Consider the following 70,534-nt stretch of genomic DNA (forward strand, 5'->3'; position numbering starts at 1 on the left):
GGGGGAGAGGAAAGTGATGGAGGATGAATCAATCACCAATAGCCAGTGATTTAATCAATCGTTTTATGCTATGAAGCCTCCATAAAAGCCTAAAAGGACAGGGTTCAGAGAGCATCAGAGCTGGTGAACACGTGGAGATTTGGGGAAAGTGATACCCGAGATACCCTCGGAAGCTCCAAGCCTTTTCCCTGTACTTTGCCCTATGCATCTTTTCCATCTGGCGGTTCCTAAGTTACATCCTTTTGTAATAAACTGGTATCCGGTAAGCAAAAGAAAAAAAAAAAAAAGTCGGACACTTAACCGACTGAGCCACCCAGGCACCCCTAAATATTATTATTACCTCCTGCTTCCCCTGTGACCTAATTTACTGGGTAACTATTTGGATCTAATTATTTAAAAACAATTTTTTTTTTTTTTTAACGTTCATTTCCGAGACAGAGAGAGAGCACGCGTCGGGGAAGGGCAGAGAGACAGAGAATCACAGAAACGCAGACAGAGACGCAGAAGCTGAAGCAGGCTCCAGGCTCCCAGCGGCCAACACAGAGCCCGACGCGGGGCTCGAACTCAGGGAGGGAGAGATCACGCCCTGAGCCGAAGTCGGCCGCTCCACTGACGGAGCCACCCAGGCGCCCCGATGTGACCTAATTATTAACCGGCAATTATTCCACTCTTCCCAACCTCACAGCTCTTGTGCTACCCATCTTGAAGAAAAGTGCTCGCACCTGTCTTTCTACCAAGCCTCCCTCAGTGTGTGATTACACGTTGTGATTACACAGTGTCGTCTGTTCCTACTCGTGCTCTGTTGTAACTGACGGCACTCCCTGCTTTCAGTCGAGGGGGGAATCCACAAGTTTCATATTCTACATGACAGTCCTACTGGACCCCTAACACTGGAGCAGAGAGCACCTTGCATCACTCACAAGGTTTTTAAAAAAGTGTGGTCTAGAGGTAATGTGGAAAGAACAGTGGCGGGGGGGGGGGGGGGGGGCACCTGGGCGGCTCGGTCGGTAGAGTGTCCGGCTTCAGCTCAGGTCATGATCTCAGGGTTCGTGAGTTCGAGCCCCACATTGGGCTCTCTGCTCCCAGCACAGAGCCCGCCTCAGAGTCTCTGTCTCCCTCTCTCTGCCCCTCCCCCAGCTCACACATGCCCTCTCTCTCTCTCTCTCAAAAATAAATAAACTTAAAATAAAAAGGGAGACATTAAAAAAAAAAGGAGTACACTTATCAGAAACAGAAACTGTAACAGAGAGAAGTTGTATCTGTGGTGGAAATCAGTTGCGTTTGCCTGATTGCTCCTTCGACTCTCATGGAACCCTAATTTTCTTTTTGGGAACCACTCCTCCCCCACTCTTAGTCCACATGGTTTGGGCAGGGCCGGTCCTATCCTACTTCTTTTTTTTTTTTTTTTTTTTTTTTTTTTTTTTAATTTTTTTAACGTTTATTTATTTTTGAGACAGAGAGAGACAGAGCATGAAAGGGGAGGGTCAGAGAGAGGGAGACACAGAATCTGAAACAGGCTCCAGGCTCTGAGCTGTCTGCACAGAGTCCGACGCGGGGCTCAAACTCACGGACCGCGAGATCATGACCTGAGCATAAGTTGGCCGCTTAACCGACTGAGCCACCCAGGCGCCCCGGTCCTATCCTACTTCTGTTCTCAAGGGGTGGGAATCTGACCCAAGTCTGGCCAGACGACTGAAACCCCCTGGCTGAAGTGACTGGTTCAAGGATCAGCACGTGACCCAGGTAGGGCCGATGAAAGCCCAACCTGAGATTTTTGCCAGAATCACGGGGAGAGAGGCACCCTCTTTCTGCTGGGAATGTCATCTACAGAGAGAAGAGCCAAGAGATAGAGAGATTCTTGAAGATTTTTTGAGCTCCTTGATCCAACTGTGCCTGAAGCCCAAACTACTGATGATCTTTCAGGAGCCAGAATATACCTATTTTCTCTTTAAGTCAGTTTGAGTTGGCTGTTGATTTTTGGCTATTTGTCAGAATACAGTACAGAGTGTTACATTACACTAGAGACATTACACTCAAAGACAGGCAAACAGGCAGACAGATGATCTCTGATAATTAGGAACTTCTTTCCACCTCTTTGCAGGGCAGAGCCGCCCCACCCCTCCCTGTTGGGCCCCACCCCTCCCTGTTGGTTGCTTTGCTTGTGCCTGATGCCTCCAGGGCAGGGAGCCAGTATCAGGCAGGCTGCAAATATTACAAAACGTCTGGGGAAAACGGCATTGTTCCCAATTTATGTTTTTGCTTCCTTTCCCGTCTCTTGCATTTTCGCTTTTATTTAAGGCTGTGTTCAGTGTTGTAATTAGTTTTTTAATCGGTAACGTCTGTGTCTGGGGCGTGTGGCTTCCCTGCCGTTGCCGGGGTCTGGCGCTGTAAACAAACATTGGCACTTTCGCTGGGAGGCTCCCGCTGAAATATTGCCCTAAATAAATAAAAGGCAAATTAGATATTGGAAAATAACTTTAAATTACATTTGAATTCTTGGGGAATTACATATTACATCTGCATTCGGGACAGATGAGTTCACCATGAATAATACGTCTGGAATGAGCACCGAGAGAGGAGAGCCATGCTGGGCTTTGGGAGGAGGGGGAACCGGAGCAGGTCTTTCCAAGGATACTGAGGCATAAAACAGAGGGGGCTTCCCGAGGGGCAGTCACGGAAATGGGGAGAGCGGGACGTGTGGGTCCTCAGAAACCTTGGACAGGCCTGACGGATCTGCCAGAGAAATGGGGGCTCCCTGGATGGAGAGCCACTAGGTTAACTTAACTAGGTGATTTCCCCGTGGATGCAAGGGGCTGCTGACATTACCGGGTCCCTACGACGTCCCTGTGATGTCCCTACGATGTACGTGGTTGCCAGCTTTGGTGACAGGGGCCTGGGTACCAAGGCTGCTTTTCTCACTAACGCCGCTGACCAGTAGGCAGACTGCGGTCTCCTGACTCGGTTACTGAGGCATTTCAGGGCAGGGAGGGATATATGTCTTAACAGCAAGGGCTTTGGCATCAGTCTGACTTGGGTTCAAATCCCTGTTCTGCCACTTCCAACCGGGTGCCTTCGGCCAAGTCACTTACCTCTCCAGGCCTCAGTTTCTTTAGCTGTAAAATGGAGAGCATACCAATAAGCTTGTCTCTAAGAGCTGCTGAAGGATTAAACGTGACAGTGGATTTTGCTCGCTTAGCATGAAAGGTGCTCACCGAACGGTAACGAAAATAATTCAGTCTTGTTATCTGTACAACCGTCTGGTGTAAGAGGACGTGGAAATCGAGATTCTAATTAGGCACCGAGATAAAATGGATGTGCGCTTTCCCAGTGAGGTGTCCCTGCACCATAGGCGGACTCTTGGAAAGGTGTAGCCCAGCTCCCAACCACCCCACCTGCTTCAGAAGGAGGACAGGCTTGGGCCCCGCGGGCTCAGGGATTGGTGAGCCCGGCCTGGGTGGTTCAGCCACTCGTCCCCCCCAGAGGATGCCTTCGGTGGGGAACCTGCCCTCTCGCCCCAGTGGCTGTCAACCAGCTGAACAAATTCGATGCCCAGGCCACCCTCCAGAACAATGGAAGCAGACTCTTCCGGGGCAGGGCCTGGGCATCAGCAGTTTCTCCTTTTTTCTTCCTTTTCTCTCTCTTCGAACAATGCAGTACCTTTTAGTATATTCAGAGTTGTGCATATACATCACCACCAGTTTTTCCGCTTCCTTCAGACATGACGGGCACACGGCACTGTGTGTTGATGGCATAGAGTGTCATGACGTGGTTGATGTATACTGTGCAATATCACCCCAATAGCTGTAGTTCACCCCCATCACGTCATCGAGATGCAAAAAAGAAAAGGGGAAAAATGTTTACCACTAGTCATTTAAAGTCACCCCACTTTTGGGGTGCCTGGCTGGCTCGGTCGGGGGTTGCTGTGACCCCTGATCTTGGGGTTGTGAGTTCGAGCCCCACGTTGGGTGTAGAGATTGCTTAAAAATAAAATCTTTAAGGGGCACCTGGGTGGCTCGGTCGGTTGAGCGTCCCACTTCGGCTCGGGTCATGATCTCGCGGTCCGTGAATTCGAGCCCCACGTCGGGATCTGTGCTGACGGCTCAGAGCCTGGAGCCTGTTTCGGATTCTGTGTCTCCCTCTCTCTCTGCTCCTCCCCTGTTCATGCTCTGTCTCTCTCTGTCTTAAAAATAAATAAACATTAAAAAAAAATTAAAAAAAAATAAAATCTTTAAAAGAACATAAGTAGGGGCTCATGGGTGGCTCAGTCAGTTAAGCATCTGACTCTTGATTTCGGCTCAGGTCATGATCTCATGGTCATGAGATCGAGCCCTGTATGGGGCTTCAGTCTGGGCATGGAATCTGCTTAAGATTCTCTCTCCCTCTCTCTCTGCCCCTCCTCTGCTTGTGCTCCCTCCCTCCCTCTCTAAATAAATACATAAATAAATAAAATCATTTTCATTGCTGTAAAATGTCATGTATCTCTTAGCTGTCACTCCCCAGTGCCCCCCTCCCCCATCTTCCCCTGTCGCCCTGCGCCTAGCCACAGGCCACAAAGAATCTACTTTCTCTGTAGATTTGTCTATTCTGGCAATTTTACGTAAATGGGATCATCCAGTACGTGGTCCTTTGAGCCTGGCTTCTTTCACTGACCATCATGTTTACAAGGTTCATAGGATGAATCAGAACTTCATTTTTTCTTTTCTTTTTTTTTTTTGGCTGGGTAATATTTTCCTATATGGATATACCACATCTCATTTATTCGTTGATCAGCTGACGGAAACTTGGGCTGTTTCCACTATACCCTCAGCAGCATTCCTCTATGAGATTTTGTGGGGACACATGCTTTCCTCTCTCTTGGGGACAGCCCTCAGGTGGCATAGCTGGGTCCCCTGGTGACTCGATGTTGAGCGTTTTGCAGAATGCTTCCCGAAGTGGCCTCCCTGCTCTATGTTCCTTCCGGCAGGGTGAGAGGATCCCTACCTCGTCACATTCTCACCAGCACCTGTTACTGTCTATCTTTTGGATCCTAGCCTTCCTGGTGGGTGTGAGGTGCTCTCTGCCCGTGGTTTTGGTTTGCATTTCCCTCATGGATAACGCTGTTGAGAATCTTTTCATGGGCTTCCTGGCCACTTGCCTACCTTCTTTGGAGAAATGTCTATTCAGATTGTTGGCCCATTTTAAAATGGGGTTACTCGTGTTTTTATTATTGAGTTGCGAACGTTCTTTATATATTCTAGGTATGAGTCAGACATGGAATTGGTATTCATTTTCTCCCATTCTGCGGGTGGTCTTTTCCCTTTATTTGACAGTGTCCTTGCAAGCACAACATTTTTAATTTTGATGAAGTCTGATTCATCTGTTTTGTTGTTGTTACTGTGATTTTGGTGTCACATCTCAGATCCAGATCCAAGACCACAAAGATTTCTCTCATGTTTCTTCAAGAAAATTTTTTTTAATGTTTATTTATTTTTGAGAGAGACAGAGTGTGAGCAGGGGAGGGGCAGAGAGAGAGGGAGACACAGAATCCAAAGCAGGCTCCAGGCTCCGAGCTGTCAGCACAGAGCCTGACGCGGGGCTCGAACTCACGGACCGTGAGATCATGACCTGAGCCGAAGTCGGACGCTCGAGCGACTGAGCCACCCAGGTGCAACCCCCCCCCCCCAAATTTTTAAAAAATATTTATGTTTGAGAGGTTTGAGAGACAGAGTACAAGCAGGGGAGGGGCAGAGAGAGAGGGAGACACAGACTATGAAGCAGGCTCCAGGCTCTGAGCTGTCAGCACAGAGCCCGATGCGGGGCTCGAACTCACGAACTCATGACCTGACCTGAAGTCAGACGCTCAACTGACTGAGCCACCCAGGCGCCCCTGTTACATGTGTTTTTTAAAGCTCCCTAGATGGTTCCAATGTGCAGCCAAAATTTCATGATGATGTCAATCAACAGCAAACATGGCTTCAGCGATTTTATGCCAGGTTCTGGCTTATCTCAGTTATTCCTTATAATAATCCCAAGGGCTGCAGGACCCAGGGGCTTTTTATAGGTGAGGAAGCTGGGGTTCCCTTGGCACACAGACAGCAAGTGGGAGAGCTCAGCTCTCGACTCCAGGCCGTGACTCCACAGCCTTGCCTCTTAACGCTCTGCGTTAGGTTCCTCACCTTTCCAAGCACAAGCCTGTCAAATCACCCGTAAGTCATGGTGCACGCAGTTCCCTTTGCCTGGAACCCTCCCTTCTTCCCCCATCTCCATTTTAGCATTTGGTACCTTTGCTCTTAACTTTTCGATCGTCAGCTTGGTGGCACCTCCTTTCAATGGCTTTCCCTGAGTCTCTTCTTATCACTCTCAGCGGGAATTAAGCTGGCATTCCTGTCCTGGGCTCTCTGTGCTGCTGGGCCTGCCTCTCATACAGCACGTATCCTCTATTACGATCAGCAGCGTGGCCACTTTAAAACACTCATCCCTCTGCGTGAGTCGTGGCTGGCTCGTGGAGCAAATGACAGTCCGTGGCTTCCAAGGCTGAGTCAACCGTGGCCATGCAGCTTCTGCTGGGATCACTACAACAATTGCTCCTGGAGCCCTGAGCCCCCTTGTAGGAAGTCCAGTGACCCTGCGACTGCCCTGCTGGAGAGGCCACATGTTAAGGACTCTGGTTGACAGTCTCAGCTAAGCCTGTTCTTCAACCCTCCCAGCAAGGGCACCAGAGCTGGGAGTGAAGAAGCCAATGTGGAGGTGGATCCTTCTGCCCCCATCATTCGGGTTGTCCCCAACGAGGCCTCAGATATCAGGGAGCAGAGAAGATCCCTCCATCCCTCCATCCACTCTTTCCAAATTCCTGACCCACAGAATCCGTCAGCATACTAGCTCTCGTTTTCCGCCTCTGAGTTTCCGAGTGGTAAACTACGCTGCAGTAGACAACCCCAGCAACTGGCTTGTGTATCTGTTTTCTCCCGCTAGAACATGAACTCTCTGAAGTCAAGGTATTCATCTTTCTATTACTGGTTCCCAGTACACGGCCGACTCAGGATAGGTGCTTTTTTTTTTTTTTTTTTTTAACATTTTTATTTATTTATTTATTTTTGAGACAGGGAGAGACAGAGTATGAACAGGGGAGGGTCAGAGAGAGAGGGAGACACAGAATCTGAAACAGGCTCCAGGCTCTGAGCTGGCAGCACATGGCCCGACGCGGGGCTCGAACTCACGGACCGCGAGATCATGACCCGAGCCGAAGTCGGATGCTCAACCGACTGAGCCACCCAGGCGCCCCAGGATAGGTGCTTTTTAAGGGGCGTTGAGCAAACTAACGAAGTTAGGTATGGTCCAAATGGTGCTGAGTGGGGCTTTGCTGAGAACCTGTCCCACTAACATGACAGCTGTGCCCCAGACTGGACTGTGGGAATTACACGTGCACACACCTGGAGTCCCAGAACTTTCCTTTCTAGGGATTTATCCTTTAGCTACCCATTTACATGCCAAATGGAGTACACGCAGCGATGCTCATCACAGTGTTGTTTGTAAGAGCAAACGTACCCGTGAAATTATTCATAAAAAGTATTAGCAGGAAGGGGAACCCTGGCTGGGGATGAAGGTGAGTTTTCACTGGATGTTCCGTAACGCTTTTTGAATTTTGAAGCATGTATTCCCTCTTCTAAAATAAATATTAATATACGTGCTGCGCACACAGTTTGACTTGGAACAGAATTAATATTCTTCTTTAAATAGACTCAATTTTTTAAAATAAATAAATTTCCTGAAAAGGGAAGCTTACTCTGCCACATCCCACAGGGAACATTGGTATCATTTGCCACAGAGAGGAGATAATCACGAGAATGAGCGTGTTGGGAACAAACACTCTTTCGTAGGCTTAGTGAAACGTCCTGCTTGCGTCTGCAGGCTCTGAGTCCGAGGCCAGCCCTTTACTGATTGATAAAGGAGATTAGCCGTGTCAGAGAGATGCGAGAGGCGTGTTATCACCCAGCTCGGGCCAGATGGTTGGGGTCGCGTGACTCGTTCTGGCCAACGGCCCGTGTGTGGAAGCTTCCAGTGCCCCTTTTGGGTTCTGGCAGTTGGTGGCTGGTATTCCCCTCCCATCTCTCTTTTGCTTGGAGGCCGTGTGCTCCGGAAATCAGAGCTGCAGGGGCATCCAGACTTGGCCTGGGCGAGAAAGGACCGTATTATGTCAGGGCACTGAGATATCGGGGCTTACTTGTTCTGCGGCATGGCGTAGGCTGTTCTGACTGCTGTAGTCTTGGGGAAATGCCAGCTTTGAAGAGCTCTTTATTAGTGTTAGACTACCAGAACCACACCGCCTTCCCAGCTGGGCCCCTGATCTTCTTCTCCTCTGTCTCTCCTCCTCTCTTCCCCGTACATTCCGCTAACCTGCTGCCCCCAATTGCTCACCATCACTCTTGGCTTTGCTTACAGACTCACGGTCCATTAAGCTTCAAAGAGGCCTCTGCATTATTTTAGTCAGGCTGGTTCCCCAGTGGGAGTCACCTCCCCACACCTCTGATAGGATCTACTTGCATACGTGCCGGGACAAGAGGCTCACTCCCTCTCCAGGTGGTTCCTTCCCTCACTGGGCAACTCTGTCCACGAGGAGCTTCTTGGGATCCATCAGACAACGCTTTCGCCTCTGGCCATTTCTTCTGGCCCCCATCCAGAGTCCCACAGAATGGCTGTCCCTGACCCAGGACAAGCCTTGGAAACCCAAAACCCGTCAAAATTTCTCTTTTCCAGCCGTTCTCTTCCAGGGCGCAAGGAAGACACATCCTGTGGGGCTCTTGGCCATGTGCCCTGCGGTGGGAATACAGCCAAGTCTTGCGTGCAAGACTTCGTCATGGCTTGCCATTTGAGCCCCACTCTCCTGGGTGGAGGGAACTAAATCTCAGTCTGTTTAGAATTCCTTCTTTGCTGTGGGATTGCTTTCAAGTTCTGCATGTGGGGAGGATTAAGGGGTTGGAGAGGGAAACGTATCATCCATGGGGATTCTCTGCGAGTCCTGGAGGGCCGGCCACATGTGCTGCTGTGGCTATATGGGCTCCTAGCCAAAGATGAGGGCTACTTCTTACCACCCCTGTGTGCTGACTTCTGGGTGTGTGGGGATCAGGTGGGCTCTTCATGCTACACTCTGTGAGAAGCCACAGGAAAGCCAGGGAGCCTTTCCAAGGCTTTCCGAGGTCCTTCACCACGTCCCCCTTGCTCTGGGCGCCTGGGACCCGTTCTGTGGCTTCTCTCTGTGCTTCTCTGTGGAGGGCCCTCCAGACCTTTCTCAGCCCAGAATGCCCCACTGAGCCAGCCTCTCAGACTCTGCCCGGGAACGGGGGTATAAGGTAGGATGCAGCGGGAGGGAGGGACTCAAATCAGAGGGCCGAAAGGTGTCTCAGCAGGAAGGAACCAAAGCAGTGAAGGAATGTGGTTTTGCAGAACCCACAGTTCCAGCCCAGGAGATGTCTTGCCTGGTATAGCCCTTATGTGAGCCAGTTTGGGCCAGACTGGAGCTAGGACCTGTGCAGAAGCCTGCCCTGAATTATCCTGAAGTTCTCTTTAGCCCATTGTAATACTAAGCTCTCCTCCTATGGCCATGTTTCCGCTAGGTTTTGCACAAACAATGTATACATTAGCATGTCGACGTGCTGGGCAGGCATGGTTGAACCAAAGTGTTTAAGTCATAGAGTATGTATAAGTTCCTTAATGCATAGGAAAGCTCCCTGCCCCCGCCCCCCAGTACACTGAATAAAAGCTTCCTGTACTAATCCCACAGGGAGATATGGTGCTTGGAGACCTATCTCCCTGTCTCCTTACTTGTAACAAGTCATAAAGAGTTCCTTGCTTCCAACGCTTCCTTGGGTTGTGTTCAATTTAATGTACCCCAAGTGGTGAGGCCCTTGGGTCTGGTTACAGTGGCACAGATCTGCCTACTTCCCCCACCTGGGGCTCAGCCAGGACCCCCTTTCTCAGGGACACAGCAACCTCACATTCCCTTTGCTTTCTGTCCAATCCTTCTTCCCCAGTCATGGTGCCCGGGGCAGGGGGTAGGGGCAGGCGGCGTAGGAAGCCCTACTTACCCCGTCCCATTCATCTTCACAAGGACCCCTTTTATAGCAGATGGTGAAACTGAGGTCCAGGGAAAGTGAAGGGTATAGCAGAGCCAGGATTTAAACCCAGATGTGTCTGCAATATCCAGGCACTTCTCCAGGAATCACACCTGGGAATGTCAGTCCACTGCTGGAGTTCTGGGGTCCTGAGAGGATGCGCGGGGAGGTTTGAGGCAATAAAGCCACCATCACATCCTTTAAAAGACACTCAAGTGTTCCCTCTGACTTCAGAGGCTTCAGAGCTGGTGTCCTCAGGCCCTCCTTCTAAGTGAACAGACAGCTCGTGCATTAATTCCATAAACATTTGCCGAGTTTCTCCCATGTTCCAGGTGTGGCAGGAGGGGCTGGTGCTACAGCAGTGAACAGAAAAACCTGCCCCGGGGGTGCCTGGGTGGCTCAGTCGGTTAAGCATCCGCCTCTTCATCTCCGCTCAGGTCATGATCTCAGGTTTCCTGAGTTCCAGCCCCGCACCCGGCTCTGTGCTGAAGGCACAGAGCCTGCTTGGGATTCTGTCTCAGCGTCTCTCTCTGCCGCTCCCCTGTTGTGCTCTCTCTCTCTCTCAAAATAAATAAATAACCTTAAAAAAAGCCCTGCCCTTGGGAATTAAAGTTTTATAGATGGAAATAGACAAGACCCCCAGGCCAACAAATAAATGAGGGGACTATTTATAAATAAAATTCAGCCTAGTAAATGTGAAGATCCAGTTGACTTTATTAAATGATTGATGAATCAGGAGGCATCCCATCTAGCAAGTGGAGGGGAGCAAGGAAAGCATCATCTAAGCAAGGAATGTCCTCCTAAGGGGGGCGGAAAGGGGCCGCCAGTCTTGACCAGGAAATTCCACGTTGACTGGTTAAAGGTTACGTTCCTGGAGGGTCGAAACTGCAGTTAGGTTAGGCAGGTATTAAGTCTTGGTTTGCTCAGAAGGCTAAGTGATGCCATTTAGAGGCTGTGGGTTTTTTTTTTTTTTTTTAAACAGGTCTCAATTTTGGATCGGTACAAGTCTGCTGAAGGAAATTAATTAGGCTGTGTGATATTATGATATATCATAATCAGATACACACATACACACACACACACACACACACACACACACACACACACATATAACTTGGTCTTTGTCCTCAGTTCCTAGCACAGGGCTCTTAAGACCCTTATAATTTATTGAGTGACGCAGTGCTAGTCCCCCATCCGGTCTTGGTCCCCAGTTCCTAAAGAACTTCTAAGAGCCTTGGAATCTCTGCAGTGATAACAGTTTTCTTTTTTGTATGCTGATGAATGGCTGGAGGGAAGACCTGATTCTTCCACAATGGGGGCTGCTTACCTACAAGACCAAGGCCAGACTAGACGGTAGGAAGTTTGAGCCCCACCCCCTGACCTCTCAGGAGAGGGAGGACTGGAGATGGCGTCCAATCACCAATAAATAGCTAATGATTTAATCAACTGTGCCTGTGTAATGGAACCTCCATAAAAACCTGAACAATGGGGTCTGGGGAGCTTCCAGGGGGGTGATCACGTCAAGGTGCCAGGAGGGGGGACAAGCCTGGAGAGGGCTTGGATTCTCCATGCACCTGCCGTATCTCACACTATGTATCTCTTCCATCTGGCCGTTACTGAGTTGTATCCTTTTATAAGAAACCAGGCATCTAGTAAGGAAGCTGTTTTCGGGGGGGTTGTGTGAGTCATCCTAGCAAATTCTCAAAACTGAGGAGGGGCCGTGGGAACTCCTGATTTATAGCCCATCTGCCGGAAGTACAGGAGGCCTGGGACTTGCCCCTGGCGTCTGATGTGGGGAGTCTTGTGGGACGGAGACCTTGATCCATGGGGTCTGCTTGCCCCTGGCATCTGATGCGGGGAGTCTTGTGGGACGGAGACCTTGATCCGTGGGGTCTGCGCCGACCGCGGGTGGTTAGCGTCAGAGCTGGGCTGAATTGTAGGACACCGGGATGGAGAATTGGTTGTTGGTGGGGAAAAAGCTCCACACATCTTGGTGTTCAAAGTGTTTGGAGTGAAAAACAGAGGGTGACAGGTGGTGAGGGAAAGCCTCCCGGAACAGTGACACTTGGGCTGAGACCAGCTGTGTGAAAAATCCAGGCACAGCATCCCGGGCTGGAGAGAACAGCTAGTATGGGGGCATCGAGGAAGCCACAAGCTGGATGTGGCCAGAGGGTGGTGAGTAAGAAAAGGACAGAGGGCCAGGCAGGGGCTAGATCATAGGGGCCTTAGTACCTATCAGTTGCTGTCCCGGCAGGAAGCAGGAGGCACGCCCAGGGGAACTTGATAAAGGGACTGGTTACAAGGGTCTGGGTGGGGTTGAAGGATATTAACACAAAGGGACAAGCTCCCTGGGATCAGCATCCGGGGCACCCTGGTGGCCACCCCTAGTCCTGAGGGGGCCATGGAGGAGCAGTTAAGGGAACCCAGTTAAGGGGAAGCAGTTAAGGCGTTGTTGTACCTGTAGGAGGTCACCTGCAGCTTTCATCAAGAAGGGGGCCTGGTCACCGCCAACCTTTGGCCAAGCAGAGAGGAGGCTGGGGAGTAATGCCCCCACCTCTCTCTGCCCCTGCCCCCTGATCTGCTGGCACCCCCTATTGACCGAATCCCCCAGAAGCCAGAGGGCAAAGGCTGATGTACTCCCTTCAGCTCTGCCTCTGGGGTACCAGACAGGTGTCAAAGATGGGGAGTTATCTGGTGGACAAACAGGAAATACCCAGCACAGCCGTGGAAGCGGTGGCAGCCAAGTGCGTATTATTCTGAGTTCATTGCGAAGCCACCAAGGGGTCTGAACTGGGCAATGGCCCAATTTGGAAGTGGGCTGGCCTCTCTGGCTGCTCTCTGGGGAGTGGGTACAGCGGGGAGGCGCAGGGCAGGGAGAGCAGTTTGGAGGCTGTTCTTGTTGTCCAGTGGGTGACGACAGTAGCTGGGACCAGGGAGAGGGCAGTGAGGGCAGACAGAAGAGCGGGGCTCAGGTTATACTCGACTTAAAGTGGACAGGGATTGCTGGTGGATTGGCTGTGGGGAGGGGTGAGGCCACATGACGAGGGAGCCTGAGGCAGAGAATAACAGACGACTTAGAGCTCAGAAAGCTCAGGTGACACCCTCTGGACTTGTCCCTTTTGCCCACCCTTACCACGTCGTAGGGAAAGGAGACTTGGATGACAGCCTCAGGACAACTCTATGTGGCAGGTGTTTTTAGAACAAGTGAAGAATTCACACGTCAGAGAGGTTAAGATATCTGCCCAAGATCACACAGCAAGCAGGTACAGATGGGGATTTGGACATGGGTCTGTCTGATTCACTGAGTACCCTGGGCAGGAAGATTTGATGGGGGTCTCTTGCCTTACGTGTCAGCCACAAACTGGGGCTTGTGCTGCCCAGGGAGATCTGCCCTCGAGACAGGCTGCAAGTCACCAACACGGCCAACTGTGGCATGCTGGAATTTGGGCAGAGAAGTGGCCCTGGCAGGAGTTATTGGGGTTTTTAAAATTATTATTGTTACAGAATTGGGGAACGATGAGGAAAACTAACATCTATAAAGCTCCTTTATTTATTCATTCATCCTTGAGTTAAAAAATCCCTTTCTGGATTCCAGGCTTCTTGCTGGACAGGTCACTTGGATTATCTCATTTTATCCCCCAAACGGACAACCCAGCTGAGGTGAGCTTCGTGCTTCACCCCTGTTTTGCTGGCCTCAGGGAATGAAGGCTCAGAGAGGGGAGTGACACATCCACCTCTTCCCTAAAGCACTTCCCACGGAGTCTCAGGCCAGCCGGGTGTCAGACTGTAGGGTGCCGTGGTTCGAAGCGTGGTGCTGAAATCAGGGCACTTTGTTCAAATCCCGGCTCTCCTTTGATAGAGGCGTGACCTCAGTTTCCACATCTGTCAAATGGGTCAGTAACGGTATCTATCTGAAAGGCTGTTGCACGGATTGATGGAGACGAGGAATACAATTGAACAGAATAAGGGCTCAGGGCACCTTGACCATCACTGTGACCTCCGTTCCTGAAACCAGTGCCAATGCTTTGCGGGAGACTCTTCAGCCATCTCTGAGCTGCTTTAGCAGGTACCAGAGCTGTCACACCTGGTCGGGGGGACAGGTGCAGACGTTACACACATGTCAGGGTGCAACAGGTGCAGTGGCAAAGGGTTCAGATAAGAGCGGTGACAACAGGGTCCCCCGACGCCAGCCCTCTTTAGTGTATCACCTCATGTCATTTATTCCCCAGCACTTATTAGGGTCCAAAATCAGCTTGTGTGCGTTCCTTGGTTGACTTGTCACCTGCCTCCACCACTAAGCACCCTGTCCACCACTGTCCCCTCGCTGTCCAGCAAGCACAGTGCCTGGCCTCAGCAGACACTCCGTAAATACTGACTGAATGCAGGAACGAGTTGTCAGGTGAAATGAAGCCCCACGTGTTAATGTCATGCCTCTGGGCACCAAGGAGGGAGAGAGGAGACAGGTGGGGAGGGGTCGGGTGGGCTCAGCCTCTGAGGCCCCCTGAACCTTGCACACAGCCTGGGTCATCAAGAACGCTGTCAGTGACTGCCCCCTGGGGTCTCTTCAGAGGCTGATTCCCAACACTCCCCCACCAGCTCTGCAGCTATCTGAGGTCAGCTCCCAGGGTTCAAGGGAGAATTGCAGGTGTGGGGGTGGGATGAGGGTCTGGGCAGCTGACTATAGACAAGTGCCCTGGATAACCCTCTGGAGGCCTCAGGGTCTTTATCTGTAGGATGGGAACGGTCACAGCATCTCCTGTCAGCAGCATGGCAGAGCCCTTTAGATAGTGAGCTCTCTGGATGGCCCTTCATGACTTAAAACCTGGGCTCTGACACTTCCTGGCTCTGTGCCCTTAACTCCTCTGGGCCTCAGTTTCCTATCTGCCAAGCGGGACGAATATCACCAACCTCATGGCTTCTGGCCGATAAAACAAGCTCCAGGTACGAAAGGTGCCTGGCAAAGAGATAGCCCTGGGTCAGTATTAGCCACACCCCTTCAAGGGTCCCGGACCCGCCCCCCCACCTCCGCCACCGCCAGGCCTGGGTGCTGCTCCTCCATGGGACCCTCTCTAAGCGGCGCCTCCAGCCTCCACTTTCCAAGATCTACCAGTGGCCGCTGGGCTGCAGCAAAGAGCTTCCCTCAGTGCTTCAGACGTGCCTCTGAAAAACAGGGAAAAACCTTCTCTGGATTGTTGCCTGCGGCAGACAGTTTAAATTAACTTAAACCGTTTCCTGCTCCCACCCCCATCTCGTTATCCTTTTTCACGGAGGCGAGAAGAGAAAACCTTTGCAGGAGAAGCCACGGGAGACGCTTCTCTCTCTCTTCCCTCCAGCGGATGCCAGACCGGGAGATGCTAAAGTTTGCAGCCGGCGCGCCGCGGCGGGAGGGCGGGCCGCGGCCCCCGGGGCCGGTTGCTAGGGAACGCGCGGGGCGGGGCGGGGCGGGGCGGGGCGGGGCGGCGGGGTGGCGGGGGCGGGGCAGCGCGCGGGCCCGTGCGGCAGTGCCGCGCGCCGCCGCTAGGGTGCAGCAAGGCCCCGCGGATGCCTGGCGCCCGCTCCCGGTCGCGAATGCCGAGCACGTCCGGGCAAGGTGGCGGGAGGCACGAGCCGGCGGCGGCGCGGCGACCCGGGCGCGGCCCTGGCCTGCAGGGGCCGGAGGGCGCCGGCCTGAGACCCGTCTCTCCCGACCCTCGGCTCCCGCGGCCTGGTCCCCTGGGACCGGAGCTCGCCCAGGGCAGCGGCTCGCCGCCCTTTTGTCCGCGTTCATCTCTCCCGTAATTCATTAATTCGTGCTTTCTCTTTTCATCCCTTCAACCGCTCCCCACACTACTATTCCTCCCCTCCCTCCCGCCTTGATTCTCGTCTTCCCGTCTTCCCTTCCTCCTTCCCTCCTTCTACCCGCCCACCCACCACCCATCCATTTTTTCGGTCCATCCATCCATCCATCATCGTTCCCTTCCTTTTCCTTCTTTCTATCCACCCATCCATCCATCTCTCCACATTCTTCCCTCCCTCCCTCTCCTCCTTGCTTCTGCATTCTGGAGTGGGACTAACTTCAGAGTCCACTGCCAGCCATAAGTCTCTGGGCAAGTTAACTCGTCTGCCTCCCCCTCCGGCATCTGGGCAGTTGAGGACACCGGGCCAGCCTCACTCTCGGGCCGCTGCCAGGATGTAGTGACCACCCACAGAAGAATCTTGCACAGAGCCTGGCGCCTAGGGAGCGCCCAGTGCCGGGAGCAGCATGCTGCTCTGTTGTCCACTCCTGCCGCCTGTTAGACTCCCGTAGGGGAGCTTTTGAAAACAATGCCGATTCCGGTGCTTCTCTAGGAATTCTGGTGGAGCCCAGACACTGTAGCTTCTGCAGACTCTGTAGGTGATTAGAATGAGCAGCCGAGTGGAGACCTGCCGTGGAGACCATTTGACTGATGCCAACCAGTGCCAGGCTCTGTGCCAGGGGAACTGGGGATGAGGTGGGGGGAGTGGGGACCTCAGGGCCCTCCGCCTTCACCCGCCTCCCCTCCTCCTGCTCCCTGGTTCCTGGGACTGTCTGCAGCACTGCCCTCCCCTCAAGGAGCCAAGCACATGCATGCCCGTAGGCCTTTGCACACACAGTCCCCTCTGCCTAGAAAACACTACCTCCTGGGCAGATGCCCCTTCCCGGGGCAGCCTTCCCTGGCCACACTCTCCAGGCAGGCCACCTCCCCTCCTTGCACCCCCGGATCTGCTATTGCAGTGGCCTGTTTTTCTTGTCTGTCGTCTCCTGTGTGTGGAAGCTTCCCCAGGGCAAGGCCTGGATTTGATTCTTCTGAGTGTGCCCAGCCTAGGCGCTGACATGGGTTTAGTCACTGATGTGTCCGCTATGAGGACTTGGTTGTGATCAAACCAGCTGACACAGTTACCAGCAGATCCTACCGCTTGATCAACCCCCACTTCTCCAGGATCAGCCCGTCCGGCTGTCCAGTGGCCCTTCTGGGAGAGACTGCTTCCTGGGTGGGAGAGACTGCTTCCTGGGTGCGAGAGCTCCTCTCCTGAGAGGGGAAACAGTAAAGTGCTGGGGCCCAGGGACGTCTATTCAAGGGGAAAATGTCCTACCTCTGGCTTCTCACAGACCCAGCCTGTAGACAGAGCCTGGAAGCTCGACAAAGCAAGCCCCGCCCCCCACCCCGCCCCAAGTTTTGTTTGGCGTGCATAGAGTTAATTTTCTTCCTGAGAAACAGTTGTCACCATTACAAAGCTGGTGTATTTTACACAAAAATGGGGATTTTTCACCTTGTCTTGGAAAACAAGAGCTCTGGCAACATACCACAGCGCCCCCCACCCCCAGCCCCCCTCTCCAACCTGTGTACCTGGCACCCGTGGGCTAGGGGAAGGGGTGAGGTGGATGAGGCAGCTGAGGCCCCAGAGAGGGCTGTGCACTTGGCAAGAGTCACACAGCAAGTGTTCGGAGGTGCCTGGGTCAGATAGCAGAGACACAGAGGGGTGATGAGTCCTTATGAAGGTCTCTTCTCGGGGGAAGACCTGAATGGAGAGGGGTCTGAAAATCATGAGAAGGAGATGGGGTTCTGGGACTCTTTCATCTGAGAGAGGAGATGCCTCGGGGAGTGAAGTGGGGGCAAGAATGGTTGTTTCCAGGTGGGAAGGGTGTTCTCTGTGCCTTTAGGGGGCCACAGCCAGCATTCACTGAACGCTTTTGTGTGCCAGGCACGATGCAAAGCGTGTCCCATGTGGCATCCTTCATAACAGCCAAAGAAAGAGACACATTCAGTGCGCCTGGGTGGCTCAGTCCGTTAAGTGTCCGACTCTTGATTTCGGCTCAGGTTGTGATCCCTGGGTCATGCGATCAAGCCCCGCTTCGAGCCCTGCATTGGGCTCCATGCTAAGCATGGAGCCTGCTTAAGATTTTCTTCCTCCCTCTCCCTCTGCCCCTCCAAGCCTTGTGCTCTTTCTTTCAAAATAAATAAATAAACTTTAAAAAACAGGCACATTTGCAACGCTCCTTTTGGTAAGAAACGAAGGCTCAGAGAGGTTTCACAAATTGCCTAGCGTCTCTGTGCTCGACTTTACCATTGGCATGAATATTTTGCTTTTTTTTTCTCCTTCCCGGGTACACAAAAAAGTACATTTCCCAGCCCCTTGCAGGTGGGCCTGGCCGTAGGACTAGTTCTGGCCAATGGAATGTGGGGTGGAAGTGATGGGTGCCTGTTTCGGGCTGAAGCTGGGACAACCCCTTGCAATTACAGAGTCTGTCTCTCTCTGCCTGTCCACCCACCCAGGTGGTGAGGGACGAGGCTTTGTTGAGGTGGCTGGACAGTTCTAAGCAGTTAGCATGAGGGGGACAGCTGCCCAACCCTGTTGCCTTGACCTTGAGTAGATTTGCCTTAAACAAACTTTTGTGGTGTTAAACAGCTGAGACATGGGGGTTGTTTGTAACTGTGGCAGATCCTAGCCAAGCTTGATTAATACATCACAAAGCTAGAAGGGGGGGGGGGGGGGTGGCTGGGATTTGAACCCACATCTTACTGACCGAAGACTCTTACCTGTTACTCTAGAAGCAGAATTAGTAAGGGCGGGTGCGGATTCCATTGATTCAATGACACACAATCCCTCTCTCTGTGCACATTTTAACCTTTCTGAAATCAGGTTTCGTCTCATAATCAACAGCGTCTCACAGTCCTTGTTGGGCGGGTGGCAGTCACACAGGTTGCCTGATGCCTTTTTGCAAGACTTTAGAAAGAAGTGCCAGCATCAAAACTTGAAGAGTGACTGTCTACTTGAAATAAAATCTCTGGGACAAGGTGGGACGCTCTTTCAAGAAATGTCACATCACCTACACTCTTGATGTCCCGGAAGATGATATTGTGTGAAAAACACAAACATCAATGAGTCTGAGTTGAAAAGAGATTCACAAGAGCTGAACTCTGAATGTGAAGATGTTTGGGGATAACTTGACCAATTTATTTTGCTGGTATTTTCCATTTTCTATGTGCACAATAGTGATATAGGATAAAAATCTATGCCTAAATAAGTCTACACGAGCCCTTTCAATTGGTATAAAATAAAAATTCTAAGTGATAATAAAGCACCACGTCTGGCTTTAATTGGCAGCATTTTTTCTTTCTTAGCAGTACATAAAGATGCACCCTTCAATCGATGGCATCTTATATTTGCGGAAATATAGTCCCTGTGGATCCCAGGAGGCGGAATTGCCTGCACAGGAAGCCTGGGGCCCCTGCACAGCCTGCTGGTGTGGAGAAGCTGGCACCATCCCCGGGGGGCTCCCTTCTCAGGGGCCCCTCCTGTGCCCCCAGGCACCTGGCTTTGACGTTCTTCTCTGCAGATTCTCTTTCCAACAGCTTCTGGTTTAGGCTGCTCAGTGGGGCTGATAGAGTTCGGGACAAATGCAGACTTCGCAGAGGGAATGAGGAATCCTTAGAATGTAATAAAGAGAAAGGGAGAGGGCTCCCCAGGCCCCTTGCAGGGAAATCAAGTGAAATTGCCAGAATGAAGATGAAGACAGCTGGTGTCTTTCTCTGTAGGTCTTCCTTTGCATCAGGGGCCTGGACTGTGGCCGTGGCTCAGACAGCAACTCTGTGGGACCAGACCTGGGGACCTGGGGTTGGGGGCGCTGAAAAGGAGAGGGGCGTGTTCTGTGAATTCCAACCGCTTTTTGTTCTCACCCCTGCTCCGTGTTGTCCCTGCCATTGTCCCCCTCTCTGACTGTATCAGTCAGGGCAGCCTGTGTAATGCTGCGGTAACAAACATCCCCCCACATGCCAGTCTCAGTGGCCTGTAATCATAAAGGTTTTGTTCTCTCTCATGCTTTCTGCCCCTCACAAGCCCCTCTTCACTCAGGGACCTGGTGGACAGAGCATCCATCATCTGTGGCATCCCAAATTGCCCACTCAGTAGCCACATCTACGACCTCTGCTCGAACGTCATGGCTAATACAAGTCCTGTGGCCACAGCCAATGTAAAAGGACATGCAATCCTACCACATAACCAGGAGGCCGAGAGACAGACTATTTCTGAAAAATCCTATTGACTCTCACATTGACCACATCCCTGTTTCTTGCCAGGATCTTGTCTGTCACCACTCTCATCGCTGGCCATGCTCTGTCTCTCAGAGTCTCCACCTCCTTTATCACGTGCCCAGGAGTGAGGCTGTACTTTTGAGACCGCGAGTTCTGGAAATGCAGAACTGTTTCCGTTCTTCTCCTCTGACACCTACCACATCATATGCTTAGTTCCATGGCTGATTGCACTGCTGGGCTGCAAACGCTCAAAATCCAGGACGGTGGCCATTCGTTCTGTGCCCCCAGGCACAAAGCCTGGCTCAGAGGAGGTGAGCATTTGGAAAAAGAATGGATAATTAAGTGAAAAATGCAATGAGCCTGTTGGAGGGATGAAACGCTCCTCGTGTGCGGGAGTCCATATGGCCAAACTGAAAGTCCGCTCTCTGACCCTTGAGAAGCACTATCGGAAATGCCCAGGGATCTCAGAGAGTGTGTGTCCGTGTGTGTATGGGATGTGAGGAGACCCCAGTACTTTGGACACATCCTTAGGAGCTGGGCTGTGGCCTGGCTGCAAAAAGGCAGGTTAGGGTTGATGGATCTCCATGTGTCATCTCATTACTGAGAGAGAGCGTCACCAGATCCACACAGCTGTTCAGTGTAGACCAATGGCTCTCAGCCTCCCCTGGCCCGACCCACACGGCCAATGGCATCCACATGAGCGTCTTGCTGCGAACATATCCAGCCTATGATCGGAAGCACAGACAAAGCCGACCGTGGGGTACATGCAGTCCCCCCCCCCCCCCCCAACTGGCTGTGTGTCCACTGCTCCCTTTCCCTGCACGGAAGCTGATCTGAAAGCCAGTGAGGGAGGGGAACTTCTTTATGGTGTTTTTTTCAGGACACTTTTTGGCTGCAGGTGACATAGAGCCAGTTAGCACGGTCTTGGGCAAACAAAAGGGAGTTTGTTTATTTCTCCCAAAAGTTCAAGGTAAATGACTTCAGGCACACCTGCATCCAGGTGTTCAAGTGATGTGGCCAGGGGTCTGTTGATGAGGTGCTCTGTGCAAAAGAACGCACTGACAATTACTGAGCATTTCCTTTGTTCTGGGAACTGTGCTAACACTTTACTTCGGGCCCCATCAACTTTAACCCTCGCAACCCTACCAAGTAGGTTCTATTATTAATTACACTACGCAGCTGAGGAAATGAAGGCTCAGAGACGCTTAGTAACTTTCCCAAGGTCACGCAGCTAGTAGGTGGCTGACCCAGGATCCCACTGCTGTCTGACACTAGGGGTTCACTCCCGGTTCTTGTCATGTTCCTGCTTCCGGCTCGAGATATGTATTTGAAGCCACCACATCCCTGATTCTCTCGCTCAGACTCCAGAGGCAGGTTCCCTGAGGGACATTTCAGTCCTTAGGAACCGCAGGCCTAGAGATATTAACTGTCACCTGCCATCCACTCCCTCTCTGTAGAAGGCTTTGCTCCACACAGCCCTTGCCACCTTCAGCCGTCATCTCTTATAGTGGATGACTCCACCCCTTATCTTCCCTGCCATGGCCGATTGGACCAACCGTGGTCATGTGACCCGGGGACTGCCAGTGTATAGGCTGGCCCACCACCTATCACTGTGTGGTTTGTATGGGCTTGGCCAATCAGATTCTCCCCTGGAATGTGAACTCAGACTCAGGGAAACTCCCAGTTGGTGCTGGCAGTTGAACTTGGATGCCAAGTAGATTCAGGGTTGGAGTGGTCATTTTGGACACCTGAGTCCCCTTCCAAGGAAGCCAGGAGGCTGACAGATGAGGTCCCGGCTGCTGCAGAGGGCAGAGTAGAAATGACACAGAGGGATGGCTTTGTAAAGGTGAGCAGCTTCCTGCACTTGGCTCGTTCCTACACGACCTCAGCCCTTTTTGCAACTCTGGAAAGCTTTCCACGCCCGCCTCTGGGCTGAAACATTTCCTTTTCTCTTCCTTCAGTTCAAAGGTTCAGAGACGTCAGTTGAAATAAATCAGACACAGGGCACCTGGGTGGCTCAGCCGGTTAAGCGTCCAGCTTCAGGTCAGGTGGTGATCTCACGGGTCGTGAGTTCAAGCCCCGCGTCAGGCTCTGTGCTGACAGCTCTGAGCCTGGAGCCTGCCTCCGATTCTGTGTCTCCTTCGCTCTGTGCCCCTCCCCCACTCACACTCAGTGTCTCTCAAAAATAAATAAAACATCAAAAAAAATTTTAAAAACATAAATATTTTTACAGTGCTGTTTTTGAAACTTCACAATAAATTTACCCGCTTTGTTTAGAAAAAATTTAAATGTGGGGCACCTGGGTGGCTCAGTCGGTTGAGCGTCTGACTTCGGCTCAGGTCACGATCTTGTGGTCTGTGGGTTCGAGTCCCGCTTTAGGCTCTGTGCTGACAGCTTGGAGCCTGGAGCCTGCCTCCGATTCTGTGTCTCCTTCGCTCTCTGCCCCTCCCCTGCTCATGCTCTGTCTCTCTCTGTCTCAAAAATAAAATAAAACATAAAAAAATTAAAACAAAAGAAATAAATCAGATGCAATAAAAGTTAATGCAACAAATAGTTAATGCAACTGAGCTCCACATCTGTGTGTTGGGCTGTGCCAGGTTCCGTGAATAAGGCTGGAGTCCCAGCAGACATGGGCTCTCGCCCCACTCCTGACTTGTAAGTTTTGCTGCGGGATTGCCCATAAATCAGGCTCTGTCATGTCCGTGCTTCTGATCATAGGCTCTTTGTGTCCTAGAGTCCAAGGCACTCATGTGGAGGCCATTGGCCATGCGGGTCGTGATGCGGGCGGGCAGGAAGGTTGAAACCCATTGGTCTAGGCTGGCCAGCTGTGCTGATATGGTGACATCCTCTCTCAGGTCTCTACCTCAAAGAGGTTGGGTCAGATGTGTCTGTAGGCCTTTCTAGAGCTACAACTGGGGAAGAGAATGGGCTTCCTTCTTCCCTCTAGACCCACAACAGCAAGGTTCGAGCAGAGAAAAGGACCTGAGAGTGCAGATTGTCCTGTGCTGTCCCTGCTGCCATTGCCATGCTGACTCTTGGAGTGTTCAGCCAACCTGGAGGTCTTTTCTAGAGGGAATCCAGAGGTGAGTCAGAAAAGCCCATGGCCTCTCCTGCGTGGAGGGAAACACATGGTACAACTGGACCAAGGATACTCTCTTCTCCTTCTCTCTTTCATAACTTTTTCTTATTTGCAATTATGCAGATTCAACTAACGTGTAGGGGCGCCTGGGTGACTCAGTCGGTTGGGCATCCGACTTCGGCTCGGGTCATGATCTCGTGGTTTGAGTTCGAGCCCGAGGTCGGGCTCTGTGCTGACAGCTCAGAGCCCGGAGCCTGCTTCCGATTCTGTGTCTCCCCCTCTTCTGCTCGTGCTCTGTGTCTCTCTGTCTCTCGTTAATAAATAAATGTTACAAAAATTTTATTAAAAAAAACCCTTTTAAACTAGTGTGTAAAGTGCACACACAGGGTTTAAAAAATAACAATGAAATAAACAGCCAGGTTGAGAAATAGAACATTTCTAGTGGAACCTCCTAGATGCGCTTCTTCAATGACAAAATTCCCCCTTTCCAAAAATTACCCACCATCCTGAATTTTGTGCTACTGTTGTATCCATTCTTTTTTTTTTTAATTTTTTTTAACGTTTATTTATTTATTTATTTATTTTTAATTTTTTTTTCAACGTTTTTTATTTATTTTTGGGACAGAGAGAGACAGAGCATGAACGGGGGAGGGGCAGAGAGAGAGGGAGACACAGAATCGGAAACAGGCTCCAGGCTCCGAGCCATCAGCCCAGAGCCTGACGCGGGGCTCGAACTCACGGACCGCGAGATCGTGACCTGGCTGAAGTCGGACGCTTAACCGACTGCGCCACCCAGGCGCCCCACGTTTATTTATTTTTGAGACAGAGAGAGACAGAGCATGAACGGGGGAGGGACAGAGAGAGAGGGAGAGGGAGACACAGAATCGGAAGCAGGCTCCAGGCTCTGAGCCATCAGCCCAGAGCCCAAGGCGGGGCTCGAACTCACGGACCGCGAGATCGTGACCCGCGCTGAAGTCGGCCGCTTAACCGACTGAGCCACCCAGGCGCCCCTGTCGTATTCATTCTTGCTGCCGTCTGGCGTACTGCTGTGTGAATGGACTACAGATGATTTACCCATTCTGTCGGTGCTGCACACACGGACTGGTTTCAGTTTGGGGGGATTATGAACATTCTTAGTTATGTCCCCTGGCAGACTTGTTTACAGGTTTACCTAGGTATGTGCCTGGGGGTGAGGCTGTTGGGTCACGGGATTTTCTTACCTAAAACTTGAGGGCGAAGTCCAACCTGGTTTCAAAAGTGGCTGGACCAATTTTCGCCCCACCAGCAGTGCATGAGAATTCCTGGTATTGCATATTCTTGCTGGCGTTTGCTAATGTTTTACTTGGAAGTTTTTGCCCGTGTCTGGTGGGAATTGGCATCTCCTTGTGGCTTTAAGTTGCATTTTATGATTATAAACGAGATCGAGCATCTTTTATATGTTTATTGGTTGCTTGAATTTCCTTTTCTGGAAAAGTCCCGTTCACGTCTTCTGCTGCTTTTTTTTTTTTTCAATTTTGTCTTCTTCCTACCATTCACGGGAGTGCTCAATACAATTCGAATGGTATACTTTGTCAATTTGTTTTGTAGGCTGCGGATGTCTCCTTGCACATGGATACATTCTTGAAAAAATTCCAGTGTAGCTAATACTAAAGTTCCACTTGAAATCCCCCGAAATCCCCCTTCATCCGTCCTCCTTTCTCTCCAGATGCAACAACTCTTATCAGTTAAATGTGTCTTCTGTCAACCATTTCCTATGTATTAACGTGCGGACGCGCACACATTCCTATGGGAATACTATACGTTGTTTCCTTCCATCGATTCCAATACAGATGGGATTATACTGTGCTTATTATCCTATGCCACTCTTATTTCACTGAAGGTGTCTTGGGCTTCTTCTGCCCATGGTCATTCATCTAGATCTAGCTCATTCCTCTTATTTATCTCATAATACTCCATAATATGGTTGTATTATTTTAATTTAGTCATTTCTGTGTCTAGAGACATTTATATTGTTTCCACATTTTCACTATGACAAATGATGCTTGCAGTGACCACGCCCACTTATGCCCCTCCAAGACGCTCACTTAGCAGTGGCTAAAATAACATACCCTTTTTGAATCGCGGTAGGCACTGTCGAATTGCCCTGCCTAAACCTGCCAGCTTTCCTCTCCAGCAGCACCACTCGCACGGACCCATTTCTCCACACCGTTACCAAGGCTGGATGCCTTCAGTCTGCACTTTTTTTTTTTGCCCATTTTATAGAGGGTTTATCATCGTTTTATTTATTTATTTATTTATTTATTTAATTTAGTTTTATTTATTTATTTATTTTTTTAACGTTTTTTAATTTATTTTTCAGACAGAGAGAGACACAGCATGAACGGGGGAGGGGCAGAGAGAGAGGGAAACACAGAATCGGAAGCAGGCTCCAGGCTCTGAGCTGTCAGCCCAGAGCCCGACGCGGGGCCCGAACCTGCGGACCGCGAGATCGTGACCTGAGCCGAAGTCGGACGCTCAACCGACTGAGCCACCCAGGCGCCCCTTAATTTAGTTTTAAAGTTTAGTTATTTTGAGAGGGAGATAGAGAGACTGAGTGGGGGAGGGGCAGACAGAGGGGAGAGAGAGAAGCCCAAGCAGGCTCTACCCCGACAGCGGGGCTCCAACTCACGAACAGTGAGGTCATGACCTGAGCTGAGAGCAAGAGGTGGCCACTTAACCGACTGAGCCACCCGAGTGCCGCTCATTGTTCTAAATTCTAGTCCCATGATACTTTGCCGGGCTTTCTTTCATATGTCAGTCTATCGGCCTTCCTGTACTTTGCCTTTTCTATACTTTGTCCATTTTGCGATTGGGTTATTTTACTTTTTCTTGTTGATCGATAGATACGAATTTTTTGACAGTTAATTATGTCAAAACCATTTCTCTGCCTGCTGGAATTTCAGCCGAGAACTCTTACCTAGTTTTAGTTCAGGGCAGTAATTTTCCAAGGGATCTCTACTTCCCAGACCGCAGCGGTCTGGGACTGATGAGCGAACTGAGGCACCTCAGCCCACATGAGCAATGGCTACGTGGGGAGCATAAGCCCTTGGAAGCCGCAAGCCCTCGCCCACACACGTCCATGTTGCTTCCCGGTCTGTCCCCCAAAAAGCTGGTTGAGTGTCAGATGCCCGGAGCTTGGTTACCTGGGCAGCATGCTTGTCGTCTCGACAGCCAGCATCTATGGTGGGCCTGCTCTGTCCCAGTCACCATACATACACCTCCCCTATCCCTACAGCAGCCCTGTGACACACACACTGTTATCCCCAACATATAGATGAGAAAACTGAGGCTTAGAGAAAGGAGATTCAGCTGCTTCACAGCAGCCATGTAGCTGGACCAGGATTCAAGTGCGGCTCTGCCTGACTTGAAATCTTATTCTTTCCACTGCCACTTAGTGCCCTTGCCGAGAGGGTCGCCCGTGGCATGAATTGCTGATACTCTTTCTTCTATTACTACTTCTTCTAATATTACTACTCCTCTGGCTAATACTACTACCAAATGTTACTCTCACTGCGACTCTTATTACAATTATTATTATAAATGAACTCAGCAAATGCTTTTTATTTTATTTTATTGTGATAAGAACGCTTAACCTGAGGTCTAGCCTCGTAATGAGTGCATTATTGTTGACTGTAGGTAGAATACTCAAATTGTCCTTCAAAAATGAAGGAGAGGTGATGCAATAACCTAAGGAAAGATGAAACTCGTGAGTTCATTCGACTCTTTGCATGTGCCAGGCGCAATCCTGGCAAACACAGACTTGTTCCTCACTATAAAGGAGCTTAGATTTTAGTGGCAGATGATAAAGCCAGCATATTTTGAGCTCTACCTATGCACTAGGCAGTGCACTTTATGGACATTATTTATGGACATTATTTCATGTAGTTTTCAGAAACCCCCCTGGGGGTTGGGCACTATTATTCATATTCTGGTCTCGGCTCAGATGTCACCTCCACCAAGAAGTCTTCCCTGACTCCCTATGTAAATGGATCCCCTCTCCCATTCCGTCCATACCGACACCCTGTGTGCTTCCATCGCTGTTCCAATCACATGTGATCATTACCTATTTGTTGATTGTCTGTCTCCCCTGCCAGACCAGAAGTGGCCCGGATCTGTTGTGTTTACCACCATATCACAGGCACCCAGCGCGACATCTGCCAGCCAGGAGGCAGCCAGCCAATGTTTGTGGAATGGGAGGCTGAAGCTCAGAGAGGTGAGCAACCTTCCCAGAGTCAATGCTTCCAGAAGAGGCAGAAACTGGACACAAATCCTGGTCTTTCTGATTCCCAGGCCCGTTTTTGTTCACTGTCCTTTAGAGGAACTTCCTAACATGGGGATACATCCTGGAGTTGTGGGGTGCCACTGAAGATGTGGCCAGGTCAAAGTGCTGCCTCTTACCTGGCATCTGACCTAAGAGGGTGGGTGTCTGTGATGCCCTGGTGTTGCTGTGGGCTGGGCATGAAGGAGTTTGCTCCAGATGTGTTGACCTTCCTCTTCTTCCGATGTGTCATGGCCTCTTACCTCAAGGTCTTTGTCTAGATGTTGTCCCCACTGCTGCTGGGAACACCCCTCCACTGCCATCCGTACTTCCTTCACCCGGAAAAATGACTCATAATCATTTACTCTTGCTGAGCTTAAATCCAAGTCATGACTAGGGATGCTCTGATGTGTTCCCATGGTGTCCTGCACTTCCTCTCGGACATTCTAGACTCTGAGGCAGGAGGCGCCTTTTGTTCACCACAAGACCTGCAGCACACAGCTCAGTGTCTGGGATCTAGTAGGTGCTCAGTACACTTTAGCGGTATGAGCATGGGATGTCTATACCTACCCTTCTAAACAGAGGTGACCAAAATCTTTTTTGTTCTTTTGCTTATTCCATTTGGTGGTTCAGAGATGCCACTAAACTGGAATAAGCAAAAGAGCAAAGACGATTTTATTCACCTCTGTTTATAAGGTTGCATCTGTACAAGACTAGCCCTGGGTAGGTACGCAAGGTGCAGCAAGAAGGTGGTTGACTCCCTTCAAGCCAGGATGACGTCTCTCACCAGTGGCCATGATTTCCGAAACACTGACGTTGGGCTTCTAGCCCCCAGAACTGTTACCAAATGGATTTCTGTGTTAAAGCCACCCAGCTTCTGGTATTTTGTTGTGGCAGCTGCTGCAGACCCGAGACTGATTATTCTCCTCGGGGAAACTGAGTCAGGCCTCTAACTCTTTGCTCTAGCTCAGGCATCTTAGTTTACAAGAGGCTCTTCCTCAGGGATGGCTGGCCTGGGACCAATGGCTGTGGCCACAGAGAACCAAGCCACCAAGAGTTTCCACCCTTGGAGCCCTTGTGGTCTGGCAAATGCATTTCCTATAAACCTCATTAGGGCCAAATACACAGCAGTGTGTCAGTAATATATTTAGCTAACTATTTAATTAGGCTATTGGCAGCCGTTTCAGAGGAGTCCGATTGAGTAACAACAGAGTATGTCTAACTATCAAGAAAACATTATAATATGTCAGCATGTAGGCACTGCGAGAGTACTGCTCAGTCCGGAATCACTTTCTTCAGGTGGGGACCTTGTTTTGCTTTTCTGACAGAAATGCTGCTGTGATTATGTTCCCTTTTAGAGCACCATGAAATACACGAGAAACCCCAAACACACTAATATTTCTCACCTTAAACTGCCTCCTGCAGAATCGGCTGCTTTACCATTTGCAAAGGAGGCTTAGTCTTGGAGGAGCAGTGAGGGGACCGTTTGGTGCTCCTCTGGACCCTTCCTGACAGCAGACACAAGGGTCCAAATTGTGCCCTGTGGCACTGGTTAAATCAGTCCCTGAACACATGACCCGTAGAAGCTATGGCCATCTCTAGCACACCCTACTTGAAACCACTCACCCTCCCTACCTAATCTGACACCAAGTTCTGTTGATTGTTCCCCCTCTTTGGCAGGTACGTTCAGCACTGCTACGGTGGACAGCTCTCGGCTCCTTCTAGCACCCTGTTTTGTAAATGCACTGTGAGGTCTCTGCTTTGCTCTCCCCAAAGATGCACCGTGCAATGTGGCAGCCATGATCACATCCGACCATGCGATTTGAAGATCACTGAAATTAAATAAAGTAAAAATTCAGTTCCTCAGTCACAGCAGCCATTCTTCAAGTGCTGAGTAGCCACATGTGGCCATGGGTACCATATTGGACTGTACAGATACAGAACATTTCCATCATTGTAAAAGTCATCCAAACCTCCAGAGGTCATTCGGCTCTGTGCACATACTACTCAGATGTACAGGGGAGCTAACACCCCTGGGGGGCTACTTCCAGCCAGTGGGAGATGGTAGTTCCTCAGGCTCCCTGTCCTCCAGTAGGCAAATTCTGTCTGCAGTAGCAGTTCTGTTTGGCCCTCAGCTGGACCCCGGTGGGACTGAGCTCCCAGTGCCCACAGGGGTAGTTTGCCCCTTGGCATACCCTTTATCCGTTCATCTCCCTTTCCTGTCACGTCTTCACTACTGATGTGTGGTTTGCCTTTTGTTGTGCTCTCTTCATCTGGTACTGGTGTCCCTGAAATACTGGCTTCATAAAATGAACTGGAAGCGTGCCACCCTCTTCCATTTTCTGGAAGAGATTGGGTAGAGTTGTTATTTTTCCTTTAAATGTTTGCTAGAATTCTCCAGTGAAACCATCTGGGCCTGGAGACTTCTTTTGGGAGTTTTTAAATTCCAAATTCTCTTTTCTTAATAGTTATAGGGCTATCCAAATTACTTGTTTCATATTGGGTGAGTGGTGGTAGTTGATGCTTTTCAAGAACTATTCATTTCATTTAAGTTATCAAATTTGTGTGTGTAGATGGTGTGTGTTGTTTGAAGTGCCCCTTTATTCTTGTGCTTCAGGTGCCTGCGGGGTCTGTAGTAATATCTCTACATCATTCCAGATATTGGCAATTTGCGTCTTCTCTCTTTTTGTTTTTGTCAGTCTTCCTAGAAATTTGTCAATTTTATTGATTTTTTTCAAAGAACCAGATGTGTGTTTCATTGATTTTCTCTGCTGTTTTTCTATTTTTAGTTTTGCTGATTTTTGTTTTTATCTTTTTTCTGCTTTCTTGTGGTTTGTTTTTGTTTCTAGGTTCTTGAGACGGTAGCTTAGATTATTGTTTGAGAGTTTTATTCTTTTCTCATGTAAGTACTTATGTAAGCTATCAATTCTCTGTCAACATTTCCTTATATGTGTCCACAAATTTTGTTATATTTTCATTTTCATTCATTTCAACTTACTTTTAGTTTCCTTTGAGACTTCCCCTTTGACTCATAAAGTATATTGTTCAGGGATGCCGGGGTGGCTCAGTTGGTTAAGTGTCCAACTCTTGATCTCAGTTCAGGTCTTGATCTTAGGGTTGTGATCTCGGGGCCATGAGTTTGGGCCCCATGTTGGGCTCTACAATGGGCATGAATCCTACTTTAAAAAAGTGTAGTTTTTAGTTTCCAAATGTTTGGAGATTTTACTGTTTTTTTTTTTTTTCTGTTATTCATTTCTAGTTTGATTCTACTACAGTCAGAGAACACAGTCTATGTGATTTGAATTCTTTTAAATTTATTGAGGTTTGTTTTCTGTGCTAGGATTTGATCTATCTGGGTATATATTCTGTGAGCCCTTGAAAATAATATGTATTATGCTGATACTGGGTGGTGTGTTCCATCAATGTCAACTAAATCCTGCTGGTTGCTGGTGTTGTTGAGTTCTTCTACATCTTTACTGATTTTGTGACCAGTTGCTTTATCAGTGCAACCAGAGGGGGTATTGATGTCTCCAACTGTGATTGTATATTTGTCTATTTCTCCCTTTGGTTCTATCCGTTTTTGCTGCACGTGTTTTGTAGTTCTGTTGTTTGATGCATACACATGTAAGATTGCTTTGTCTTCTTGACAGATGGACTCTTTTATCTTTAGATGGTGTTCCTTTCTGTCTCTGGTAATTATTTTGGCTCTGGAGCCTCCTTTGTCTGAAATTAACATATCTTGCTTTTTTGGTTAGGTTTTCAGGATACATATCTCTCCATCCTTATACTTTTAATGTACATGTGTTGTTACATTTGCAGGGAGTTTCTTGTAAAGAGCATGAAGTTAGGCTGCTCTGCCGATCTCTGTCTTTTAATTGATATATTTAGACTACTTATAGTTAATGTAATTACTGCTGTGTTAGGGCTTAAGTTTGCTTTTTTTGTTTGTTTGTTTTATTTTTGTTCTGTTTTTCATTTCTCTGTTTTCTTTTTCTTGGCTTCCTGTGGGTTACTTGAATAATTTTTAGAATTCCATTCTGACTCATTGATAGTGTCTTTGAGTATATATTGTTCTATGCTTTTTTCTTAGTGTTTTTCCTGAATATATATTATATATACATACTTAGTCTACTCGTGTCAGTATTTCATCAATTTAAGTGAAGTATAGAAGCCTTTCCTCTCTTTACATCTTTTTACCCACCCCTTTTACAATATAATTTTAAATATTTCTTCTACGTACATTTAGAAACACATCAAATAGTGTTATAATTTTTGAATCAACCATCAAACATAATTTAGAAAACTCAAGGGGAAATGAAAATATACTGCATTTACCTGTATCTCTTTTATTTACTCTTTGTTGGTCTTTCTTCTTCCTTGATGTCTCAAGGTTTCTCCTTTAATACTTTCTGTTTAGAGAATCTCCTTTAGTTGTTCTTTTAAAGGAGGCCTGCTGGTGACAAATTCTTTTAGTTTTCCTTTATCTGAGAATGTGCTAATTTTTCTTCATTCCTGAAGGATATTTTTGCTGAATATAGAATTTTGGGTCGACCATTCTTTTCTTAACAGCACTTGAAAAATGTTCTACTTTCTTCTAGCCTTTGTGACTTCTGATGGGAAATCCATGGTCTTTCAAATTTTTTCCCCCATAGGTAAAGTATTGTTTCTCTCACGGACTTCCAATTTTTGTTTAGTTTTCAGAAGTTGAATAAGATACATTTTGGTGTGGATTTCCCAAAATGTGGATTTCTTTGGTTTTATCCTGTTTTTGACCTTTTCTGCATCTGTGGGTTTATGTCCTTTGGCAAATTTGCTAAGTTTTCTGCACTTATATCTCCAAGTCCTTTTCAGTGCCATCCTCTTTCTCCTTTTCTTTGGGGAATCCAGTGTTAGATCTTTTGTTACAGTCCCAGAGGTTCTTGAGGCTCCGTTTAATTTAATGTAATTAATTAATTTATTCATTAAAAATTAAAAAAAATGTTTATTCTTGAGAGAGTAAGACACACAGTGAGAGCAGGGGAGGGGCAGAGAGAGAGAGAGAAAGAGAGGAAGTCACAGAATCTGAAGCAGGCTCCAGGCTCCGAGCTGTCAGCACAGAGCCTGATGTGGGGCTCGAACTCCTGAACCATGAGATCGTGACCTGAGCCGAAGTCAGATGCTTAACCGACTGAGCCACCCAAACACCCCTATTTTATTTATTTTTAAAATATTTTATTTTACTTTATTTTAGTAATCTCTACACCCAATGCAAGGCTCGAACTCACAACCCCGGGATCAAGAGTCACACACTCCAATGACTGAGCCAGCCAGGCACCCCACTTGGAAGCATTTTGATGATTCCTGCTCCAAAATCTTTGCCAGATAATCATAACATGTCTGTCATATCAATGTTGGTATCCATTGATTGTCTTTTTATAAAATGTTTATATATTTATTTTGAGAGAGAGAGAGTGCAGGTGAGGGACAGAAAGAAAGAGAGAGAGAGAGAGAGAGAGAGAATCCCAAGCAGATCTGTGCTCTCAGTGCAGAGCCTGATGTGGGGCTCAATCTCACGAACATGACCTGAGCCAAAATCAAGATTCAACATTTAACCAACTGAGCCTCCCAGGTACCCCTGACTGTCTTTTTTTTTTTTTTTTTCATTCACTTTGAGATCTTTCTTGCACTTGGTATGATAAGCTATTTTCTTTTTTTATTAAGTAAGCTCTACACCCAATGTGGGGCTTGAACTCACAACCCTGACATCAAGAGTTGCATGCTCCAGTGACTGAACCAGATAGTTGCCCTGGCAAGTGATTTTTGACTGACACTTGGACATTTTTGTATTATCTTCTGAGAGTGAGTCTTATGTAAACCTTCTGTTTTAGCTGCCTTCCTCTGACATTTCTCCAGTAGGGGATAGGGGATGAGAGGGTGCGAGCCTCATTACTGCCAGTGGGGGCTGGAAGTCCAGGTTGCCCATTTGACCTCTGTTGACCCTCAGAAGGGAGGCTCCTTGCTACTTCTGGGCAGGGTTGGGAGTCCTCCTCTTCACTAGGCCCCCGTGGATATCTGGCTGGATGGGAAAGGTAGGAGTGCCTTATTTTTGGTCCCCACTTGGCCTTCCTGACGCCATGGGCACAGTGTCATCATTATCATTGGACAGTAGTGAGTGAAATTTCTGCCTTGGAGGCGATGAGAGGTGCTTCATTACTGCCTGATTGAAGTTCAGGTTCTCTGCATGGTCTCTGTTGATACTGATCCCCTGTGGGGATAGAGTTCCCTATCGGACCCTGGGAGAGGTTGGGTGTCTTGTCTTGTTCCAGCATGGTGAGTGTGGCCGTCCAGGCTCCCCACTGAGCCTTGCTGGCATGCGTGGGGTGGGGGTGGGGCTCGGGGTAGGCCTAGCCCTTTCTGTGGTGCTTGGCTGCCCTGGAGCGGTTATTGGCTACACATTTTCTGCCTTGCTAGGTTGTCCTTTCACTTCCTTTGGCTGGAAAGAACCAGCTTTGTTGGGGCTTTTCGTCTGTGACTGATGATATTTCTGGATTGTTGGCTTCTTCAGCCCCAAGTAAGGGGTATATGAGGCAAAAAGAAAACCCAGGGAACTAACTCACTGTCAGGTCGTGCCTTGGGTCCCACTGTCCTTGGCCATGCTGCCTCCTTCTCTCCACCTTTCAGAGTTCCATGATTGTTTTATACATAATGGCCAGGTTCTCAGGAGTGCCAAGTAGGAAGAACAGGGAAAAAGAACACCTACCTCTTGTTCCCGGCAGCGTATGTTGACAGATAATATTTCAACACATATTTTTAAAAATCAAAGTTACTGCAAAAAAAAAAAAAATCCAGGGTGAACAAAATTCAAACATTTTCAATAAAGATGATCTCAGTATCATTGACTTTTCCTTTTGTCTGATGCTCTAGCATGGCTTGCCACAGCACTATCTTTATTGAAAATGTGCTTATTCTGTTCCTCGTGGAATTTTTGCATTAGTATTTTTGATTTTTGATTTTTGGCAGTATTGCATTCAAGGGTTTATTGTGGTTGTTGAGTTCGTTTTGAGCCCCTAAATATTCTATGTGAGGCGAATCCCTCAGTTACCTTGCTCAGGTTCAGGTTCTGGTACCTGTGGCCTGCAGACCCCCCAGCCTGGAAGGGCAGTAAGCACTTTGGCTGGGGGAGCGTGTCCGTGATGAGTCCGCAGTCTGAGTGATGGCCAGCACATGTCCTTCCCAGTGCCCTGCCCCAGGCCTGTGGCCACGGCAGCCCCATGAGAGGAGGTCTCGGGAACACGTCCTCAGCTGTTTCGAGGGCAGAGGCACACGGGGCTGGGGCAGGGCAGCTACAGTAGGACTTTGAAAAATCCCCAGAGGCTGCCCAAACTACTTTGGGCCACGAGTGGCGAAAACCTCATAAACAGAGTAGAAACAAAGATTCAGTGAATTAGTTGCCCGGTAAATTGGTCATTTGGCAAATTGATGTTCTCTGCACGTGTGAGCATCCTGTGAGAGGTCATTGTTGTCACGAGCCTGAGGTTGTCTCCACTGACTCCCTTGCCTGCCTGGCTCTCCAGCATTCCGCCCACACCTGGACAGGTAGGCGGGAGGTAATCTCAGAACGTTCCACGGGTCGTGAAGGAAAATGAAGGGAGCAACGTGACGGTAACTGAGAAGCAGGAGATGGCTGCCATGTATAGGGACGGCCCTATCGGGCAGGTGACCGTGGAGCTGGAGAAGGAGCTGGCCATGGGGAGAGCATTCCCAGCACAGGGAATGGCAGGCAGCAGGGCAGAGGGACACTGATGCTGGTTTGGACGCTTCCTCTGCCACTTCTGAGCTGGGTGCCCTTGGCTCGGGCATGTGGCTTCTTGGAGCCTCAGTCTTATCACCTGTAAAATGAGGAGAATAGAAATTAGAGCTACTGTGGTCTGAATTGCACCCCCTCCCTCGCCCCTAAGATGTGTTTGTTGAAGCCCCAAACCCAGTGTGACTGTATTTGGAGATAGGGCTTCTGGAAGGTGTAAAATGAGGTCATAAGTGTGGGGTCTCAATCTGATAGGACTGGGGGCCTTATAAGAAGAGGAAGAACACTGTGAGTGTGCCCCGAGGAGAGGCCATGTGGGCACACGGCAAGGAGGTGGCCGTCTGCAGGCCGGGAAGAGGGCTCTCACCAGAACTCACCCACACCGGCCGTCGGCTCTCAGACTCCCAGCCTCCCGATTGGTGAGGAAACCCATTTCTGCTTTGAAGCCACCCAGTGTATGGTATTTCATCGTGGCAGCCTGAGGCTGAGGCTAAGACCAGGGCTAATCTTAAATCAGGTAATCGACGTGGAGCTCCACTGCTAATAAGCACGAGGTGGCATTCTAGTCCCTGGACACAAACCCCAAATCTCTGCCCCTGTCGAGTTTGCAGGAAAGACAACGACAGGTAAAACAAGTGAGGAAGTTAAACATTCAGAGGTCAGTTCCTGAAGAGGGGAAAATGAATCAGGGCTAAGGGACGGGACAGGTGGCGAGGGGCTGGAGTTTAAAATAGAGCGTTCGCTGTGGTGCCTGGCTGGCTCAGTCGGTGGAGCGTGTGACTCTAGATCTCAGGGTAGTGAGTTCCATCTCCATGTTGGGTGTAGAGATTCCTTAACAATGAAATCTAAATAAAATAAAATAAAATAAAATAAAGCAGTCAGGGAGGGCCTCCTTGAGAAGGTGATATCTGAGTGGAGATCTGAAAGTGTAAAAAGTATTCCAGGATGGGGAAGCAGCAAGTGCAAAGGCCCTGAGGCAGGAGTGTGCCTGGGGAGGCAAATGTGCCAGGGTGCAACAGGCAAGCAGGAGGGGAGTAGAAAGGAGCTCAGAAAGGCCGTTGGATGGACTTTTTATCAGAGAGGTGGAAGCTGAAGTGGGAGTTTGAGAAGAGGGGGACTGTAATGGACAGGGTTTAATGTGTCAGTCTGGCTGCTGTGCTGAGAGGACACTGTAGAGGGGCCAGGGCTGGGTGGGAGCATGGAAGCCGGAGGGGCTACTGCAGTGCGTCAGGTGACAGATCCTGGTGGCTTGGACCGGGGCACGCGGGGATGAGAGACCCTCTCAGGAGTGAACTTGTCCAGCCCTTGGGAGACAGCCCCTGACCCTACAAAGCCCCTGAATGTGATTTTGTGGCCTTGGTGGCGATGGGATGGTCTCTGATGCTCCAGAGATTGGCCGCAGAATGAGAATGGTGGTGACAAATGGCATTAATTGCTTTGAGTGTTTGCATCAGAGGAAAATCCCGCTCTTTCTATAGAAGGAGCCGCTCCGTGGGCACCGCGGGCAGAGCTGGGACGCGAGGGGCTTGCCAGAGTGTGGGTGCCTGTGGGAAGCAGGTGAGGGAGCGAGAGCAGGGGTGTCTGATGCTCACGGTCGGTCTGCAGGCTTCCTTGGAGTCAGAGCAGGACACACCCTGGGAGGGGGGCTGATGCCCTCCCCTGCTGGGGCCATACAGCTGCTCACGAGGCACTGCCCTGGGCCTCACCCACGGAGATGCGCCTCCCAGAGCAGCCACGGCCAGTGATTGACCAGCTGGGGCTGCAGAGACCCGGTCCCTTTGTCTCAATTCGGGACAACACCGAGGAGCCACCTGGCTCCAGAGCTCAGCATGGGACAGGTGGCCGCCTCCCTTGCAACCACACTACAGGCCAGCTTGTCCCTCCGCCAGGGCCGCCCACGTCACTTCCCCAGGGCACCCCCATCCACCTCACCGAGCCCCGCTTCCCAGTCTGTTTCCAGGGGACCCCATCCGGTGCAGTGGGTCGCATGGTTTCTGACAGCTCCATTTGGTGGGCCCCTGGTGGCTCACACCTCACCTGCCTGAGACCAAGTCCGCCGTCCTCCCTGCCTCCTCCACGGCGGCCCCTCCTGTGGCCTCCCTCATCTGGGGGTCGCGTTGCCGGCTACCCAGTTACCCGAGCCAGAAATACCAGGGTCACCCCGATACAGTTCCTTCCCTCACCTCCTCATTATTGCACCCGCCATCATGTCCTGTCGGCTGCCCTCAAGTCTGTTTCCCCACATCCGTGTCAGGGGCCAGCCACGGCCATCTCCTGCTTGGGCAAAGAGATCGACCTTTTCACAGGCTTCCCCGCCTCCAGCCTGGTCTTGCTCCGATCTGCCCTTCCTAGACTGAATACAAGCCCCAAATATAATTCAGATTTGTCCCCCTTCTCTCTTATATATACATTATATGTATGAATATATGCATGAATCGAATGCATATATTGTACATATATAATGCACATACTATATATAAGATATACATATATATACACACATGTCATATGTAAAATAAACACACATACACGTGTATGTTTACTCCATCTATTCCAGACAAAGGTGACTGTGTGGTTGGTTATGTAGTTGATTCTATGTTATACATATTATGGCCATAATATGCTCTTCTCTCTCTCTCTTTAAAAAATTTTTAATGCTTATTTATTTTTGAGAGAGAGAGAGAGAGTGTGAGCAGGAGATGGGCAGAGAGAGAGACACACACACAGAATCGGAAGCAGGCTCCAGGCTCTGAGCTGTCAGCACAGAGCCCGACGACGTGGGGCTCGAACTCACAAGCGGTAAGATCATGACCTGAGCCAAAGTCGGACACTTAACCGACTGAGCCACCCAGGCGCCCCCTTTCTTTTTTTTAACTGAGGAATGACTTACATATAGTAAAGGGCACACATCTTAAGTGTTCAGCTTGATGATTTCTTTCTTTTTTTTAAATGTCAATTTTTTAACGTTTATTTATTTATTTATTTATTTATTTATTTATTTATGTTTTACAGTCTTGAAGTCTTTTATTTTTTTACATTTGTTTTTGAGAGAAAGAGACAGAGTGTGAGCGGGGGAGGGCCAGAGAGAGAGAGGCAGACACAGAATCGGAAGCAGGCTCCAGGCTCCGAGCTGTCAGCACCGAGCCCGATGCAGGGCTCGAACTCACAGACTGCGAGATCATGACCTGAGCCAAACTCGGATGCTCAACCGACTGAGCCACCCAGGCGCCCCCATCGTGATGATTTCTTTCCATAACCACCACCGAGAAAGAAGATATGGAGCATTTGTAATGTCCCAGGGGGCTCCCTCGTGCCCTCTCCCAGCTGATACTCCCCCAAGATAACCCGTAGTATAGTCTTGATCACCACTGATCCACTTTTTGGTAAATGGGATCGTACAGTGTATACCCTCTTGGGTACGGCTTCTTTGGCTAAATGTCGTGCCCGGCGAGTTCCGTCTACGTTGCATGTGGTGGTAGTTGTTTCTTCTCTCAGCGCTTCGCAATATGACGAACGTGCCACAATTTATTCATCTGACTTTACTGTTGATGGATGTTTGGGTTGTTTGCGGTCTGGGGTTGCTGTGAACATTTCAGGTATTGCTTCAGGTGGTCGTAAGCAATCATTCACCTTGGACGTCTCCTCAGCCGGGGAATTGCTTGGTCAAGGGGCAGGGGTACCTTCGTTTGGCTTTGAAAGACGTGCTGAGCAGTTTCCCAGGGTGGACGCATCCCTTGCCACTCCCACCAGCAGAGTGGCAGAGCTCCCGTTGCTGCACAGCCTTGCCACCGACCGGTGTTGTCAGGACATTAATTCAAGCCATTCTGGTGGGGATGTAGGACTGTCTGTGTGGAATTGCATTCCTTTGAGATCTTAAGCCCCAGCTGCAGTCTGTACCCCACCACCGCTGCCACCTCCCATCCGATTGGCCCAGGATCCATGCCTGACAGTAAGCTGGGCCAATCAGAATTTGGAAACGAGACCTCAAAGATGCTCAGCAGGCTGCTGCTGCTGCTGCTCGGGAAAGGACTTCAAACCTCAGAGCCCCGAGGTGGCCGTCTCTCTCTGCAGAGAAGCCAGAAGGCCAGTTTGCAGAGGGAGGAGAGAGGAGCAGACACTGGAAGGGACAGGGAAACGAGATGTGGGAGGGCCGAGAGGAGGCAGGCGCCCAGAGAGCAGTCCTGGCCCCGGAGGCTGTCTGCCGTGTGCTCCTTGACCGGGCTCCGCGGGACCCCACCCGCGCCCTGTCCTGAAAGGGATTGCTCTGTCCTCAATCAGCTGCTCCTTTTTCTCTGTCCTCTCTCCTTTTGCTCCAGCTCTTTGAGCGGATTTTTTTCTCCCTTGCAACCAAAGAGCCTTGCAAAACAAAGGGTATTTTCTCTGTCTGCTTCCTTTCTGTCTTCCCCCCTGGTTTTTAGCACATCTTTTTGAAAACGTCAGCCTCTTGCTCCGATGAAGAGAAGGGGTAGGGAGGCCTCACGGTGTGCCAGGCCCCAAATGGGCATTCTCCCTGCTGTGTGGCACGTGAGCCTGTGAGGGAGGGGCCGGCGGTAACTTGCTTCAAGGACGTGGGAAAGTGAGGCACAGAGGGGGTCAGGGACTGGCTCAGGTGGCTCAGCTGGGGACGCCCTCCTAGGCTGGTCTGACCCTGAAGCGTCTATTCTGCCAGGCTTCGTGCCCTTTGTCCGTCATTGAGCCTGAGTGTTAAAGGTGCACATGGATGCCTTCGTCACTGTTGACAGATTGCCTCTTACCCCTCCTCCCCCCTGCCATCACGGCTGTGTCACAATAAAGGAGAGCCATCCCTCGTGGGGGCACCACAGATGCCCTCGGTTCTGCTGCCCCCACCTTCAGAATTTCCTCCCATTCGTATCTTCCTCTTGCCAGTGGCTCATCCAAGTGCTCTTTGAGAGTAACATAATTTACTTCCAGAAAGTTCTTCCTTGTATGCAGCTAAAACCCCAGGGGGCACCATAGTGTCAAGGTAGAGAAGGTGCTGCCCGTAGAGTCACGTACACTTGGAGTCCAAATCCTGTTCTCCACATGGGTGAGGTGAGGAACCAGGGGCAAAGATGGGGCCTCTCTGACTCTGTTTTCCCATCTCTAAAATGGGACTGGTGAGTCTTACTGCCCAGAAGTTTTGTAAGTTGCCTGAGTAGGTTGTGATCTTCCTGGGTCACAGGCTCTCACCAGCATGTTCCTTGCTTGCTGTCACCCTGTGACACCTAGGCTGGCCAGTCCTTCCTCCTTCCCTCCACCTGGAGCCTCATCCGTCTGACTCTGCCATCGCGTTCCAGGCATGCCCAGTCCAGGGCTCCACCCTGAAGAAGGTGCTGGAGCCGCTGAAGGACGTCACCATCAAGGCCCCCTGGGACATCAGCCTGGGGGTGTGAACCTGCCCAGTGTCGACTCCTCCCACGCCTCCCCGGTGCAGCTTGCCCCTGTGCTCCCGGGGTTGCCACACGTCCAGCTGTGACCACAACTTGGCCGTGACCGTGAACCTCCCCAGCACGTCCAAAATACAAAACTGGGCTGGCACTGACGACGTCGTGATGCGAAGGGTGGGAGCTGATGCAGGGACCTCGATGCTGGTGCTTGAAGCTCCAAAGCAGGGAAAGGTTTCAGACTATGAGATGAAGTCAGCAGACTGAGATGTTGAACTTGGAAATCCAGACGCAGGGTATAGCTGTGGAGTGAAGATGCCTTCTGGTGAATGCGCACCTACATGCCCAGATCTCAGTCACACTGGGGACCCTGGTGTAGCCTTTTGTGCAAAAGACAGAGTGAGATTTTCTCCAAGTGCAGAAACCTGGGAACGGAAGTATTAAGTTGCCGAAAAGGAATAACGTTGACAAAGAGGAGGAGGCTGTTACTGTAGAGCTCAGTGAACCAAGTTCAGCTAGCTTTTGAAAACACCGAGGTCCCTGAACCTCTTTATGAAAGCGACCCCACTCTCCCCTACAGTAGCACTCCGTGTGCCGGCAGATGGACCCCTCGTGGTAGAGTGTAAGATTGCTGGGGTGGGCCGTGTGAAGTGCTATCTGGCCCCCAAGATCGAGGATGAAGAGGGCCTTAGGCATCTTAAAATCCAAGAAAGTAAAACAAAGCTCTTTGAGAACGCCTTCTGAATGCCAGCATATAGTGTGCACCTCTGAGTACATGGGTAGATATCGTTTTCTGTAAACAGTTTCCATTCTCTACAGTTTGGCTAAAGAATCCATTCCCAAGTCGGATCTGGTCTTGTTAATGTAGACCTACTTCTGCCTTACCTAAAAATTCTCCTTTTGATTTTCAGGGGTGCTCGGGCGGCTCAGTCGGTTAAGCGTCCAACTCTTGATTTCTGCTCCTCATGATCTCGTGGTTTGTGGGATCGAGCCCCGCGTGGGGCTCTGCACTGACGGCCAGGAGCCTGCTTGGGGTTCGGTCTCTCCCTCAGTCTCTCTTTGACCCTCCCCTGCTTGCACGTGCACCCGCGTGTGTGTGCTCTCTCTCTTTCTCGAAGTAAATAAACTTAAAAAAAAAAAAGAAATTCTCCTTATGATTTTGATAACACAGGGCTTTGACTCTAAATGCAGTTTTAAGAATTGTTTGCAGTTGAAAGGAATTATTTGAATTTCCAAAGAAAATGGAGTCAAATAAGTAACAGTAAAGTGTTTAGCTTCACGTTTGGCACATAAGACACAAATACATAGTCATTGTTTTTGCTATTTGTACAGTTTCCTCCGTCCTGGGAGTTCCTGAAAATGGAAAACCTTTAAGTACCTGTCTCTGCATGGGCTTAATGCTCTCAGTCTGGCTGCCGTACCCTAACACACCCCGACCCCTTTGAAATGCTTCCTCAGCAAGGCAAAGCTCTGTGGGAATTTTGGGGGTAGGATCACTAGCTCTGAGGCCTCGGTTGTTGCTAGATGCAGAGAAAACAAATATTGCTTTAGAAACATTAATAATTGAGAGCTTTTCAGCACAGAATTGGCCAGCATTAGGGGAATTGAAAATTAAGACTAAGACACTACCTCAAGCAGATTTTCTGGTGAATAATTCATAGAGCTATAATGCCCATGAAGACCCAGAAGAGAAAATACCTTCCGTGTCTGCCCTCCCCAGCCCCCGCCACCAGCCCCATCACCTTGACTTTTCCCTGAGCCCTTGGTGGGGGGAGGGGCATCTGGGGAAGCAAACAAAAGCCAACCACAACAGCAGAGTTCTGATTGGAACTTTCCATGCAGTTTTGCTCCCATGTTGCTGTGTGACCATCGATAAAGTCTGTCCTTCTCTGAGTAGCAATCCTGCCAACTTTGAACTATGATTCTTTGAGGCCCAAGGGACGGAAAGGCCTTTGAGTACTCATTGAGGCCTCTGTCCCCAGGGAGATATATACCCCAAGCATTGCAGGGATGGTCTCTATTCCATTTCAGACCTCCTTCTTTCCTTCCTTCACACATTTACTGAGTACCTACTCTGTGCTAAGTGCTGAAGATATTGTCTCCTTGGGGGAGAAACCATCTAGGAAGCGGATAATTGCAACTCACAGTGACTTGAACACAGGTGGGGGGAAGGAGAAGGTCGTGGGTGCGGGAGTGACGCCTAAATTCAGCCCGAGGTGTGATCAGGGAGGGCTTTCTGGTGGAGGCCACACCTGCACTGAATCCTACCGAGAGAGTTGGGTAGGACAAGAAGGAGGAGGGTGTTCTAGGTCATAACATTTTTATATCATTTATAAAAAAGCCCCAGAAGAGAGAGAGAAGGAAAAGCACTTTTGTGGGGACAGCAAGGGCCCCTGGGGCACATGGCAAGGATGCCCAGAGAAGAGGCGGCACCTAAGGCGTTAAGGTCAAGTTAAGGCCTCGCATTTGGACCTCACTCTGAGGGCAATGGGGAGCCAGCGAAGGTGTAAGTGGGGTGCTAGATACTCGTTCGGATTTGTTTGAGAAAGATCCAGGGACTGGCGTGCGGAGCGTTGGTGGGTCCTGCGTTCTGGTGTCGGCGTGAACCCTTCTCAGCCCGGTCCGGCCGATTGCCCGTCACCAGTTTTGAACAAATCGTGCTTTGTGTTTCCAAGGTCCATCCATCCAATCTCAGGCTGCGTTCTTGCCTCGGTTCACGTGTCACATCTGTTCTCTGTGTTGGCGGGGGGTGGGGGGGGGTGGGGGGGGTGGGCAGGGGGCAGTTTGTGTGGGGTTCCCAAGCAAGGGAACTCTTTTGTCGGCTCAGACTTGATCTTGCCAAGTTCAGGGTGGGAAGGCAGCCAGCCTCCAAGGAGCACTGGCTTCCGAGGCCCGTCTTAGAGTGGATGTCTCACACTGGTGGCTCCTGGGGTAAGTCTGCATCTATGGGTGTGTTTTGTTGGAACAGGGTCTTGTTTGGCAGAAAAGTTAGTGATCATATTTAAGTCAGGAGACTTCTCATCAAAAGTCTGGGTTTCTGATTTTCTAGAAATAGCAGACTTGGCCACCTGGAACCTCTTCCTTGAGGGCAGCCATTGGCTGGTGTGGGGTGGCCTGTGTGTGCCAGATCACCACCGTCCCCCCTCTTCCCTTTCGCCTTCCTGTCCTGAGGCTGACGGCAGCCGCTGTCTGCCATTATCTGTCACTGCAACCCTAGTTTTCTCCCACAAAGCAAGGAAGGATGTAGACTCTTTCTTGAGAGCCACACGCCCAGCAAACACGGGAAAGTGAGAGACAGACTAAGAGGGCCGCGTGCTTCAAGACAAATGGGGAAGCACACTGTTTTTAAATTTTTTCATGTTTATTCCTTTTGAGAGTGAGAGAGACAGAGCACGAGCAGGGGAGGGGCAGAGAAAGAGAAAGAGAGAAAATCCCAAGCAGCCCGGATGGCGGGGTTCGGTCCTGTGAACCGTGAGATCGTGACCTGAGCCGAAGTCAAGGGTCGGATGCTCAACCGACTGAGCCACCCAGGCGCCCCAAGGGCACATGTTTCCCGATGGAAATAAAAAGTCATTGTTTGGTACATAGACCACATGGGTCCGGTTGAAAGAGTTCAGTCTAAGGTGTGACAGGCAAATCGGGCTCAGGTGGCACTCACGCGTGTTCCTCGCCTGGCCCGGCGCTTGTGGGCCCAGACTGATGAGACGGGGTTTCAGAGCCCTGCGCCGCTGCCCAGCCTTCTCCCCGGCAAGCTCTGCTCACACGTGCGTGTGGGTTTACTTTCATTTGGGGTGGGGGTGGAACAATGATGGTTTCAGGTACACTTAAGAAATGCGTAAAAGCCATCGGGCTGCTAGAGCCCCTTCGTGTACCTTTGGGGTAAACTAAAGCCAGGGAAGGGGACCGACCTATCCATTGCCACCTCCATGGCCCTGTGTGGGGGCAGAGCCTGTGCCCTGCCTTTTTGTCTGCCCGGGCTGCAGGCTGCAGGCTGAGCAGGGCCCCCTGCCCTCCCGGACCCCATCGTCTGCTCTGCTGCACTGTTCAACTATCTGCCCTGCTTGCCCGGGGTCGCAGACCCGAAGGCCTGAGTCTGGAGCAGGGGAGGTGAGCTCCAGCTGCTTGCTGGCAGGTGGGAATGGCGGGGGGGCCAGGGTTTCCAAATCTCAGGTAGCCAGCAGTTTGGGTCTTTAAGTGAAGCCTGGGGGCTGGTACTTCTCGTGTCTGGCCCCAGCTCGGAACAGCCCGAAGGTGTCTTTTTCTGACTTGATTCTCTGCTGTCCAGCATGGGCCTGAGCTCGTTCGTTCATTCCTCTTTGGTTTCTCACGTCTTCACGACCCTACGAGGAGCTTTTTCAACCCCATTTTACAGATGATGACACTGAGGGCTCGGCAGGTTAAGGCACGGGTCCCGAGGCACACAGCTCTTGTGCGTCAGAGCCAAGACTCAGGCCCAGGGATTCCGAACACTGAGCCCGCTCTTGGAATCGCCGCGAATTCCAGGATGAATGTGAGGCCATCCTGTGCCCACACTGCGGTTCACGGGTTACGTAAGTGAAGGATTTCTTATCAGGAAGAAAGGATTCTAGGCACGTTTTTGCAAACTGTAACTGACGTCCGTTGAGAAAAGCAGGTGGCCCTAAGGACTCAGATGAGCCAAGAGGTAGGGCTGTTCATAGTCACATTTGTGACAAACTTGATGAGTCTGTGTGTGTCACTTAAAACCTCTGTGGGCTCCCATTTTGTCACCTTTCATATTTGAAGAACTAACATTACAGTCAAGGCGTGATGAGTTTCCACCGATGGCCTTTGGCAATGCTCAGATTCAACTCCTTCATCCTGAAGTCTGTATTGGGCGCCTACTGTATGCAGGGCGCGGATGTGCGTTCTGAGACACAGTGGCCATACCCACTGTGAAAAGGCGTTGTTCTGGGCTCTGGGGACACAACGGTGAGCCAGATAGACCAAGTCCTTGCTCCCGCGGAGTTGAAGCCTTGCGGGCGAGGCAGATTAAATCTAAGAATCCCATGAGGAAGTGTAAAGTGACAAAATGTAAAGCATAAGTGCTGTGGAAGAGAGGGACGCGGTGGCCCAAGAGCGTGGGTCAGGTCGGGGGGGCCAGGGCAGCCTTCCCTGGGGAAGTGACATGTGAGCTGAGCTCCGCAGGAAGAGGAGGCAGTAACCGGGCGACGGGGCAGCTGCAAAGGTGGGGGGTCAGTGGGTCTGTGGAAGTGAAGGCCCCGCAGAGGGGAGCGTGCTTGGGATGAGGCTGGAATGGTCAGCCGAGGCCCGACCCCTGGTGGTCGTTGCTCTTTATCCTGAGAGCAAGGGGAGGTCATCGGAGCATTATCAGTTAGCGTGGGCCGTGTAACAAACTGTCCCCCAACCACAAGGACTTAAAGCAGCCATCCCTAGTTCTGGTCGGGAGCCCGCAGGACAGCAGGCTGTGCTGGGCTGGGTTCGTGGCTCTTCCGGCCTGGGTCAGGCCCAGCTGCCCTTGGGCGCACTCGTTCATGTGTGCAGGGTGAGCCGGTGGGTCACGTGGGGCCGGCTGGTTCATGACGGTCTCGGGAGGCACGGCTGGGGGAGCTGGGGGACTCTCTCCTCCTGTGACAGGCCAGCGCGGGCTTGGTCCCAGGGTGGCTGCAGGGCGTGTGTGGACGGAAGCCACGAGGCCTCTGAAGGCCTAGACCAGGAGCTGCGGAGCGTCAGTCCCTTCCTGCCGGTTGGAACACATCACGAGATCAGCCCAGATTCAAGGGAGGGAGAAGCAAACTCCTCCTCTCAGTGGGAGGAGCTGCTAAGTATTAGGGCCATTTTTGCCCACAACCGCAGAGATTTTAAGTAAAAGTGATTTTTCTTTTTTGTAGAGAGTTAAAAAGCCCCTTTAGCTTCTGAAGGGAGAATGGATGGGGGAGAGTATTTACCTCAATATCCGTTCCTTCCTCCGTTGTTGCTAACAGGATGTCAGTGTTTATTCCCACACACGGTTTCTTGAATGAGGACCGAATTTCCTCACGTCCTTTACAGCTCCGTGTAGCTGTGTTGTGGGACACTTTTAGGGCGTCTCCTTAAGAAAGAAGGGTCAAACCTTTCTTCTCTCCTTTCTCCCCCTGCTCTCCTTGATGTGTTGGATGGAGATGTGTTGGGGAAGCTTGGGCAGCCACCTTGGACCATGAGGATGAGGACCTCATCTGGAGGAGGGTGGAACGGAGATCCAGAAGGAGCTGGGGTCCTGATCACCCCGTGACGCCACCATACCAGTTTTGGCTATGTGGTGGCTGGTGGCCACCGTGAGCTACAAGTGGCTCGTGGCCTTCCCTTCTCTGGAGAATGGCCCATTTGGACTGGAGCTGTTTCACCCATAACCCGCTGAGCCGCATTTGCTCAGGAGGTTATGGGTGTGGGGGTTCGGGGTGTGGGGGTACAAAGGGCCTTTGCCTTTGACTGATGGTAGGGCCCACCCTGAGCTCCCCATGGGGTCCTCCTGAGGCCAGTCCCCAGCCCCATCCCGTGTCCCTTACTCCCCTTCTCCTTGGAACGCCCCTCATGAGAACCACCGTCTCAAGCTCTCCTTCTGGGGACCCAACCTCAGACACCTACTCCGCTCCCTACCCGTGATAAGCCACAGACCAAGAGTCTGTATCTCAGAACGTACCGTAATCACTAGACTCCATCCACTCGCCCACTGGTTTTGCAGTGGGCAGAAGAGGAGACGTCAGCTGCTTAAATCCAGCAAAGCAGGCGCTATGGTGCGAAGAGCTCAAGAAAAATGAACTTCTTCCGGGCCGGGGGACGAAGGCCAAGGGAGCGCTAGGCAAGAGAGGCCTCAGATCTGGCCAGCGTGTGGGCCCCCTCCCCCCCCCCCCCCCCAACGGCCAAGTCCCTCGCCTTCCCGCCCCCCTGCTCCAGGCCTGTTTGAAGTCTGTGGGCTGCCCGGGCTGCTGGACGGACAGCATTTGTAAGCAACTCTCTCCCCAGCCCAGTTAATAATTCAGGAGCCAGCGCCCGCAGCCAGCCCATCGCTCCAAGCACGCTGCGTCCCCAACGCCCAGCCAGTGGACAGGAAAGGAGAAAATCACTGGACCCGCTTGAAAAATGGTCCCTGCTCCAAGCACTCGCTGCCTCCCCAGCGCTGGGCTGGGAGAGAGCTGGGCCGAGACGTATCTGCCGGGCAGACGGCGAGAGAAGGATGGAGCGGCCCTGGGGGCTCAGGCGTGCACCCGGAGCGGTATTTAATTTTCGGATGCTGAGCCGCATTTGCTTTTGGACCGTGGGCTGTGGTCGCTGGGATGCAGGCCGTGGCAGACTCAGCTTTCTTCTGACTCAGCAATGCATCCTTCACCCGCTGTCTCCCCTTCGTTCGCTCATTCGGCCACTGTTGATGCTACTGACACGGAAGTGGCGTTGACGATACGGGCAGGGGGTGGGGAGTGACAGCTGTCCTCAGGGGGGCAGACACGAAGAGTGGGGGGTGCCACACTTAAGGGGCTCGGGACAAGAAACAGCCGGCCGGGGGCTCTGCGTGTGGGGGCGGCCCGTCCCCTGGGTGTGCCGGGACCCTAAATGTCCAAAGCAGGGAATGGTTAAGGTCACGGACTCTGGGGCCAACGGCACGGGTTCAAATACCAGCCCTGCCACTAACCTACCCAGAGTTGGCCTCTCTGTGCCTCAGTTTCCCCATCTATAAAATCGAGTTAATAATGGGAGGCCGGTACAAACTACCTCTTAGGGTTAAGATAATGGACAGGGACTTCGAGGGCGAAAATGAAAAACCCAAACTCGGGAAGTTTCAAAGTGCTGGCAATCACAAAGGAAAGCCACCTTCAGAAAGTGACTCGGTGGGTCCTTACAAAGCTAGACACCCTTCCGTGCCAGGCAGCCATCCCACTGGTGGGTGCTCAGCAGAGTGAAGTGAGAAACTTATGTTCATACCAAAGCCTGTACGTAAGTGATTATTAGTCGTTTCGTAACGTCCCCGACTGGGAAACAACCCAAATGCCTCTCAACCAGAGACCTGATGGACCATGAAACATTACTCAGCAGCAAACAACGCGGGTGCGTCACAAATGGCCAAGGGAGAGCCGTCAGGCTTGTAAGGCTCCTAGCAACGTGTGCTTCTACGTGTGTGACATTCTGGAAGACGAGGGACAGAAAACTGGCCAGCGGTGCTGGGGTGGGAGGAACTGACCGAAAGGGGCAAAAGGGGATTTTTGAGGTGTGATGGAACTATTTGGTATTGAGGGTGTGCTGACCACGTGTGCTTATCAAAAACCAGAGAACTGTACACGAAAACGAGTACGTTACTGCACGTAAGTCATGACAGGTTTGAGGTGGTCTAGAGAGGGTTAGGGGGAGGTGGCAGGAGTCCAGGTAAGGAAAACATATTCAGGTCAGCTTGTTGTAGAGCCTTGAAGGCCGCGTCAAATCCTTTGGCCCGCGGGGAAATTCGGAAGTTTTTAAGCAGTTAGGGAAGAGAAGCCAAGTTTTGTTTCAGGAAGATCGCTGTGTTCTCTATTCAGAAGCAGAAGCCTCTGTGTGTGGTTCTGAAGTTGCCTTCAGAAATGTTTTCAGTGACTACCGCTTTTTGGAGAGAATTTGATTTTGTGCCCCACGTTTGGAAATCAGGAGATTTGAGGCGCGCCTGTTCACGAGTTCGAGCCCCGCGTCGGGCTCTGTGCTGACAGTTCAGAGCCTGGAGGCTGCTTCGGATTCTGTGTCTCCCTCTCTCTCTGCCCCTCCCCCGCTCACGCTCTCGCTGTCTCTCAAAAGTAAATGTTAAAAATATCTAAAAAATCAGGAGGTTTGACATACCATTTTGAACCTCTGGCCTCTCCTTGTGTGGGTTGCATGCTCTGCAGTGTGCCAAAGCCCCTCCCCTGCTCCCTTGTAGCAACTTCCTGGTTCCTGCGGGTGTCAGTTTTAGACCCCAGGGCTTGAAAGTGCATTTGATGGGGAACACAGCAAGGGCAGAGGTGCTTCCCAGCCCTGGCTGTACATTTTCATCACCCGGGGAGCTTTAAACCCACTACTGATGCCCAGTCCAGGTCTCTGGAGTGGCCTGGGCATCTGTATCTTGTAGATATTCCCCAGGTGACTACTGTGCAGGCAGGGCGGGGAACCACTGGTTGGGGAGGAAGGGGCCTGGATTAGGGGGTCAGCAGTGGGGGAGGGGCGGTGTTAGGGACTGATGAAAGGTGGGGCTGAGGCAGGGGTAGACCCCCCTCGTGATGAGGGTCCAGCCCGAACAATGGAGTGAGATGATGGCGTTTGCTGAGAAAGGAGACAGGAGGAGGTGGTCAGGGGACGGTGGTGAGCTCAAGGTGGCCACTCTGTGCCCGAGCGGTCTGTGGCCTCCACACCGAGGGCTCAGCATGCAGCAGTGCCTACAACTTTGCCTCTGTGTGCCCTCTGTCACCCTCTGAAACAGGAGAGCAGGGCAGCAATGGGGGTGGGGGCGGCGATGGGCGGACAGGGACCCCCTTGGGCAGGGCTGGGAGGGGCCTGGGTTGTGGGTGCTCTGTTCCCGCTAAGCGATTTTGCTGGGAGGAGAGCGGGGGAGAACGTACTCACGCTCCAGAGGAAGGGCCTCAGCAGTCCAGACACGCGATGCCCTTGAACCCGGAACCGCTAACTCCTGAAACCTAGCAAACTATCTGCTGATCTGCCTCGACTTCTAAGCAGATGGTATGGGTCCATTGTCTGTTTTTGGTTTTGGTTTTCTGGTTTTTGTTTTGGTCAAGAATACTTCATCTAGGGGCTCCCGGGTGGCTCAGTTGGTTGAGCGTCTGACTCTTGACTTCAGCTCAGGTCGTGATCTTGCAGTCTGTGAGACTGAGCCTCGTGTCGGGCTCTGTGCTGGCATCTCGGAACCTACCTGGGTTCTCTCTCTCTCCCTCTCTCTGCCCCTCCCCCACTCACTCTCTCGGTCGCTCTCAAAATAAATAAAGTTAAAAAAGCCGTTTTCACGTAATCCACATGACCCTTCTACCTATGTATGACATAGAGGTTATTGTTCCCATTTTCCAGATGAAGAAACTCAGGCTCCAAAATTGTAAGCATTTTCCCCCAGATCACCAGCCTGGAGGTAACAGAGTTGGTAGCTAAGCCCTCCTGTCAACACGGCTCCTTAGTGTGTCTGAGTTTGTCTCTGTAACCTCGGCCGGGAACACACACACGAACCTCACACCCTTTCAGCCTCTCCAGACACTTTTTATTGTCTCTGGTGCCCCCTCAGCTTTCCTTCTGGTACCTAGTGGATGTCTTCGTGACTGTTCTGACCTCCGCCCCTCCGTGGACACGCTCCCTCCCCAGGGTTTTCACGGTCAGCCCCCCCGGGGAAGGGCTTTATGGTGCTGAGAAGGGGCAGGCAAGCGTCCTCAGGCCTCCCACCCGTCCATGCTTGGCTGGGTTGGTTTCTGTCACCGTTAAGCATTGACCATGGCATTGTCCTGCCATAGGAAGCAGTCCCAACCATCTCAACCGAGAAGGTGTCTGGGCTCCTTTCTCGCCTCTACCTCCTTGGAGATGCACATCGAGACAGGGACGGGGCCTCGGGGAGCCCCGTCCGGAGCCTCTCTGGCTCTTGCAGGCAGCACATCTTGCAGAGCTTGGTAGGGATCCGGCTCCCCAGGGTTGTGGTTTCCCGCCGATGGTGCTTCCTTCGGCTGGCTCCCGACGCGGACGGTCCCAGCCGCGGCTGGTGCTTGCTTCTCCTGAGCTCATCACGGTTGGTGTTGACTGTAGACGGTGCCCACCACTTCGCACGGTTTCTCCAGGGGAGGTTCTGACATCAGATGGTTCTAAAACAGAGCTGGTATTTGCTGCTGATCGCAGTCGTCCCCACTGATGAGTTTTGGCTGGCGATCCCGCCGTGACGGTTCTCCATACAGACGGTTTTGCCATTGACGGATCCTGTTAGAGGTGGCTCGTCACTGGGGCTCGCAGTGGTATCACCAGGGGAAGGTAGACCCAGCCCCCCAGGATCCTGCTACAGCTTCAGAGTAGACGGTCGTGCCGTTGATCGCTGACGGCCACTGCAGGTGGTGCTTACCTTCCATAGTTCTTGCTTCGCGTCACCCTGCCGCCGACAGTCGTTGCTACCAACGGGGCTCTCCACCCAAGGTTCGGACGCACTGGGTGCTTTTTAAAGGCGTCTGCTTGGCCGTAACCGCTCTGGGTAAAGTCCAGGCTTGCTGGGGGTTCACGTCCAGTTTTCAAGACCCTAGTGGCCGGTGAGCCTTCTCATGCAGGCACGCACGTCTGGGCAGGCTGCTCGCCCTCGGTGGCCTGGCTTTGGCCTTGCCCCCGACCTTGGTCGCTGGCCTTGGCCTTGCCTCCGGCCCCGTCCTCCTGCAGACTGGTGTTACTTTTCACCCCGGTCTGCACGCCGCCGTCCTCCCGCGTGCCCTGGCGGCTGCTGGCCTGGCTGGAGGGAAGGCTGCTGGCGGAACTGAACAGCCCGCTACTCACCTGGTAGTTGAGGGCGCTGCTGCCCAGACTGATGAAGCTCATGCTGGTCAGGCTGCTGGCCCCGCTGCCGATGCCGCTGCCGGGCAGGCTGATGTCGCTCTTCCCCTCCAGCCTGGTCTGCTCTGTGCGCCCGGCTGGCTCCTTATCTGGCTGGGGGAGTAGACGGCACACAGCTGGCTGCTCTGGGCGCTGTCTGTCTGGGTGTTGAGACTTCTATGCAACCTCACGATGTGTCTCCTGGCCACCAGGCTGACCTCGCTGTTCTCCTCATCCCCCGCATACCCGCTGTCCAACAGGCTGGTGTCACTGTCCCTGCATGTCCCCAGGCTGGACTGTCGCAGGCTCAGCAAGTCGCTCTCCCTTCTCCACGCGTTTCCCAGGTTGCTACCCAGAAGTCTCAGGGGCCCCTGAGTCGCTCCTGCATCATGGTGTGGCCACGTGGGTGACTGGGGCTCTAAGCTGGGGGATGGGAGGCCTGGAGCTTGGTCCTGAGCATTCCAAGCAGCAGACTCCCCTGTTGTATCCTGGAGGAAAGTGAGGGACAGATGATCTGGTTTATCCAGGGGGAGGGGACCCTGGGAGGCCTCTGAATGGTGAGTGTGGTTTGTCTGGGGGAGACGCGGCTCAATTTATAAGGTGGCCTTTCAAAGGGCAGTGTTCTGATTGGCTGGCCCGGTTCCCATGGTGATGGGTCTATGAGGCGGGGTGGGTGTGGGAGGGAGGACAATGCTGTCCTGGCACCAGTTACATCAGTGGCTGGGGCTGGAGGTGGGTAGAAAAAGGATTTATGGCCAGAGAGAGGCAAGGACCACCTTCCTGGGGACATTTCCTACGGGGCCTGTGGCCTCTGCTTTGCCATATCATGATATCTGGGTGTGCCTCCTGGCTGAGTCCCTTCTGAGCTGCATTTCTTTAGGATGTCATTGGTCACTGGTCCCACATCACACCCTACCCCTTCCTCACCTCGAGGTGCGGTCATGTTGGCTGTTTTCTTATTTTGGAGCTCTTACCTGCCACAGGGACTTTGCACTGGCCAAAAAAAAAAAAAAAGTTTCTACCTGGAATGTTCTTCCCTCAGCCCCTTGGCCTTCAAGCCTCAGCTAAAGTGTCCCTGGCCTCTACAAGAACATCCCTCTGTTATTCTTTATGTCACTTTCTAACTTACGTGCTTTATGGCATTAAGTGCAATTTGCAAGTCTTTCGATGTGTCGGTTCCTTATTGCTGGTTCCCTCTGCTCGAATATCTTTGCAAGGGCAGAGATTTTGTTTCCTTATTCTCTCGGGGAGGCTAGGACCTGTGGCCCTGGTGAGTTGGGAGCTGCTGGAGACTCGTCAGCAGTGACGAGCAGACCGGAGTTGGAGCAGGCCGCTGCATGAGGGCACGTCCGGTGGGCAGGGTGGGGCCGGGAGCTGGGTGGGGCCAGTGCAGGAATCCGGGAGTGACAGGGAGGGCCCGGACCACCGAGTGGCCACAGAGTTGGGAGATCCTGGGTGTGTCTAGAAGGCAGGACTCAGGGCTTGCTGAGGGGCCGTATCCGGGGGCTCGAGGAAGAGCAGGGTCAAGGCCCGCTGCGGGGTCCACGAGCCTCTGGGTCAGGGGCAGCATGGCCTTCTAGAAACGGCACGGCCTCCTTCTGAAGCACGCCGAACGGCATGCACCGTGGTAAGGGCTGTGAGGAAGGGCAGAGCCTAGTGTCTCAGAGGTGAGATCAGCGTGGGTTCGAGCCTCAGCTCGTCCGCTTCGGAGCCGTGCTTAACGATGCCCCAAATGGGTGGTGGCGATTAAACCCTCCACAAACATTAGTTGAAGAGAAATGAGTGCTAAGTGTTCTGTTAGACCCTCTACAGACAGCCGGGCAGTCCCTCCTTGCTGGGGCTCACAGTCGAGAGTTGGGGGGACACACAGGCTCATTTCCGACAGAAGTGCTGTGGGGAAAATAAAACGGGGAGGCGGGGGGACGGTAGGCTGGACGGTGCTCCATGAATAGAGTGACTGCCCCTCTCCATCTTGGGACTCTGGCCTGCTGTGGTTCCACTCCCGTGTCTTCCACCCGGGTGACATCCCGTGACCACCTCAACCTCTCTGAACCTCAGCTCCCCCAGCCGGGCGGACAGGAAACACCCAGGCTAGGGTCTGCCCCTAGGTTCACTGTGGCAGCGCTGGCCGACCTCATGGAACCTTCTATTCAAGACAGTATAGGTGTTTGCATGAAAAAAATACACAAGTGTATGTGCATACGTACATATGTATGCATATATACCTAAGTACGTATGTGTACGGATGCAAATACATTCACGGTATGTTTGTGTATGAATACATAAGAATATGCATATGTGAGTGCACACAAGAATATATATCCACATGCGTATATGCATATGTAAGCATATCCACATGAAGACATATGCAAATATATATAAACACGCACACACTTTTTGGAAACCACAAACCCTCCGGCTCTCAGCATCACCCTCCAGGGTGCCCATTTTCCCCCGAGGTTCCCCCGGCCGAGCTCTCTTATCCCAGAGCCTCCCCTGGGACCCTGCGATGGACACCGTGTTCTCTTTGCTGGAGGCCCCGTTGTCTGGCTGCATCTGGCCAAGGACCCGTGTTTGTTCACTCTGGAGCGCCCCTGTGTGCTCACCGGGCAGTGGGGTGAGTGTGCTCCCCTGAGAGGCACAGCCCAGCGCAGGCCGCGGCACTGGGAACTCCTGGGCCCGGTGCCAGGCCATAGAATGACCGGATATGGAGGACGTGTTGCACCCCGGGCACCTAGCTAGACGCTGGCATGCACTGTCTCGTTGAAGCTCATTCCATCCTTAGCCTGCCCAGGCAGTGCTTGTCCCGGGGTAGTGAGAGGCATTCCTGGGGGCCAGAAGTGGTGGGTACCTCCCTTCTCAGGTGCACTTGGCACTTGAGCAGGTGGTTCCAGGGATGGACCTGGGTCCCCGATGACAGGACCTTGGACTTTCTACCTTCTGCAGGGAGCAAGACGAAGCTTAGCCATGGCCCGGAGGGGTGAACTGTTCCAAAAGAAGGAAATTCTTCCTCCAAGTTGCATTCTGCCCCACCCCCAGCTGTTAAAATTATTTAGGACAGGGGCGCCTGGGTGGCGCAGTCGGTTAAGCGTCCGGCTTCAGCCAGGTCACGATCTCGCGGTCCGTGAGTTCGAGCCCCGCGTCAGGCTCTGGGCTGATGGCTCGGAGCCTGGAGCCTGTTTCCGATTCTGTGTCTCCCTCTCTCTCTGCCCCTCCCCCGTTCATGCTCTGTCTCTCTCTGTCCCAAAAATAAAATAATAAAAAACGTTGAAAAAAAAAATTTTAAAATTATTTAGGACATATGAAAGAAAGAAAGAAAGAAAGAAAGAAAGAAAGAGAAAGAAAGGGGAAGGAAAGAAAGAAGAGAGAGAGAAAGAAAAAGGAAAGAAAGAAAGAAAGAAAGAAAGAAAGAAAGAGAAAGAAAGGGGAAGGAAAGAAAGAAGAGAGAGAGAAAGAAAAAGGAAAGAAAGAAAGAAAGAAAGAAAGAAAGAAAGAAAGAGGAAGGAAGGAAGAAGGAAAGAAAGAAAGAAAGAAAGAAAGAAAGAAAGAAAGAAAGAAGGAAAGAAAGAAGAGAGAGAGAGAAAAAGGAAAGAGAAAGAAAGAAAGAAAGGAAAAGGAAGGAAGGAAGGAAGGAAGGAAGGAAGGAAGGAAGGAAGAAGACATTACAGGGGCTCCTGGATGGTTCAGTCGGTTAAGCATCCGACTTTTGATTTTGGCTCAGGTCATGATCTTGGGGTTGTGAGATCAAGCCCTGTGTCGGGCTCCATGCTGAGTGAGAAGCCTGCTTGGGATTCTCTCTCTCACCTTCTCCCTCTGCCTGCCCCCCCCCCCCCCAACTCTCTCTCACTATAAAAAAAAGAAAAAAGAAGAGATTACTGATAAACCTCCAAACCCATCTACCCCTCCCCATTCTCTGTCCGTGGCAGTCCAGAATCTCACGCTCACCATTGAATCTGACGCACGTCTCTGTACTTGGGGGTAGAAGAGGACGTACCCCTGAGCCAACATGGAATTGTGTCGCATGCTATCAATCGATATAAATGGCGTTCTTGATGTGTGCTTTTCCAACTTATGCTCAACACCACGTGCGACTCCTCTGTGCTGTGTCGCAGCTCAAGTTCACCTCCCGTACTGTCGGGTATCCTATTGATGAGCGTCGTGATCCGTCCATTCTAACCGGTGAGCATTCAGGTTACTTCCCCCTTTTCCCTTGCGATAGGCGTGCCTTTAAGTGTCTCTGACATGATGTTTCCCCTGCAAATTTCTGAGAAGTGTCCTCCCAGACTAAGAAAGCTTCCAATCATTTTAATTGCACGTAATGAACAGAGCAGACACTTCTCCTCAACAGTCGGGCCTCATCTTCCATCTGAATGATTCTATGAGGTTCGGCTTAGGGATGGGATGAATCACTGGGGCATCTGTGGCCTGCATTATTGGGCCATAAAACATGGCCCTTACGAATGTTCAGCTTTAGCTGAAGATGAGGTCACAGAGCTGCCCCCTTGGGCGGGGATGAGGGGTGGGGGACAGCAGGAAGCAGGGGGACGCTGGGGTGGCCGAAAGCGGGTGATCCTCTCTCAGGGCTCGTCACCCAGCTCCCGTTAGCTGTGGCAAGACCCCATCTTGTGGTCTTCATTGTGGACTCAGCGAGTGGAGGAGGGGGTGGGGGGGGGGAGGGCGGAGGAGAAGCAGCCTGAGGATGAGGAGGGGCAAGAATACTCCCTAGAGCAAGTATGAGAACCGCCCAGCAAAGTAACCAGCAAGCGCTCAGAGGTCTGAGTTCAAATCCGCGCAATGCTGCTTATCAGCTGTGTGATCCCTGGCGGCTTACCTAACCTTTCTGTCTCAGTTTGGGTTCCCTCAAGAGCAGCCTTAAGGCCTGGGCTTTGATCCAGTAGTTTATCGGGGGGGGGGGGGGTCCCAAGAATCCCCGTGAAGAGGTGGGGCTGCAAGACAGGGAGGGCAGGGAAGCCAGTAATGGGGGCGTTCCAGAGAATGTGGGACTCGGCTTGGGCCTCTCAGAGGCTGAATGGAGCACATCTCAGGGGCCTGGGGGTTTAGCCACGGGCTCCCTGAGCAAACCCCTGTGATGCCTGAGGAGCCCTGAGGCAGAGGAGGGCGGAGGGAGACGGAGCACAGGTGCACGCTGGGGGGAGAAGCCGTCACTCAGTACCGTCCGGACGGAGGCTGACAACCCTGGAGGGCCGACAGGACCTGGATGGGGCTGTCACTGGAGCCTGCTAGAGTTGCCTCATCTGCGGGGTCATGGCCCCTCAGGCCGTGGCGAGGATTCAGTGAGGCCAGTAAGTGCTCAGCAAGCCTGAAGTACCCGGAGCCTGCCTTGGGCTCCCCCAAGCTTGTGGCAGGACCGGCTTGGAGAAATGAAAGCTCTGAGAGACGAGGTGAAACTGACCTTGGCTGCCACAGCCCTGGGTAGCGGGGCCGTGATGTGGGCCCGAAGGCCTTCTCAGAGCACGCCGTGTCTCACGCTCTGGGGGCTTCAGGCTGTGGGGCGTGGAGAGGTCAAGGCCCCCAGAGTGGATGCCAAGTGTCTGTCCACCTTGTCTGCCTCAGGCGGCACACAAGTACTGACCCGGGGTGGGGTGGGGGGTCTCAGGAGACCACCAGAGGGAGACCAGCGCCCCACCAGGCAAGGCGGAAGGGGGTCCCTCCCGGTCAGCCGAGGCCACCCTGAGCACAGAACACGCAGGGCGGTAAGCAGTCTGTGGGGATTACTGTCTCCGTTCAGCAGGTGACTGAGGGTGTTTCTGGGATGGGAGACCTTCCTGAACGGTCCCGAGCAACCTGAGGCGGCCGTCCTAACCCGAGCTGGAGTCCTATGTAGTCAAAATGACCCCTGAAAACCCGCTTCACCTGTCAGGCCCACAGGTTTGTGAAGACATTCCTCCCCGGACCTTCTGAGGCACACACACTCCAGCTTGGGAACCGTCTGGTGAGACCCAGGGTCGTGGGCAGTGCGTTCTCAGATGCCCGGGCTGGCCTGCCAGGCCCTCGGGCCCCAAACTACCAGCAAGTCCTTGGTGGTGTAGGCTCTGGGGTCAGACAGACATGGACCCCCCAGCCCCCCCACCCCAGGTCCTGCCTCCTCCCGGCCGCCATGTCAGGTTATCCAAGCCTCCTCAACCCGGTTTCCTCTTTTGAGAAAGGGGGCCAGTAAATGCCGGCTCTCGATATCCTCGAGGTCAGGGAGCGTGTCAGGGAGGTCAGGCAGGTTTTGACCCTGCTGAGCCCTCGTGCTCCGTCACATTTTGCCGAACGCACAAACGTAAAGCATCCAGAGCAGTGACTGATGCTTCGGAAATTCACTAGGTTTAATCACCCCTAGTATCCTGTGGTGACACGAAACCTTTATCTTCAACGTAAGGCAAGCTGGAGTCGCTCGTTTTGGGGGTGGGTTAAATGAGAGGGTAGGGTTATATCTTGGCCAGGTGCTGAGTCCTAAAGCCAGAAGGAGGCTGAACGGGGGCTGGGTGGGATTCTGGTGCCGGGGTGGGGAACCCCGGCAGACGAAGTGCTTATTAAGTCCCAAGTTACAGACGAGGACGCTGAGTCTCAGTGAGCAGAAGGAGATCTCCGAAGGCCACCATGGCTGGCACTCAGCAGCCAGATCTTCTGGCTCCCGGTCTAGTCGACTCTGAGGGGCACCCGAGCGTAACAGGTTTGCAGACAGGGACACGGGTTCTCCGACAGGGGAAGCGGTGCCTGAGCTACGGACCAAGCGGGGGGCAGCGCTTGAGGGAGAAGCCACTTGTGTCACGGAAGGGCCGGTGTGGGACACCGTGGGAGCTGCGTGCTCAGGGGCACAGGGAGTGGGAGCATGGCAGAGTGGGACTGGGAGGGCCCCGGCAGCCTCCGCCCCCCCCGGGCACGCTGGACGTGTGACCCTAGGCACCTCAGTTTCCCTGTTTGTAAAGGGAGGCCACGCTATCAACTGCCTCTCTCTCTGGGCTTTTGGGGTGCAGGTGGGGAGCCCCCCTCTCCAAGCTCCCGGTGGAGAAAACATTGCCGGGGTACTTAACCATCACCCAGTCTGCAGATGGGGCCCTGGCTGCCTGCCCTGTGTCTCTGCGGGGCTTCTGGATTAACCCCCAACCGGTCGCTCCCGGGCAGAGGGCACCAGCAAGGGGCTTGGTTGGCCCTGAGTTAGCACAGCCAGGGCCGTCCTTGGAAAGAGGCCACTGCTGAAGGGTCAGCTTCCTTTTCACCAAATTATTCCTCCACGTTCACAGAGTGGAGGAATTATTGGCGGAAAATGAGGATATAAAACCCCGCTAGAGCCGGGCACCTTTTAGGGGCACTGAATTCTGAGAGCTTGGAAGCATTCCAGCAGATTGGTTCATTTTTAATGGTCTAGGACTGTAGTTCATCTGTTTAATTCAAACGAGGTGACATAATATCTTTCATTTGGACTTATTACCAGCACGGTGGTGATTCGGCTCCCAGCATTCTCCAGGCAGGATATTCTGTCATTACCGCACATTTTCTTTTTCTGGCCAAATTGAAAGTCCGCGGGAAGGGCTGCAGCCTTGGAAAGGAGAGATCAACCGAGAATAGGTCACATCGGGTATTAAGGAATGAAAATGAATTCATTCTTTCCTCCGTTGAATAAGCAGCTGTACTTGCGTCTCTGTGATCCATGAAATAGGCTGTCAGGAAAATTGGAAATGGGCTGCGTTTGAACTTCACCCGCCGACTCTGCCCCGTCACCTTGGAGACTGGTACTGCGGCCAGGGCAGGGGCAGGGGCAAGAGGGGGCGCTCACTTCTGTGGGGCACCCACCATATGCCAGACGCCTGGCTTCAGTGGTCCCAGAGGGGGACCCCCCTGAGTATCCCCATTCTGTAGATGAGGACAACAAGGCTCAGAAAGATCCAGGGACTTGCCTGAGGTCACTTAGGCACAGAAGGAGCACAGACCCTGGCTCTGAGGTGCCCAACATTACGGACTTGAACTTGGCCCGGAGAACCTCAAAGCCTCGCCTTCCCCGGGCAGGCTGCTCAACATCAGGTGTCAGCTTCCCCCATGATGGAAATATACGTGGCGAGGGTTACGTGAAGGAATGAACACGGTAACTTGGCGTGGGGCTCCCTGCAGAGTGATAGCTCCCAAACGTCTTTGTTATTATGGGCTTTCGCCTTTACATGCCTCAGATGACGGAGCACCAAGAAGGGACTCTGGAAAGCAAGTGACCTGCCCTAAGACCTAGTGCGGGTGGGTCACGGGGCTGCAAGCTGGCCTTGGAGTGACCCAACAGTCCCTGTTCCTTCTGCTACACTGGGTAGTAGAAAGTCTGGGGCGGGGAGGGGGTTTTGAGATGTTTATAATGGAAATACCCCCCATCTGGCTTTATCTCCCTCCAGAAGACCCTTCCCCAGCCCTGTGTACTTGACTCAGTTATTGTGTTCCTCGTTTGTCTCGCACGCAGCCTGGCATTTGTGTGAGGGGGGCGATTTGATCAGCTCGCTGTTGTACCCCCGATGCCTAGAACCCGGGCTGGGGATGGGTAGGGTGGGTGAGGCAGGTCCTCCAAGCACAGGCTTAGAATCCTCTCTGTGATTAAAATTTTGATATTTTGTTCATCGTAGATGCTTTTGCATTTGTTTTTGTTTTTAATAACATTGCATAAAAATTTTGGTTATCTTGATTGCTGAGTTTTTTTTTTTTCAATCACTCTCCTAAGTTTAGCCTGAGTTGAGTTCCTCACTTGCCTCACCCTGGTCCCACCTCTGCCTAGAATGGTGTCTGTCACCTCCTTATATTCAATAAAGATTTATAGAATGGTTGATGTCCTATTAGGTATCCAGACATTTTCTAGGTCCCTGGAGAAGTGTTCCAGTGGGTGTTCCAGGCTCTTCCAGACATTTCCTGGGTCCCTGGAGAAGTGTTCCAGTGGGTGTTCCAGGCTCTTTGTATCTGAAGGAAGCGAGAGCCCCAAACGGAGCTTTTACTTGGCTCCAGGATCTGGGGAACAGCTGAGATTTTCTGCTCCCGGTGAGAATAAAGGCGTGTCTCTTCCAGGATCTGATTGCGGAACCAATGGGAGCCCGGACCTCGACAGCTGCCCAATGGCAGAACGGAATGCAAGAAATCCACGGGGCTCTGGAAACCTGGGCGGAATGGCGTGCTGTCATTAGGGACCACCGCACCTTTCCCCCTCCTGGATGTTTCTTGCAATGAAAAGCCACATTGAGTTGCGCTGACGCTCGTTAGCGTAATGAGATCTGGCTTCGCGGTGCTGCTAACCCCCTTCTCTCATCTGGAGCACATCTGGGCTGAACCAGCGCATGGTCTGCTGTGATACCTGATGCTCCATTTCGATGAAATAGCGGATCTTGCCTCTACCTTTGGCTGTATTTCCCACCAAAGCTGAGCTTCCGTCGAGATGCATTTTTCTAATTAAGGCAGGAGTAAGGAATAACCTCCTGTATAATTTAAAATGGTAAAATCATCGATACCTTTTCCAGCCACAGCTTTAAATATTAGCCACCAATGACTCCCCTATTAACGGGCCTAATTAAATCCATTTTTCAGGACGTCTTTGGCAAATTCCATTTTAGCAAAACTGTAGGAAGTTCAGTTTGATTTGTCTCTGCTCCCCAGGGCTCTCTTGTAAAAATGAGGAAGAGGTGGATGCCTGTCTCTTGTGTCTTCTGTTCATTGATTCACTCGGCAAATATTTACTGAGCACCTACTATGTGCATTGGCATTAAACTAGGAAAGGAGGAGGGGGGAAGTGAAAAGACAGTAAGTTTCCTATTCCAATGGCCAGAAGGGAATGGAGATCACTTGTTCACTCAACAAACATGTATTGAGTCTACTGACAGGGGAGTCCCTGTGCCAAAGCCCTGGTATCACGGTGATGAGGTGCTACAGTTCATATTCAGTGTGGTAAATGCTCTGATAGGCTTGAGTAGAGGGGACTGTGGGAGCTCAGACTGGGAAGCTGAGGGTCCGGAAGATTCCCTGGAGCTGAGTTTTAAGGGACATGTAGGTGTCAGCCAGGTGAAGCCAAGAGAGAAGGAGGTGTTATAGGAGCAAAGGTGGATGGGCACGAGGCCTGGGAGACCACGGGAGGTGTGGGGAACTTTAAGCCAGTCACGTGGTTAGGGCCACGCCTCTCCGCCCTGGCTGCATGTTAGAATCACACGGGGGCCTGGAAAAACACCAGTGCCTGCACCTCATCCCTGACCATGCAAATCATGGTTTCTGGGGGTGGGGTCAAGACTTTGGTGTTTTTCAAAAGCTCTCCAGGCGATGCTACTGTTCAGCCAGGGTTGAACGTCACTAGGCTAAAGCATGCAGAATGGTGGGAGGTGAGGCTGGAGAGGTAGGCAGGGGCTATATCCCGGAGGGACCAGGAAACCCGTGAAGGGGTCTGAACCTTACCTGAGGGTAGTGACATCACAGAAGGGTTGAAGGCAGGAGAAGAAGGGGCTCACATTCATGCTTCAGAAGGAATGACTCTGCCAGCAGTGTAGACGATGAGTGGGGTTGGGGTCGCTGGAGCCAGAGAAAGTGGTAAAGAGGTTATTGCAGCAAACTGAACATCAGATGATGTGGCCTGGGCCTAGGGGTCATGAACGCTGGGGTGGGGAAGGGAGATATTCAGGAGGGGGTGCGGGGTTGACAGGATGGGGTGGTGAGACGTGCATCGTGGGTGAGGCAGAGGAAGCAGTTTAGGATGGCTCCAAGTAGCTTGGGTGACTGGGTGGATAGTCGTGACTTTAATCAGGAAGGAAAAGGAAAGGATTATTTGGATTCAGGATATTTTGAAGAGATCTGATGAGCAGTTGGGGTTGAGATGTGACATTTGGAATTGTGCTCCGTGGAGACAGAGCAATTGGAAAGTCAACTGTGACTCTTAACGGGAAGGTGCCACCCAAGGGGAGTGGGTAACTTCAGAGTAAGAGGAAAAGAAGGCCAAGGGTGGTAGAGTCTAGGAAGCTCAACGCTTAGAGGGTAGTTGAAGTTTTGAGGAGCTGAGAAAGAACTTGGTGAGGAATGGTGGAGAGGTAGGAAGAAAGCAGAGAGGGTGATGTCCTGAAGCCAAGAAGGAAAGAGTTCTCAAAAGAGAGCGGGGCAACGTGTTGAAAATTGTACTGGGGCTAAATAAAACAGAAGGCAGTTCCGTACATTTAGGAAAAAGCAGTTTTGATGAGGCACTGGGGGTGGAAACCAGACTACAGTGGGTTGCAGAGTGAATGGCAGAGAGAAGAGTATATATATACACGTGCTGGTCCAAGACAGATAAGCAAGAGGTTGAGTGGTACCCAGAGGAGATGTTGGACTGAGCAAACATAAGACAGGATTAAGGGCACAGAATTGATGTTGGAGGTGATCCCAGGAAACACCAGTAGGGGGGTGAAGAAGTAGGCATAAAAGGTAAGGAAATCCATAAAGGGTGTGCCAGTGAGCAGGTAATCACTGAGGGAAAATGGGGCTTAATCTCACTGGGTAACTCTGGACAACAGTACAGAACACGCACCTGTGTTATTGTCCATGAGAGGTGAGGGAGCTGGGGTATTTATCCACCAGTTCCCGTAGCCATTGGTGGAGGGCTGAACCTCGGGGTTGGGGAAACATTAGTTCCCAGGCACTGTAGCCTGCCAGGTGCATGGGGAGAGTGCGCTCTGGCAACCAGATCAAGTCCTCAGGCCAAAGGACAAAGGTGACGGCAGTTGGAAGTTGGACTGACTCAATGCCAAGAGTAAAAACTGAGGGTAGGGTACTGAGAGCATCTGCTACTGGAGGGATCTCATTTTTTTTTCCAGCCTGAAAAGAATTTGTCATGACTGAATGGTGAGGATGAGTGAGAGGGAGAGGCTGAAAATACAAGGAAGAGAGGAGATCACTGATGGAGAGCGGGCCAGGAAGAGATGGAAGGTGTTGTGAATAAGAAAGAATGCAAGTGGAGGGCTTGGTTGAAATGGTAGGAGGCTGTGGTTGGTAAGTAGGAGGCCGGGATTCAAGCTCAAGCAGAAGGTTGAGCATGTCAGGGACATGGATGTGGGCGGCTGAAGTGGATGGAAAGTGAAGTCCATTGGAATGGGGAGGCTAAGGGCCAGAGGTGAAGATGGGGACTGGTCCATTCACATTGGACATCAAAGTCCCCAGGGACTTGGGGGTGGAGAAGAAGGCTAAATCAACTGCCAAAGTTGTTAATGAATGTTAAACATGACCACGTAGGGGCCCCTGGGTGGCTCAGTCGGTTGAGCGTCTGACTTCGGCTCAGGTCATGATCTCGCTGGGTTCGTGAGTTCGAGCCCCGCGTCAGGGTCTGTGCTGACAGCTCAGAGCCTGGAGCCTCGTTCAGATTCTGTGTCTCCTCCTCTCTCTGCCCCTCCCATGCTCATGCTCTGTCTCTCTGTGTCTCTCAATAATAAATAAATGTTGAAAAAAATTAAAAAAAACCACATGACCTTGTATACCAGTCCCACTCACAGGGTAGGGTGAACCAAGGGTGTTTGTCAACCATTGGGTGCTGCATCTGGAGGGAGCCATGTTGGTCAGAACAACAGCTCAGTCCAAAGAGGCATTATCTAACTGGTGAGTCTGGCTGGAAGTCTTGGAAAGAAGTCAGAGGACAGAGATGAAAAGGCGGAACAGAGAGTCTCATAGCCAAGGAGAGGCAGGAGGCCTCAACAGGAAATGGGGTCAGGAACCAGGGAAGTCCAGAGGAGGTCAACAGCCGAGTTCAAGATTATCTGAAGTACATGGTTCTGGATGAAGGCTGTGGATAAGGAGAGGACATAAGGGCTCACGATTCTTGGGGGGACATGGGTAGTCAAAGAGAGGGACAAAGAGTGTAGGGCGCTGACTCCGCTTAGATGTTCCTTGAGGCTTCATACCTACGGAACCCCAAGGCTCCCTGGTATCCAGTCAGCCAACCACCGATGAAAGGCATGGAGTTCAGACTCCGGAGTCAGATCGACCTGGGAACAGAGAGAGGAAGCTGGAGAACCACACGACCCTGGTGCCATAAAAGCCAAGGGGAGGAAAAGTTTAGCAGCTCCACCGCTGAATGTTGCTGAAACATCAGGCAAGGGAAGGAGGACGGTTTTCACGATTCTCTCGTTTTCATGATGAAGACTTTGGAGAACGAGACAGAGTAAAGGCTTATATTATTCATGCAGAAAGTTGGGGGCACAGCCTCCGGTGCCAGTTAGCTATGGCTGCGTAACAAAGATCTCTGACATGAAGACTTATTAGTTCTTATGTCTGCAGTTTGGTTGCGGTGTTCTGCTGATCTGGACCAGGCTTGGCTGGTCTTGAACAGACTCACTCATGGCCAGCCGGTAGACCGGCCCGGGGCTAGCTGGTCTAGGATGGCCTCAGCTGGAACAGCCTGCCGGCGTTCCCTGCGGTCTAATCCTCCAGCAGGCTAGCCCCGTGGTTACGGTCCAGGCAGAGGGAACAGCATGTGCAAAGACCCCGAGGTGGGAGCAAGCTTGGCCGTTTGAGAAGGACCGAGGAGGCCAGTGTGGCTGACAGCAGCATGCACAGGGAGGGGCAGCAGAGATGAGATCAGAGAGCGAGTGCCACGAGGAGAATATCGTGAGCGCCTTGTGGACCACGGTAAGGACGTAGGGTTTCTACTCTTATTATGATGATGACGCTTGTTTTCAGCCGTGTTGCCCCGGCTGACTCCACTTTGGCTTCCACTCCATGCCACAGGTTTTGCATTTCATCCAGCCGTGTTGCGGCGGACTTTGCTCCTCCCCTCCCGGTGCTGGCATTTCCCACCTCTTGGCCTCACTGCGTGATCCAAGACAGGTCAGTGTCCCAGTTCCAGAAATCACAGACTCTTGCTCCTAAAACCCCATCCTCCAGGGCACGAGGTTGTGGCCTGCAGGCTACATCTGGTCTGTTGCCTGTTTTCGCACATAAAATTGTATCGGAAGGCAGCCACGCCCATTCATCCACCTGTCGTCTGTGGCCGCTTTTGTGTCACAATGGCGGAGCTGAGTAGGCGTGAAAGAGCTGTATGGCCCACAAAGCCCAAAATATTTATTGTCTGCTCCTTTAGAGATAAAGCTAAACCTTCTGGAACTTAAGAGGGAGTGCGTTGGATTCTCTTCTGCTTTGGAGGGTGGGGAAGTTGGGGTCTGCGGAATTGCCTGAGGGCAGTGGAAGGTGGCAGCGTAGGCAGACCTACCCTGCGCTCTGGTTTCTGGCATCTTGTCCCTCTGCTCCCTGCCTCCCTGGGCCGACAGAGTATGCTTCTGGGCCTGGACAGAGTGATGCTTCTGACGTCTTAGTCTGCTCAGGCTGCCATAACAAAATAGCAGACTGGGTGGCTTACGCTGCAGCCATTTGCTTCTCACGGTTTTGGCGGCTGGGGAGTCCAAGCTCAAGGTGGCAGCATGGTCAGCTTCCCCGGGAGGCTCTCTTCCTGGCTTGGCGATGGCCGCCTTCTCACGGTGTCCTCGCATGGTAGAGGGGCGGGGTGGGGAGCACATGCCCTGTGGCTTCCTGTCCTTATAAGGACACTGATCTCATTATGGGGGCGCCATCTTCATGACCCCATCTAGCCTGATGACCCCCCAAAGGCCCTGTTTCCAACACCATCACATTAGGGCTTAGGGCTTCAGCCCATGAACTGGTGGGGGGGGGGGGGGGCACAAGCGTTCCATCCATCACACTGAACATCTATTCTCTTTCTACCTGTGCCCTCTCTTGGAGCTAAAGGAGGGAGGCAGGGCAAGGTAGGTGCTGGTCAAGAGCATAGTCTCCGGAGTTATGCACACCCGAGTTCAAGTCTGCTGTAATCTGGGGCAAATCCCAGAACCTCAGTTTCCTTAGCGTAAGAGCTAATGGTAATTCCCACCTCTTTGGGGTGCTGGGAGCAGGGGCATTTTTGCAACCCCGGGCAGGATGCCTGATTTCAGAAAAGCAGGGTGGGGGGGGGGGAATCAATATCTCCAAGCTCGCAGCCAATAAAACCTCAGGAGTGGCCATTTCATCTTTACCGTGGCCGCCCGCATCACTAACAGTGTACTCAACGGGAGGGTGGTGACGCGTTTGGGGTAAAGGGAGGCTCGTAAAAATGACCGATGCAGGTATTAACGATTTAATCTGCTAACGCGGCGTGGCCGCCGCCGAGAAGCCTATTCGTCAGCATCCGGGAACCCATCAGAAGGAGGCCGGGTGAAAAGCACCGGGGCTAGTGCGGGGATGTGGTACGAATGAAGACGAATCGCTGAGCGCGGTTATCGATTTGCCTTGCCTGGAACGGCCGCTTTCTGTTTGGAAATATGGAAAGCAAATGAATGAATACCTGAGCTGGCTCAGTGGACAGCGCCCCGCTGGGAGCCCTGGTCTCTAAGCCACGGAGGCCAACGGAATCTGAGCAGAGACCGAGAAAGGTAGCGTTTACTGAGAGGGACAGCGTGGCTTGGTGCGGTGGCCTGAGAACCCGTGGCCGGAAAGGCTTTGGAAAGCAGCGGCAGGTGTCCTGGGGTCAGACAGATTCTTCACTGAGTTTTGGCTCTGCCTCCTTCTGGCTGTGGGGTCCCTAAAATCCATGTAATCTCTCTGAACTGGAGTTTCTTCCATCGGCAGAAAGGGGGCAGAAGGGGATCAATGGAAGATTGTATTAAATCGCGTATGTTTTATATTGGCCGTACCTCCTCTGCGCTGCGAGATATCGGGCAAGTTTTCTGACCTCTCTGTGCTTCACATGTCCCTTCTATCATATGGACATAACAACACCCATCCCTGGGACACAGTGTTGAGGCAATGGTAGCTTTTATGAATACTCATCATTTGACCAATATTAAGCACTGACTATGTGCCAATTACTGTTCTAGGTGCCTGATGTAGAGCTATGTAGAAAACACAGTGACATCCCTTCTCCCATTAAATTTATTATTTAGAAATATAGCCTATGGCTATCCAAGTGCTACAGCGCCATTTGTTGAAAAAAAAATCTTTCCTCAATTCAACGGCCTTTGCACTTTTGTCAAAAATCAGTTAACTGTACCAGTGTGTGGCTATTTCTGGGTTTTCTATTCTGTTCCTTTTTTCTGTGTGTCTGTCGCTCTAGCAATAACACAGCGTCTTGATTTTTGTATAGTGTTTTTTTAAAATTTATTTTGAGAGAGCACATGTGCACATGTGTGGGGGGGGGGGGGAGGGGCAGAGAGAAGGCGGGGAGTGGGAATCCCAAGCAGGCTCCCTACCAGCAGTGCTGAGCCTGACACGCTCAAATTCACGAACTGTGAGATCACGACCTGGGTCAAGTCAGATCCTTAACCAGCTGAGCCACCAAGGTGACCCTGTATAGTAAGTCTTAAAAGTGGGTAGTGTGGCTCCTCCCACTTGGTTCTTTTTCAAAATGCTCAAATTCTAGTTTCTTGCCTTTCCGTATATGTTTTAGAATCAGCTTGCCTATATCTACAAAAAAAATCTTGCTGGGATTTTGATAGGAGTTATGCTAAACTTGTATGTATCAATTTGGGGAGAATGGACATCTTTACTATGCTGAGTCTTCTGATCCATGAATACGGTATATCTCTCCGTTTATTCAGATCTCCTTTGATTCCTTTCATCAGCATTTTGTGGTTTGCAGCATAGAATCCTTGTAATATTTTGCTCGATTTATGCCTAAGCATTTCATTTTTCTGAGCAATCGTAAATGGTACTTAATTTCCATTCCTACTTGTTCAGTGCTAGTATCTAGAAATGCAATTGATCTTTGTGTGTTACTCTTGTAACCTAGGACTTTGCTGAACTTATTAGTTCTTGGAGTGCGAGTGTGTGTGTGTGCATGTGTGCAGATCCCTTGGAATTTTCCACATAGATAATCATGTCATCTGCAAATTGCAGAGTTTCGTTTCTTCCTTTCTCATCTATATGCTGTAATTGACTATTATTACATCAGAAGTCCTACACCCAAATGTCTGAAGGGGCCAGGGTGGTAGGACTATGGCAAATGGGGGGGGGGTCCATGCCAGTCAAGAGGGGCTGCTACTGTGGGTCCAGATCTCTAGACTGTTCAAAGAGATTTTTGATGTTAGCTTGTCTGATATTTAACTGTCGATAAGTTATTCAAATATTTAAACAGCTGTCGGGCCACACAAAACACATCTGGGGGCTGGAGTGAGTTTGCACCAGTTTGCAACCTGGCACAACATGGGTGTTCTGTAAACAGAAGCACCTGTGCCTGCTGCCTGCTGTCTCAGGTGGGCAGTGCTTCAGGGACCTGTCGGGCTGCATGGGCTGTCTGTCTGCCCTGGATTCCCAGGATGGACGAGAAGGCCTAAGGGAAAGCTGTGTCCGAAGGGCATGTCTGGGATTCTCGGGGCTTGGACGCACCAGGCTGCTGCTTCAGTGTCTCTCCAGAGGCAATACAGCTGTGCCGCAGGTCGGTGAGTGGGTGTGTGTGGCTGCAGAGGAATCGGGGATGAGGGCTGGTGGCTAACGGTGAGGGGGGTGGAGTCAGGACGGGACCAGACAAAACGTGGGAAAACCACAGAAAGTGGCTGGGCTGTCTGGGTGCAAAATGGGAGACGTGCCAGGAGGGAATGAACGAGGACGCAGCATCTCTAACGTGCTGAATATAATGCTAGGTTGGTCCCTCGCTCCCTCCTCCCCTCCCTACTGCCCTCCTTCCTTCCTTCCGTGCGACATGTATTTACGCCAGGCCCTGGGCCAGGCACTTGTCTCCCACGTATTCCTTACATATTCCTAAAACATAGGCATCACCCCTCCATTTCACAAATGAGGGGATGAAGTTACAGAGGGGGTGAGTGACTTGCCTGGGGTCCCAGAGCTGACCTCACAGTCTGTGCTCTTTGCACTATGTTCACCTCGCCGTCTCACAAAGGGCACAAGAGACCCCTCCGGTGTGTTGTGACAGTCCAGTTCCCAGAGCTCTGGCTGGGGGTGGGACAGGGGTGGGGGTGGGGGGTGCAGCAGGAGCGGTGGCCACTGGGTCGGTGATTCGGGCTGACCATGAGCTCGGCTGTCTATCAAATGGCACGTGCCACCGCAGGAGGAGAGCCCAGGACCACTGTCCTTCGGTAACTCCTCTACAAAGAGACAAGAAGGGATCAGCCAGTGCCCGAGGGTCTTAACCACATTCCCTCTCCTGGAGAGACTGGTGGCAAAGGAGGCCGGGGTACAGGGCTAAGGGAGGCTTTGTACCAGGATGTGGATGGGAGGTGTGACCCCAAAACCCGCCAGATGGGCTGTGTGAAGCTGTGCGACCATGCCACAGCTCCGGCTGATCGGTCTCCGATGGGCAAGGTTGGATCTGAAGGATAGCTGGTGGCCCCTGGGACCTGCCACTGAGACTCTCCGGGGACAGACACCCTCCCCAGGCCCCTACGGTGCCTTCTGA

The 70,534-nt window shown here is 51.6% G+C and overlaps 1 protein-coding gene, 1 long non-coding RNA gene and 1 pseudogene across 2 annotated transcripts; 1 reads left to right on the plus strand and 2 right to left on the minus strand.

Moving 5' to 3' along the window:
* Positions 1–13,615: 13,615 nt before the first annotated feature.
* Positions 13,616–15,485, minus strand: LOC132689257 (uncharacterized). Its single transcript, XR_009614938.3, has 4 exons — positions 15,374–15,485; positions 15,196–15,248; positions 14,997–15,042; positions 13,616–14,172 (listed from the first exon to the last, which is right to left on the minus strand). It is a non-coding gene; the product is annotated as an uncharacterized LOC132689257 (long non-coding RNA).
* Positions 15,486–15,656: 171 nt separating this feature from the next.
* On the plus strand, positions 15,657–41,406 carry LOC132689757 (DNA sliding clamp PCNA-like; annotated as a pseudogene).
* Positions 41,407–51,173: 9,767 nt separating this feature from the next.
* CE3H16orf82 (chromosome E3 C16orf82 homolog) lies at positions 51,174–54,726 on the minus strand. The gene is given in 3 exon segments (XM_060649734.3): positions 51,174–52,274; positions 52,276–52,757; positions 54,583–54,726. Coding segments are annotated over 3 exon segments (774 nt in total). The 3' UTR covers positions 51,174–52,126.
* Positions 54,727–70,534: the final 15,808 nt, after the last annotated feature.

Source organism: Panthera onca, chromosome E3 (genome assembly GCF_046562875.1).
Source record: "Panthera onca isolate mPanOnc1 chromosome E3, mPanOnc1 haplotype 2, whole genome shotgun sequence".
NCBI lineage: Eukaryota > Metazoa > Chordata > Mammalia > Carnivora > Felidae > Panthera > Panthera onca.